At 45.7% G+C, this 71,442-nt stretch overlaps 1 protein-coding gene and 1 long non-coding RNA gene across 3 annotated transcripts; one reads left to right on the top strand and one right to left on the bottom strand.

Annotated features, from left to right (window-relative positions):
* Positions 1-17,664: 17,664 nt before the first annotated feature.
* On the top strand, positions 17,665-23,760 carry LOC112611061. The gene is made up of 2 exons (XR_003116534.1): positions 17,665-18,036; positions 23,054-23,760. It is a non-coding gene; the product is annotated as an uncharacterized LOC112611061 (long non-coding RNA).
* A 2,544-nt stretch (positions 23,761-26,304) lies between these two features.
* On the bottom strand, positions 26,305-51,970 carry SERP2 (stress associated endoplasmic reticulum protein family member 2). 2 transcript variants are annotated; one of them, XM_025364433.1, is made up of 5 exons: positions 49,878-51,970; positions 49,528-49,638; positions 44,062-44,134; positions 33,187-33,409; positions 26,305-26,746 (listed from the first exon to the last, which is right to left on the bottom strand). In XM_025364433.1, the coding sequence occupies exons 2-5, from the start codon at positions 49,609-49,611 to the stop codon at positions 26,689-26,691; spliced, it is 438 nt and encodes a 145-aa protein (XP_025220218.1). In that variant the 5' UTR covers positions 49,612-49,638; positions 49,878-51,970; the 3' UTR covers positions 26,305-26,688. The 2 variants fall into 2 exon arrangements, with proteins under 2 accessions (XP_025220218.1, XP_025220219.1); XM_025364434.1 differs by lacking the exon at positions 33,187-33,409.
* Between the last annotated feature and the right edge of the window lie 19,472 nt (positions 51,971-71,442).

The following is a 71,442-nucleotide window of genomic DNA, read 5'->3' as shown; positions in this document are numbered from 1 at the left end:
GAAGGAAGAAAGGGAGGGAGGGAAGGAGGAAGGAAGGGAGGGAGGGAGGGAGAAGGAAGGAAGGAAGGAAGGGAGGGAAGGAGGAAGGAAGGGAGGGAGGGAGAAGGAAGGAAGGAAGGGAGGAAGAAGGAAGGAAGGAAGGGAGGGAGAAGGAAGGAAGGAAGGGAGGGAAGGAGGGAGGGAGAAGGAAAGAAGGGAGGGAGGGAGGGAGAACGAAGGAAGGAAGGGAGGGAAAGAGGAAGGAAGGGAGGGAGGGAGAAGGAAGGAAGGGAGGGAAGGAGGAAGGAAGGGAGGGAAGGAGGAAGGAAGGGAGGGAGGGAGGGAGAAGGAAGGAAAGAAGGGAGGGAGGGAGGGAGGGAGAAAGAAGGAAGGGAGGGGGGGAGAAGGAAGGGAGGGCGGGAGGGAGAAGGAAAGAAAGAAGGGAGGGAGGGAGGGAGGGAGAAGGAAGGAAGGAACAGAGGCAATTGTGAGCAGAAAGCTTGAGGACCCTGCAGGAGCCATTATATGATCCAGAAGACAGAGGCAGCTGAAGGAAAGCTGGGCTGAGCTGTGGGTCTACAGGCACACTGCTATTTTCTCTGAACTGGTTTAAGTTAGGTTTGTTGTGGCTTGCAAACTAGAGGATCCCTAATGAATACAGGTCCTTTCTCTGTTTACTTGTCAACAAATTGGGATTCCATTTATTTTTTACACAGAAATAATTATGGTTGCATGCTTTGGATTTTAGAAGGAATAATTACTGTTGCATACTACTTTGAATTCCCATAGTTTTACAGAAATCATACGTATAATTATCCAGTTATGAGATGGAGAAAGAACTAGAGCTGCCCTCCAGAGTGTCCGGTTGAATTCATTATCATTCCTCTGATACCACAGATGAGGGACACGTTCTCTGACATATTTACCTGGTCCTCATGGTTGAGACCATTCTGTGAATGACTGACAGGAATCTACATGGAGGTAGTGGTCAACTCTATCAGGGGAAATCTAGAAGGATCCCTGAGCAAGTGATAATTAAGCGGCTCCTTCTATGATAAAATGCAGACCGCCAACAGGAAGAGGAGAGCAGTGTCGGAGACATCTATCTTCTTGTGAACATGCAGAAAGGAGTAGAAAATGCAGCTGGTTTCCTGTGGCTGCGGCCCATAGGCTGGAAAGAGAGGGCCAGCGAGGTAGGAGCGGGGAGAGGGAGGGCTCAGGGCTGGCCGGCCCTGCAACCATGCTACCAGGTTGTAGGGGGACCACAGCAGACACTGTTTTAGGAAGAATGAAGAGGATGAGACGGTCTGCGGAGCAATCTGCCATTGAGCTATTGAAATAGATCAGAGGCCAGCTAACCGAGGGCTTGAATCCAGTGGTGGGGTAAGGGCGAGGGCAAGGAAGGGGTGAACCAGAGACTCACTAGGACAGAGAGGCTTGTCAGGGTGGGGCCGGGGAGGAGCGTGGGGCCCTTCTCTGGCTTCTGGCTCAGGTAATTGGGTGGGTGACAGTACCACTGCCAGGACAGGAAGATAAAGGAGCAATAAGTCTGACTTATGTAGAGTGAGGAGCCTGTAAGATACGTAAGTGGAGATGTCTCCTAAGGCTCCTGGGCTAGAGGAGAGATCTGGGTTAGGTTGGCAGAGGCTCTGACACTGACCAACATCCCTTCTGTGTCTTTCTCTTCGTCCAGAGCACAGTTACACTACAGTCTCCAACCTCCCTGGCAGCTCTGTACAGCCACGTCTGCCCACGGGATGTGAGCAGAACAGATCTGCGCTATTTGCAGGCGTGGCCCTGGGGAAACTTCCCACATACTCTCTGCATCCACCAGCTGCCTGGGAGCACTTGGAGGATGTGGGGGAGGACAGTGCCACAGGACTGAAGGAGCCGGCTCTCCTAGTGACTCTGGAGGGGGCCACCTCCTCCCCTTACTCCCTCCAACTCATAATGAACACCGAAGTGAGTGAAAAACAAAGTTGAAATGTGCTGAGCCACAGAAACTCAGGGCTGGTGACCGCGGTCCACCGGCCTGGACTGACCCAGCTGCAGAGGGTGACGGAGAGCGGTTTCCACACAAGGGGTGGTGGAGCTGCTCGGGACAAGTGTAGCCCAGGAGCAGAGGGCCCAGGATGGAAGCTCAGGCACGGCTCACTGAAGGCTGAGCCAGCAGAAGAGACTGGGAAGACTAGCCAGAGGCGAGGGAGGAGGGCCCTGAAAGCCTGGGAGGTCCAGGAGGAAGCGGAGGTGCACGTCATCACGTGCTGGAGAGATGCCAGGCAGACTCGAAACAGGAAAGTGTCCGTGCAGGTCAGTGAGTAGCAGGTTGTGAGGAGCTGCCATGGGCTGGAGCAGAACCTAGTTTTAGAGGCCTGAGCAATGGGTAGGAGGTGAGGGGGAGTCAGTGGAAATCGGCATTTGAAGGAACTCAGCTACGAGACAAAGAAATTGAGAAACAACTAGATGGAGGATCAAGGAGAAACATAGGAAGATAGGAGACATTGACACAAGCCTATCAATCACAGAGCTAAAGGCTGACCGTCCCCGAGGAGGCAAGAGGAAATTGGAGTCACACACAGGAGGAGAATCACGGTCTTCTCAGAGAAAGGGCAAGAGAACGAAGGTCGGTGAAAAGATAAGTCAGTCTGCGGGTGTTGGGAAACTTAACATCCCTCCTCCCAACCAAATGTGTCCTCTGTGAACAGGGAAGTGGGGATCTGCCCAGAAAGTTCAGATGGCAAGGACTGCAAGGGAGTTTGAGAAAAGCAATCAAGCTAGAATCACACCCAAGATTTGGGGAAAGCAGTGTTGAAGTCAAAGAATCTTCACTCCAACAGGAAATTCAGACCTTGAAGAATCCTCGCAGTCTCTACAGCAGCCTTTGCCCCCAGATAAGGTAACCTGGAGACCAGGGTCTAGGGCTGGCAGTCTAGGCTGTGCAGAAGGCAGGATGGACTTGGATGAGATGAGAGATCACGGAGTTGCTGATCGAGGTAGTTTGCAGAGAGAGAATGGGGGCCTGAATTCCAGCCATGGTCTAAGGGCAGGCAGGGGTGGAACTTAAAAACATGAAAGCTGTTAGTAAGACTAAGTGGCCACCTAGATATGAGGGTTAGGACCTTGGTCTTGGGTGGGTACCTGCGACAGAAAGTGTGGCCTTGGGAGACTCTTCCATCCCAGCAGATGCTGACACCCACACCATTACACAACAGAATCACATTACATAGGAGCAAAAGAGCAGTCTCTAAACCGCCTCTAGTTCTACCCACTCTCTTCTGTGACAGGGACACTGAACCCCAGGGACATAAAGTCGCTTATCCATACCACAGAGTTAATGACCAAGCCAGCATTGGAACCACAGGTGATTGTAGGAGAAAGAGGGGGAAGAAGTCCATGAGAGGGGGAAGAAGAGAGGAGGGGCATTCATTCATTCATCCATCCATTCATTCCTCCACTTCTTCATTCAGCAAGTAAGGACAGCCTTTTAGCCACTGGGGCCCCAAACGTGAATATAAATATGACCTGGCATCTGCCTTGAAGGAACTTCTAGCCAGGGAGGGGACGTCACGTGTGCAGCACACAGTGTGGGATGTGAAGGAGGAAATGGTCACTTCTGCCTGAGCTGCTGGAAGATGAGTACCAGGAAAAGCTTCCAAAAAGAAGCCACTTGGGCCAGGCGCCATGGCTCACGCCTGTAATCCCAGCACTTTGGGAGGCCGAGGTGGGTGGATCACTTGAGGTCAGCAGTTTGAGACAAGCCTGGCAAACATGGTGAAACCCCGTCTCTACTAAAACTATAAAAATTAACCGAGTGTGGTAGTGCATGCCTACAGTCCCAGCCATTAGGGAGGCTGAGGTGGGAGGATCGCTTGAACCTGGGAGACGGAGGTTGCTGTGAGCCGAGATGGTGCCACTGCACTCCAGCCTGGGCGACAAAGTGAGACCCTGTCTCAAAAACAAAAACAAGCCACCTGAACTGAATGTGGAAAGATGCAGGGGACTCAGTGGAAGAGGCCATCTCAGCAGAGAGAGTGGGGATGCCAGGCCTGGCGGGTGGGCGAGGGGGATTGTGTCTGAGCAGTTTGAGAAGGAAAGTGGCCCTCCATTAAGCAGATGAGCAGATGAATGCTTCTTGGACGCCATGTTTGGATTGGGTGGGGAATGTAGGAGACAACTCTCAGAGAGCTCCGGGTGTAGCAGGTGGCATGGTTTTGTCCCTGGTGGACCTGGCAGATGCCCATCGGCCAGTGGAGAGGGGAGTGAGCTACCCAAGTCACTCAGCCTGGAAGTGGGGGAGGCAGAGCTTGGAACAGACCTACTGGGCTTCAGGACCAGGGCGGCCCACGCCACCACACAACAGCACTGAGGGCTCTGGATCCGAGACAAGTCAGGCTCATAAATAACGCAAATGAGAAGCGACAGCGCTAACATCTAGGAGGGAGCGTGCTGAGGGAGGAATGATTCACTCCAGCTGGGAAGGGGCATCCTAGGTGGGGTCTTGAGGGCCGCGGGGGCCTTTGACAGACAGAGAGGATTGGGAGTCACAGAGTGGCAAGAGCTGTCTACTGGGGACACTATTAATTATTCTGATGGAATTTCTTCCTTAGGGAGGGAGCGTCCATGGGTTTCAAAGCAATGAGCAGCTGAAATCTACATTTCCTTGAGCTGTGGCTCCGCTGGTGGGCCCAGCCCTCATTCTCTAACCTGCCAGAGTCAGTGATTCTCTCAGAAGGGCATGTGGGTATTGTTTTTCCTCTTTGTTTGGCACTTAAAATTTTTTTTTTCCGAGGCAGAGTCTCACCCTGTCGCCCAGGCTGGAGTGCAGTGGTGCGATCTTGGCTCACTGCAACCTTGACCTTCTGGGCTCAATCAGTGCTGAGTAGCTGGGCATACAGGTATGCACCACCAAGTCTGGCTAATTTTTTTATTTTTTATTTTTTATTTTTGTAGAGACAGGGATCTCTCCATGTTGCCCAGGCTGGTCCCGAACTCCTGAGCTCAAGCGATACTCCTGCTTAAGTGCTGAAATTATAGACATGAGCCACTTTGCCCAGCCCTAGCACTTTGTTGACGCTAAATAAGTGTCTGTTGAATGAATGAATGAATGAATGAATGGAAAAGGGATATGCAAAAATATCTCTATCCTTCCACTATTAGGGAAATCTTTTGTAACTTTGAGATTATAAAACAGAAGATTTGGTTTACCCACAGGGCCCAACATTTAGCTTCTTTCTCTGAGGTTCTTAATTTTTTTGTGTGTCACAAACCCCTTTGGTGTCTGGTAAAACCTATAGAACCCCTTAGAATGAAGTTTTAAATGTTAAAAGATGAATGTATGGGATCACAAAGAAAACATTTCTATTAAAATACAGTTATCTGAATATTTTAAGAAATGCATAGATATACTTGTTCATTAACACATTAAATAACAAGATCTGTCAGGTCTCATTAATTACTATAATTTCAAAGCCATGATGAGCTTAATGACATTTAAAAATCTCTGCAACAACTGTAATAGATCTAAAAATATCTATGATTTTCTTCTGTTGACAAAGTCACAAAACTGCTAACACTAGTATGGCCTGTTGCCTGCTCCATTTATCATCTAAGTGACAACTAAAGATTAGTGCAACAAAGATGCCTTTTTTTTTTCCCCATCCAAATTTATGAAGCCGCTGAATTCCATCCCTGGTTATGAACTTCCTCAGCACCCTTACCTGCTATTCTTGCAAAGGCCGTGGTCGCTGAGGAAGAGGCGTACCTGAGACCAGGTCCTCCTGAGCCTGTGAGTGAAACCACTGCGGGAAGGTCAGGTGGGGAAACCCAGTTACTGGAGTTGAGAATAATTTTGGTTCTTTGGTTGCAGAAGGAAATGGTAGAGACAAGTCATTTGCTTTGCCTAAGACCGTGCAGGATTTGTCTCCAGAAAAAAATGACTGGGCTCAGAAGCTCTAATGGGTTGAATAGGCTCCTGGCTTGGTGGCTTTTATCAGGCCTCAACTCTGGATTTTCTCCTTTCTCCTCGGCAGACAAGAGCTCAGTGAAACCCTGGGATAAACACCTTGCGTTACCAGCAGTCAGTGGAAGCATTTTGTTTGTTTGCCTATTTGTCTTCTGGGCTGTGTATCAAATTAGAGATGAGGAGAAAAGACCAATAAAACCTCGAGTTGATTGAGAGTGTGTGGAAACACACAGCACTTCCGCATTTGGCTTCACATTTCTTCACGGCGGTTTGGCAACGTATACCCCAAACCTTAAATCTGTGCATACACTTTGGTCTAGTAATCCGACTGCTACAATGTTTTCTTAAGAAAATAATTATTTTTCATAAGGATATGTCTACAAAATTTTTATTGGTATTTTAAACAATAATAAAAAAATAGAATAATTAAAACACAAACAATCCAAGCAAAAGAAGAAAAAAAGAAGAAACCATTTGCAACATATTACAAAAAGTGCAAAACCAAATGCTGCCAAGATTCAAAAGAGTATTACAGTACAACAGCAATTTGGAAAGCTAAAACAAATATACATCAAAAATGCTAGAAGCACTTACACGAAATGTTAACAGTGGTCATCTTTGCCTGGTGGGACTCCTGATGAGTATTATTTCCTCCATGTGCTCTTCTAGGTTTTCTAAAGTTCTTGCAGTGCGCATGTATTATGTAGCTCAGCTAAATGTGTTTATTTTTGAGAATATGAATGCTAAGTTCGTGTCTGAAAGAAGGACCAGTGCATTTGCTCCAAAAAATCATTTCTTCATAAAATTAGAGCTCAATTCAAATCTATCATCTGTCTCCTAACAGTGTGAATTCAATAAGACAACCTGGTTTTGGCGGGGGGTGGTGGGGTTGTTTGTTTTTGAGACAGACTCTCCCTCTGTCACCCGGGCCGGAGTGCAGTGGCAGGATCCTTGATCCTCAATGAGATAACTTGGAAAGGTCTGGATGGGAGTTGACGGGGTGGCTCCCGTCTTGAGGCTCCTCCTGCCACTAAATAAGGGCAGCAAGATGTCCTGCCCAGCTCTCCCATTTACTGTTGTTATAAGCAAGCAAGGCTTCTGGGCTGCCATCTGCACTGAGACGTGGACATGAGAGTGGTGAGTGTCTCCTGGGGCTTAAGGACTACTGGGCTCATTGGACCCCTCCACACTCCAGAGCTCTCACTTCCTCCTTCTCAGCTGGAGGAGGCAGGCATGGCAGCAGGAGGACCCAGGTGACTCCAGCAGGGAACACAGGCTCATCTCGCTAAAACTGTAGCCTTCTGGAATTCGCTAACTTTACATGTTTGAAATTCCTGATGCTCTGCTTCGGCCTTACAAACCTTTCCTTTCAGAGGCTGATCACATCTCAGTTGTAAATAATATTTAGGGTACCTTTGTGCCTTCACTATACAAATCTCCAGCTGTCGTTTTCATCAGACAGAGCAAATCATTTGTGGCTCCCTCCAGGACCACTGGGCCCCTCTCTGCTCCACCATCAACAGGCAGATTCCAGCCATTCTTCCCAGTGTGGCCGAGGGAGGCCCTTCAGGTGAGGATGAAGGAGGGACTGATCCTGGGCTCCGCGGAGGCCCCGCTCGGGTGATGCTGGAGGCAGAAGGGAGCTGGGTTTTGATGAGGGAGGAGTTGGTCAGGAGTGGTTGTCACAGGCGCAGCAACGAGTAGCCCACGCAGGGCAGGCGGAGAGCCCTGCAGAAATGAGCTGGCCCGATTGTGTGTGGCGCTGATCGGTAGGGTTTTACGCCTGTGCTAGTCAGGATTCTCCAGAGAAACAGAACCAATGGGATACATATACATACACATACACATACACATACACATACACATACACATACACATACACATACACATACACATACACATACGTAAGAGGGGCAAATAAGAGGGGACATATTACAGGAGTGTGGCTTATGTGATTATAGAGGCTGAGAAATCCCACGATCTGCTGTCTGCAAGCTGGAGGACCCCAGAAGCTGGTGGTGTAATTCAGCACGAGTCTGAAGGCTTGAAAACCCGGCGCTCCGACATCCAAAGTCAGGAGAAGATGGATACATCACCTCAAGCAGAGAGAGCGAACTCTTCCTTCCTCTGTCTTTGTTCTACTCTGGCCCTCAGTGGACTGGGTGAGGCCCACTGACACTGGGAAGGGCCACCTGCTTTACTCAGCTCACCAATTCAAACGCTGATCATTTCCAGAAACCCTCACAGACACTCCCGGAAATCACGCTTTACCATCCATCTGGACATCCCTTAGCCCAGTCAAGTTGACCTGTCAAATTAAGGATCACAACGCCTCTCGTTCTTTCCTTCACTCCACCCATGCATCTGTATGTGATGAGATCTCTGTGAAACTACTCTGTATACTGTATAGCTCTAGATACCATAACATAGTTCCCACTGCCTGGGAGCAGAGAAAGGCAAGTAAACAATGATCATCTAGAGAAAGTCCTGGGTGAATGTGAGTTTAAGGGGCAGCCCGCTGGAGCTAAAGAGGAAGTGACTAGCTCTGCTGGAGATGAGGGGAGGGAGGGGATACCAAGGGGAGGGAAGGAAGAGAGGTGTAAAAGCAGAGCCACGTGAATCGGGACAGCCTGTCAGGGAACTGGGTCTTGCAGCCAAAGCCGAGGCTGCTCACCATAGAAGAGGCTGGCAACATGGCAGGCGGCAGGCTCCGGGGCCACCAAGAGAGCTGAGGCAGGCAGGCCAGCCTGCGCCCAGACTCCCCTTTAGGAATCCCATGTTGATGTTCGTGAGGCAGTGTGGGTTAGAGGCCAGAGCCTGGGCAGGGGCCACAGCTGATACTGCAGCACAGAGGCCACTTGGACAGCTGTAGCCATGTGCACTGGCAGGAGGGAGCGGGTCTGAGAAATATTTAGGAATGAAAGGGTGGATGGAATATGATGGGTTGGGAAAGGAAGGGAGGGCCAAAAACGACTGGTACTGTGCGGGCAACCTGCATGTTCTGGGTCACGAAGCTGAGTTCAGTTTTGAGGTGGTTATGGGACAGCCCTGTGGGGAAACCAGCAGTTGGTCATTGGGATTTAGAGCTGGGGATAGGGAGGAGCCTGGGCTGCTGCTGAGCTTCACGGATAACACTGTCCTGGGGAAGGGGTCCTGCCGCATCCCAGTGCACTGCCTATAACTGTGGGCAGTTCCTTTCCTCTCTCTGTGCCCTGGCTTCCTCCTCTGTAGTGTGGAATGCATTAGGTTGGTGAGGATTGAATGAGCCATGCTCAGTGCGTGTTAGCTATTGTTATGACCGTTTGGGACTCTACAGGTTGTAAGTGGAGGCTGAAACCTTAGGTGGATGCGACAGCCCAGGAAGAGAATTGTGAGTGAGCGGCGAGAGGCCCCAGGACAGCGATGAGCCTCGGCGGGGAAGAATGTTTTCTCACTCTGATTTTGAGTATGATGCAGAGGGGCTGTGGTTTAAAATCTCTTTAAAATAAATTCTCACCAGACCTATAGCTAAGCATATAAAAAACTGAGTTTTACAAGCAATCTGAATTAAACATTTACTCATGATGTTTCTGAATGAATAAAGCGATACAGTAAACACTGTTCAGGACACTTGGAAGCACCTGGGGACCCTGCTGAGACCACGCCTCGCTGGTAAGGAGCTGCGTGACATTGGGGAGTCACTGTGCACTCTGAGCCTGAGTTTATTCACTGTAAAATGAGTCGGTTGGATTAGAATCATTGCTTGGGTTCCTTTCAGCTCTGGGTCTAGCTTTTTATTCTTCTTCTTCGAGATGGAGTCCTGCTCTGTTGCCCAGGCTGGAATGCAATGGCATGGTCTTGGCTCACTGCAACCTCCACCTCCCAGACTCAAGCGATTCTCTTGTCTCAGCCTCCAGAGTAGCTGGGATTACAGATGCCTGCCACCACGCCGGCCTAATTTTTGTATTTTTTAGTAGAGACAGGGTATCACTATGTTGGCCAGGCTGGTCTCGAACTCCTGACCTCAGGCGATCAGCCTGCCTCGGCTTCCCAAAGTGCTGGGATTACAGGCGTGAGCCACCACGCCTGGCAGGATCTAGCTTTAAGGGCAACCAAATGTGAACCTGGTTTTAGTTACCCGATATACTTGGAAGTTAAATGCCAGGTCTTCTTTAAAAGCATGGATATAGAGGGCAGGCGGGAGGGGACAGTGGAGTTGGGGGTACTCAAATCTAGGAGTCTAGGGCAACACTGACTCTGACCCTGGCTGGTTCCCAGTGTTACCAAAAGGGAGGGTCGGTGGGTCGCTCAGTTGGCAGCCCAACCTGGGACCCGGCGTGAGGGCCCCTGTGCTGGAGGCACGCACACTCCCATGACCACTGCAAACACAGTCGCTACCCTTGTGTTTCCAGTCAGTTGAGGAAGCGAGATAGTGAACAAGTCCCAGAAATGAATGAAAAAGTTCTAAGGCCATAGGCGAGTCACTGAATTTCTCTGGGCTTCAATTTCCTTCCGTGTAAGATGGGATATAAATGTTTAATTCAAGGGCTGTTATGAGAGTAAATGTGCTAATATAGTTTATTTATTAGTATTTGACGGGACTTGTGGAGATACATTCAGTACCAGGAGAGTTAATAAATGAGGACAGAGTGGTCAGTTATCAGAAGATGAAGGCAGGGTGAATGCATCTTCAAACTGCACAATGATGGCCCCCAAGAGTTGCAGCAGTGGGCTTCAAATTCGGCTCCTGTTTCCAAGCTATGAAAGAAAGAAGGAAAGATGATCAGGCTGATGTTATCGCTTCTGGCTTAGAATGTTTCAACGGCTTCCTGTGGCTCTTAGATAAAATCCCAGCCCCTTATTCTGTCTCACACACTCCTCTCCTGTTGCCAGTTCTTCGGTTCCACAGCATGGAGAAACCAAATTTCTCCATTTCTGGGGCCAGCTGTGTGCGTGCTGTCTCATTCTTCATTCCCAGCTCTGCTCACCAACCCTTTCCTCTGTGACTCTTCTCCACCCTGGGTCAGTCGCCGGCTCCACTCCGGAGGCTTCCTCGTGTGCTCCCCTTGCCTGCCTGTAAATGTGGGCCTGTCTTCTCTATAGTCACCACTCTGTCCCTCTCAGGGTGCTTGACACAGAGTAGGAGTTTGGGAAATGTCGGTAGAATGAGTGGATCTGCTGAAAGTACACAGTTTTCCCCATCCTGACATCTGCATGTCAGGATCCCCCCGGATCTTCAGAAAGACGGAGCCACGTGACGTGGTGGACACACCGCCTGGCGCAGGGCCTGTCTGCTCGGATTGCAAAAATGGTGATCTAAGAGGAACGAAGGAGGCTGGTGGAGAAACAATTTGAGATGATGAGCCCTGAAGTGGAAGTTTACTGAAAGCAGGGAGGGAAAGGAGAAGGGGGAAACAGTGAGTTTTAAGGTAGTTTACACAAAACGTGCAAAGGGCCTATTAGGAAGCCTGCTGTCTATGACCACTGCCTGTAAGGTACATCTGTAAAAGTTAATGAGGTTTTTGGAAGTAAACAAAAGGTCAGCCCAAGCAAAGAGAAAGCTGAGGACAGTACAAACCCGTAGAGTGAGGGGACACATTTTAAGACAAAGATCACAAAGGTGAAGGGCCAGTGACTAGTCATGAATTATCCACAGTGTAGACAGATAACAGGAAATCAGAAGTTCACACGGTAAAAACTTTTCAGACATGTTGAGCTGGGAAAATGGTATATACGGTAAACCTCAAGGTAAAATATCGCCAGAGCCTTGAAAAGTCATAGCAACCACTCCACACAGCATTTCACAACTAGACAGTGCTCCAAAGATCTTCTTCTCCTCTCTCTCTCTCTCTCTCTCTCTCTGTCTCTCTCTCTCACTGTTACTCTGCCACAACAGTGTACTCTCTCTACACTGTTTGGAGAGAGCTGCTTCAAAACAGTAGAGCATGTCCTTTTCAGGCATCTTCTATAGTAACGATTCCAGAATTTTCACACCATACTCACTTGCTGAATTAAATTGGATTCAAAGGATTGGAGATGTGTAGTTTTCACATGTAGGGAAGACATGCTATTTAATGATACAGGTCATGATTTCAGGTAGTTTAAAAAGAATTATTGGCCAGGCGTAGTGGCTCACACCTGTAATCCCAGCACTTTGGGAGGCTGAGGAGGATGGGTCACTTGAGGCCAGGAGTTTGAGACCAGCCTGGCCAACATGGTGAAGCCCTGTCTCTACTAAAAATACAAAAATTAGCTGGGCATGGTGGTGCTTGCCTGTAATCCCAGCTACTCTGAAGGTGGAGGCAGGAGAATTGCTTGAACCCTGGAGGCAGAGGTTGCAGTGATCCGTGATCATGCCACTACACTCCAGCCTGGGCAACAGAGTGAGACTCCGTCTCCAAACAAACAAACAAACAAACAAAACAAAAAATTACCCACTCACACAAAAATTACCACTTGTAAAAATGTTTTTTTGCCAATTAAAAAATGATCCAGAGCCTATGTGAAAAAAAAAAAAACCTTAGGACTTTAAGACAATACTGTTTTCCATGTGAGCCATCACGGTGAGATGACTTCGAGGAAGATCCTCAGGCCCCATGGACTGTGTTCATAAAAGTGTGTGATGGTGACTTCCTCCATTGGAGTATTGTTCTGTTGTGGGCCGTGTCTTCTATAGGACATGGATAAACTCAGAATGCTTTCAGGGAAGGCAATCAGGAAGGAGAAGACCCTCAAAGTTATGAGATGTGGGAAAAAATGGAAGCAAGATTCCATTCATGCCACCATCCACCTTCCCACCCAAACCAGAACCTTGCTACTAATTGTAGACTCTTGTACTTTACTCAGTTCCTCCGGGATCCAGGCACCACTCTCCATTCCCCAGTGTTCTCAGCTGAGTTCTGGTGCCTGCTGTGTCTCCCGCAGCTTCCTCCGGGCTGTCACCTCTACCCATCTTCCATACAGCTCTCAGAGGGAGCTTTCTAAGATGCACCTCTGTGTGTGTCCCCTCTGTTAAAATCCTTAATAAATACTCATGCATTCCCCATCTGATCCAAGCCTTTCATGATCTGACCCACACTTACTGTGACAGCCTCCTCCTAGGTCCCAGTCACAGGCACCCTGGGTTCTGGTCAGGTCATATGCCCAGCAGGTTCCTCACCAGGCTAAGTGCCTTCTCCTTTCCATGCTTCTGCACCTGCAGGGCGTGCTAGGACAGAAATTCAGCTTCAAGACTGCAAGGAGAGAAACTCACGCTCGAAAAGAGAAATGATCAACAAGCATACAGTAGTATACGCCCAATAGAAGGTAACCCTCAGTGAAAAACGTGGCCCAGTAAAATTTCTGTCCCAACGCAATTTTTCCTAAGTTGAATATGTATGCTTACTGGGATAGGGAGGAGACAGCAGAATAGTTCTAACTGTACAGCCCCTCAGTCTCCTGAATTCAGAGGCAAGAGACGGTTTTTGTCACTAGTGGAAGACCCCCAGGGAAGACTCTGAGAACCTGTGGCCAGAGAATAGGCGCATACTCTGATTTGCTACCCTGTACCAGAGACGGACGGCACTGTTCTGAGATCCTACTAGGACCACGTGGAGGGAGGGAAGCAGGGAAGGCGGCTCTTCAAACAAAAGGATGCTTGGAGACAGAACACTGGACTTTTTTCTTGCAAGCCTTCCCTCACCTCCCCTGGCCTTCCCCAGAAGTCAAGCGCTTCCTCCTGGGTGCTTCTGGAAGTCCTCATTAATACCTCTCTTCCAGGATGAGTTACGGCACCACTGTGGTTTTTCTGATGATGTCCCTTCTCATCCATCCAACACAAGTTCCCAGTAGGCAGTGATTTTGTCTGTCTGCCCTCCATATCCACCCTCCACCCTCTACCCACTGCTCTCCCATGTGGATGGCAGCCTGGGGTCCTGTGCCCTCTGGCTTCTGGGGGCATTTGGCCAATGCGGCTCATCATCAGTGGGAGATGAGAGCTGCTCTCGGTCTCTCTGGCAGCTTCCCTACAGGGTTCCTGTGAGCTGGTGGCTCACAGGACTAAAGGCGACAGCCTCTCTCTCAGGAAGTCCCCCCCACATAGCTTCAGGTTCTGGAAGCAGCTCCCTTCCCTCAGCCCTGCCTGCCTTGTTCTGCTGTTCATGGCCCTGGAAGTCTGCACTATCTCTTTAGGGTTCCCTATACTCTGCCCACACTGAATAAGTAGCTCCTTTATTAAACTCTCCTCCGACGACCCAATCGGGGTGTGCCCTCCACCGCCCTGGTTCCTGCCTGGACTATGACACACAGTGTCCTGTTCGTCTTCATTGCCCCAAGATCCAGCTCTGTGCCTTCCACACCACAGGCACTGAATAAGCTCATGGATTATGGAATGATTAAACATAGGAGAGTATTGAGACCTCTATAGAGAATGGATCAGAGGAGTAGCCTTCAACATTTTTTTGACCAGGTCTTATAGTAAGAAACATTTCATAATGCAACGCAGTAAACACGTCACAATTATATATAACTGAACAAGAAATTTCATGAAGCAATGCTTACCTTTGTATGTGTAATGCTCTGTGATCTTTTCTATTTCATTCTGCTCTGTTTTAATTTTCAAATGAAATTCTCATTATGGTCCACTGCCTTGATTTCATGGCCCGCGAAACGATAGGAACCCCTAGGTCAGGAAGCATGAGACTACTGATGTTTAGCTTTCCCTCCGGGTTGGAGAATCTGTGATTCCTGAAGTAGAATTCGAAGGCGCAATGAATGAGGATGCAGTCATGTCGCAGTGACGGTGCATTTAGTGGGAGTTGACTTTATTGCCTTGAAAAAGCAAAGGAGGCCAGGCAAGGGGGCTCATGCCTGTAGTGTCAGCACTTTGAGAGGCCGAGGTGGGTGGATCACCTGAGGTCAGGAGTTCAAGACCAGCCTGGCCAACATGGCAAAACCCCATCATTGCCAAAAATACAAAAAATTAGCCAAGTGTGGTGGCACGCACCTGTAGTCCCAGCTATTCAGGAGGCTGAGGCGGGAAAATCACTTGAACTTGGGAGGCAGAGGTTGCAGTGAACCAAAATTGTGCCACTGCACTCCAGACTGGGCAACAGAGCAAGACTCCATTTAAAAAAAAAAAAAAGCAAAGGAACTCACCATTCTATCTTCAGTTTTTCATAGAACTCTTACTCAAAGTTGGCTTTGTTTTAGGTAAACCTAATTTGGGAGTGGGGAGGTGGGGAGGTTGGAGTTCTTTTATTTTAGACAGGATCTCACTTTGTCGCCCAGGCTGGAGTGCAGTGGTAAGATCTCAGCTCACCACAACCTCCACCTCCAGGTTCAAGCGATTCTCCTGCCTCAGTCTCCCTAGTAGCTGGGATTACGTGTCTGCCACCATGCCCGGCTAATTTTTGCATTTTTAGTAAAGACCGAGTTTCACCATGTTGACCAGGCTGGTCTCGAACTCCTGGTCTCAAGTAATCCACATGCCTCGACTTCCCAAAGTGCTGGGATTACAGGCATGAGCCACCACACCTGGCCCTGGAGTTCGTAATGCATGCCGATGTCCATGAGCAATTTTAAGCATCAGGTTCATAAGCATTAGTGTCTAGGAACCACAGGCCCTGAGAGCCAGACATGCCCGTGAGGGTTCAGGGTGAGACTGAAGTGGAGGCTAATCAGGTGAGCTTGCCTCAGGCTTCTGGAGCGTTTCCCTGTGTCCTTGCTGGCACCAGCAGCTTCTCTTTAGCAAACACATTTCTTAGTGCCCTAGTTATGGGCAGGGCTAGACCGAATGCACAACACAGGCCTGTCCACATCGCCAGGGCTCTGCAATCCACTTGCAGTTGGATGTTCTCTCAGTGCTTCAAACTCAGTCGAAGTCTGTGATCTTGCCTACCTCAAAAATCGTATGATTCTATTTTAAAAACTGAGTTACATATGTTCTCTAAAATGGAATCTCCCCTCTTAATTCACTCCCTGTCATTCTCCTGGTATCTAAACCGTAAGGCCAAGTTAAAAGGGTAGAAGATGATCATAGATATTATGTAGCTGTGATTCTAAGTCAAATTCCCAAACCCTGTCATCACCTCCCTGCAAGGTTCTTGAGAGAGAAAAATGCAAAAAAGGTAAGCCTCAGTAGGTGGACTTGTGGCCAGGTGGGGGCATTGGGCTCAAATTTCGAAGGGGAGCCCTGGCAAGCTGGGCAGACACCCCCATTTCCTTGTTTCCTCATCATCCTTCAAATTCATACGAGCACTTACAATCTTTCAAGCATGGGGAGAGAACAGTGAACAAAACAGAGCCCCTGTCCTCCTGAAGCTTATATTCTAGTTGGGGAAACAGAAAAGAAATAAATAGAGATACATATACCAGCATAGAAGATGGTGGTTAGTGCTGTGCAGAAATCTGCTATGGTACGTGGTGGGCAAAATGTGCGTGTGTGTGTGTGTGTGTGTGCGCACATGCACGTATGTGCTTTATTATAGTTAGTGGTGTCAGTGAGGGCTTTTTGAGGAGTGACATTTGAAGAAAGAGCTGAGTGAATTTGAGTCATGGAAATACTGAGGGGAAAAGCATCAGGTGAAAGGAAGAGCATGGGCAAAGGCCCTTTGGCCTCATGCTGGGGGGTGGAGGCAGGGCTCGGGCCTTATCATAGTGGTCTGGGCAGCATCCTTTGTGCTTCTCCCCGTCAACCCATGCCAAACCCTGGCCACTTTGGACACATACTCAACAATTTTTAAAATTATTATTTTTAATTGTGGTGAAATACGCATCAATTTAACATCTTAGTCATGTGTAAGTGTACAATTTAGCAGCATTAAATATATTTATTATTGTGCAACCGTCATCATCACCCATTTCCAGAATGTTCTTATAATCCCAAACCGGAACTTTGTACCCATGAAACAGCAGCTCCCCATTCCTTCCTCCCCTGAGCTGCTGGCAGCCACTGTTTCCTTTCTGTCTCTGTCAATGGGACCACTCCGGGTACCTCACACAAGTGGAATCATATAGTGTCTGTCTTTTTGTGAGTGGCTTATTTCGTTTAAGCGTAATGTTCTCCAGGTTCATCCATGTGGGGCATGTGTCAGAATGTCCTTCCTTTTCAATGATGAATAGTGGTCCATGGTGTAGATGGGCCTCATTTGGTTTACCCATTCATTCTCTACGGTCAGTGGACACCCGGGTTGCTTCTGCCCCTTGGCTAGAGTGGATAATTCCGCTGTGAACATGGCTGTACAAGAATCTCTCCAAGTCCCTCTTTCAGTTCTTTTGGGGACATGCCTAGAAGTAGACAGTTTTAGCTCCCTTTTCCTTGAGCTGATCCACTGTGCTGTGCACGCTGCCCCTTGTTAGTTATGTCACTGTTAGGGGGACCGTGTTGATCGGGTCACCTGTTTCCCTCCTCTCGACTGTAAGTTCCTGGGGAACAGGGAGTGGTGCTTGGCACTGCACCCCCGATGCCACGGATAGCGCACAGTCTGTGTCCCAGTAGGATTTATTCAGTGAGCATGTCTGGAAAGGGCTGCTCTAGGAGGAGGGTGAAGGCTGGGCTGCACAGAGCCTGCCCCTCCTTTGTATTTTTACATTGGGCTTCTCTGATTTTGTTGGAAAGGAGACTCTGTCCCTAAAATAAAAATGGGGATAATCCATTTTCCTGTGAGAGAAATGAAAGATTTAGTCTCTTCCATGGAGATTAAATGTCCTGCCTGCTGTCCAGGTGCAGTGAGGGGCATGGCCGGGACCAGAATCCCTGCTTCCCTGTTCTCTAGTCAGTGCTGCTGCTGGAAAAGAGTCTTCTTTTGTTTTCCCTCTCACCTCTGGCTGCCTCTCCCTCCCCTCAAAGGTCAGAGCAGTGCCAAGGACAGAAGAGAGAGTAGACCCAGCCTAGGCCCTGCTAGGCCGGGCAGCCTGGCAGGTAGAGTCGGCGGGGGTAGAGCTCTTGCTTTGCTGTTCACAGTCTTCAACCAAGTTCAGGGAGGTCTGAGTACTGAGGCCTTCAGAGCCGCTGCAGCCCCAGGTAGCTCAGGAGAACTGCCAAGCCCAGGAGTGCAAAGGCTGGTGTTCTTCAGGCTCTGAGGCTGTCCCTCCTGGTGGAGGTGAACTGCTTCTTACTGGTGTGGACAAGACTGTGGGTATGTGTGTGAGTGTGAATGTGAGTGTGTGGAGGTGATACAGAGAGGCCTAAAGGGTGTGTGTGTGTGTGTCAGGGGGAGGGGCGGGTGTGTGTATGAGAGAGGCAGAGGCAGCAGGAGAGAAAGAGAGTGCAATGCAGAGAAGCAGGCAGAACCTTCCTCATAGAGTTTTGGGGGTGACGTGATCTGAAAAGCACTTGGAACAGTACCTTGCTCACAGCAATGGCTGTGTTGATGGTTTTTATTGTTATAGAGGCACAGACACAAAGAAAGGCAGAGAGGGAGAGGGGAGAGTGAGGAAGGGAGGTGGGAGGCTGCAGGAGGGAGGAAGAACTACATTCTGGAAACCTCAGAGATTTAACAAACGGGTGGAATCTGGGAAGAGCTCCCCTGCCTGCTTGTTCTCTTATAAAGCTGATTATGCTTACCTTCCTCCCCCATGGTATTTTAAACTTAAATAACACAGCCTCCATTGTGTAAAGCAAAATAATTTTCTGGATTCCCTGCTGTACCTCAGTGCACCATGCTTAGGGAATCTGCCCGGCAACGCGGACGGACTGTGGGAGTCTGCCGCGCAGGCTGCGTCCCCCGCTTGCTGGTTAGGGTGCTCCTATGCCCAGCCTTCCAGGCCTGGCCTCCCCCAGCCCCCCAGCCAGCCCCCAGCACAAATCATTCGGGCTTTATCTTATCTTTAGCAGGAACACTGCTTCCCATATGTGTAGGATTAATGGTGAATCTTACCGCCTGGACAGAGATGGGTCCTGGGTGACTCCAGGCCCTAAGAACCTTTCCCCAGTGTGGACTAGTGGGGAGCTCCAGCACCCACCTGAGAGTTGAAGGAGACCCCCTCCCTGCTTTGTGATGGCTCCAAAGAAACAAGATGTGTGCCCCGCCTTCACCCCACATTGTCTACTTTGATTTACAGCACAGACATCACAGGGGGACCTTTTTGGTTAACATTTACAGAAGTGCTTTCTGTCTGGTTTCTAGATGGAGACTGACAGGAGCCTGGCTGGGGAGCCCTCTGGCAGGGCTGGCGGCTGGGCTGGCAGGATCTGGCGCTCCCCGTCCCCAGAACCGACTTTGTCCCTCGCAGCCATGGTGGCTGCACTAACCACACTCTTCCTCCACCTTTGCACTAAGAAAAGCAAATAAGCAGACCAAGAACTGTTTGCATTTGCCCCAGATGCTCCCTGGCTGCGGGAAGAGGTCAGTAGGGAGCGTGCAGGGAGAGGGGAAAGGAGGCCGGTTCTGCAGGGAGGGCACGCTGGCTGCCTACTCCTGGGGAGGGACAGAGGAAAGGCTCGTCCAGCCCAGCACAGGCCTGCGGAGGGACCCTGTGGGCGCAGTGCATGGAGACTGAAGAGGTGATGGTGCTAGATACCCCTATCCCTGGCATATTCTGCATTTCAAAACAGAGAATAAGTAGTCGTGTTAGCTATAAAGTGGCAGGAGCTGTTCCTTAGCAAGAGACAGAGACAGAGAGGAACAGACACACAGAGAGACAGAGATGGAGGCAGAAAAATACACAGAGAAATGGAGAGACAGAGAGAGAGAGACGTACAGATAGACAAAGGCGTAAAGAGTTGCCCCCCCCACCCCACGCACCCTAGGGATATGTTGTCAAGGGTGGCTTTTTTGTTATGAAGATTTGCAGCCTATTTTGCACGGCTGGCCGGCCTTGGCCTCCCGCAGCCATCATTGCTGCCCCAGGGAAGGCTGCTCGCTGGCTTCCTCCCACCCCCTTGCCACTGGCAGCAAAACCATGCTGGGTTATGACATCAGCGACTTTTCCCCTTCTCAGCCCCGGGGTAGATGGACCAGGTTGGAAAGCAGCAGGAACCTTTTCCAACACTAACAAACCATGAGCTCAGGCAGCAAGCCCTGATATTAGAAAACGCAGGAGACTCTTAGGGGTTTCACTCAGCCTCAAAGGGATCCACGTCTTTCCAAGAGCCAAGTCCCGGTCCCTTTTCAGGGCAGCCGGCCAAGCTGGGAGATTGGGAGCTGGAAAGATGTCCCCTGAAATACAGGTTTGGTGACTCTGACCGTGAATGGCCCCGATTCACAGGGGAGGGTTGCTGTTCCTTTGCCATCCTTAGCCTCTTTGCAGCACTTGCTGAAAAATAGACAGAAACACCCAGACAGGAGCTTGGGCCGTATATGCAGGGGACAAATGAAATGTTTTCCTACTGTGTAAAAAGTCCAGGTGTTCCCATATGTAGAGCTTGGAACAATGTCATCAGCTCCTCTTCATTTTTTTCCCAAATAACCTCCTTTAAGAGACAGCAAACACCAGTGCTGCGGAGGTATGTCTAATTGCAGATACTTTTTGTTCATCATCACATTGAACATTGTTGTGTGTTCCAGCAGCCACCAACTTCCTCAGGAGGAAAATTCAATCGTGCTCTAAGCGGCAGCGTGAAGGGACCGGGCCAAGCAGGCAGGGTGCTGCGGGTCGACAAGGTGCCGCTGTGCCCCTGAAACCTTAGGAGCCTCAGCCTAGGAGCTCAGGAAAGGTGGGGCTCCTGCCCACCTGGCTTTCTGCCTTACTGAGCTCCAAAGACAGGCTCCTTCCACGTCACGGGCAGCCCTTATCCTGCGTGTGCGTCTCGCTCCCTGACAAGCCTATTTGTGCCTTGTCACCAGAAATATACCTTTTTTCTTCTCTCATCTGTCCCTGACACCCCCAGCTTATCTAGCCTGAAGATAGGCTATCAAAATGGTAATAGCCAGATGGAAAACAAGGAAAAATAAGTCCTTTCCCACAAGGAAGCAATACAGATTTTGGGACTGAAGAAATTTCTACTATTCTCCCAACATCATTCCCTCCGCCCTGGGTATGCTTCTGAGAGGGTCGGAGGTGTCACCTGCCAGACCCTGGGACTGGCTGAGGCAAAACACACCTGCAGATTTCTTGTGAATGAAAAAGTGAATCACTAAAAGGAGGAGCTGTCATCCCCGGGCATTTCTCTGTGCACAGGCGACCTAGTGTTGGGATGGCAGCAGAACCTGGACAACTGAGCCAACACACGGAGGGAAGCCCTCACCAGCCTGCATTCGACTTGTATGAGAGAAAAGTGAACGTTTCTTTTTTTTTTTTTTTTTGAGACGGAGTCTCGCTCTGTCGCCCAGGCTTGAGTGCAGTGGCCGGATCTCAGCTCACTGCAAGCTCCGCCTCCTGGGTTCACGCCATTCTCCTGCCTCAGCCTCCCGAGTAGCTGGGACTACAGGTGCCCGCCACCTCGCCCGGCTAATTTTTTTTGTATTTTTTTTTAGTAGAGACGGGGTTTCACTGTGTTAACCAGGATGGTCTCGATCTCCTGACCTCGTGATCCGCCCGTCTCGGCCTCCCAAAGTGCTGGGATTATAGGGTTGAGCCACCGCGCCCGGCCAGAAGTGAACGTTTATGTGCAAAACCACTGAGCTTTTGGTGTTGTTCCTGCAGCACAGGGCATTCCATCCTGCCTAATACTGAAACGAGTACTGCTAGGCTTGATCTATAAAGAGGAGAACATAAAAGGCCTGCATATTCTCTGTCAGGTCCTGCAAATGCAGTGCTCTTTTCTTGGCCTTGCTCTGACCAGGCTGTTTAAAATCTGTCACCCTGCCAGTCACCATTGTATTACCTTGCTTTATTTTTGTTCATAGTATTTACTGATAATTTATGTGCTTATTATGTTTCCCTGACTGGAATGTAAGTTCCATGAAGGCCAGGACTTGTGCCGTAAAACAGGGCCTGGCACAGAGTAGGCACTTAATGTATATTTTTGAAAGTGAATTGTGGGCTTAAAATTCTGCAAATAGTTAAGCACGGATTTTTCAAAAAAGTTAATAAAGGTGAAGGCCTTCTTTGCCTTTATTAAATGCTTAAAATGGATCAGTGGCCGGGTAGAGATGGAAGGAGTCACACACAGACTCTACCTTCAAGGGGTTTCAATCAAACTGGGAGACAAATATAGAAACATGAAACAAGCAGAGAGCAGATCTCTAGATCCATAAGAGTTAATTAAGTACTAAGGGTGTAGTGAAATTTGTGAGGGAGGAAGGAGAAGAGGACCGTCCAGAGGTATGGCTCACCACCGAAAACTCTCTGGGGCAGACAGGTTTGGCAACAGACTGAGAGCAGGGTTCTCCAATTTGAGCTTGCAGAAGAATCACCTAGAAGGTTTCTAAAACCCACACTATTGGCCCCACCTCCAGAGTTTCTGATTCACTAGATCTGGATTACACCTGGGGATTTTTTTTTAATTTATTTTTTATTTTTTATTTTTATTTTTTTAGACAGAGTCTTGCTCTGTTACCCAGGCCGGAATGCAGTGGCACTACCATAGGTTACTGCAACCTCAAACTCCCCGGTTTAAGCGATCCTCCCACTTCAGCCTCCCCAGTAGCTGGGATTTCAGGCATGTGCCACCAAGCCCAGCTAATTTTTTTGTTTGGTTTTTCTTGAGATGGAGTTTCACTCTTGTTGTCCAGGCTGACAATGGTGCAAACTCAGCTCACGGCAACCTCTGCCTCCTGGGTTCAAGTGATTCTCCAGCCTTGCCTCCTGAGTAGCTAGGATTACTGGCATGTGCCACCACGCCCAGCTAATTTTGTATTTTTATTAGAGATGGGGTCTCACCACGTTGGCCAGGCTGGTCTCGCACTCCTGACCTCAGGTGATCCACCCACCTCAGCCTTCTAAAGTACTGGGATTACAGGTGCCCACAGCTGTGCCCAGCTTAATTTTCGTATTTTTAGTAGAGATAGTGTTTCTCCACGTTGGCCAGGCTAGTCTCGAACTCCTGACCTCAGGCGATCCACCTGCCTCGGCCTCCCCAAGTGCTGGGATTACAGGCCTGAGCCACCACACCTGGCCTCACCTGTATTTTAAATTGAGTTTTACTGGGTAACAGCCATGCTCATTCATTTACATATTGTCAATGGCTGCTTTCAAGCTACAACAGCAGAATTGAACAGTCTTGAGACCATATGGCCTGCAAAGCCCAAAATATTTACTGGCCCTTTACAGATAAAGTTTGCTGACCCCTGGAGAGAAAGTCATGGCCCATGGCTGGCAGATGGAAGCCTCAGGACCTGAAGATTTCTCAAAGAAAGGGACCTGCTGCTAAGAGCGATTAATATATGTTCACAGCATGCAGCTGAAGCCTGATGATGGCTGTAGGATAAAGGACATCACCCAGATGACATTTTGCCTCCAAAGCTCTGGGGAACAATTGTGGAAGAACTGCAGGGATATTCTGTTAGAACGTTCTTGTGTCTGGATAGGATGAGAACTGTCTTATAACAAAGTGCAGCCCCCACGTCTGAGGGCATGTTTCTTGTGTTTAGGCACTTCCGAAGCAGGGAGCACCTTCAAGGGGCACTGGTCTTCCCAGAAACAGTGTTTGACCTGTGATGATGTCCCGGGGGCAGGGGACCTAGAAAAAGACCTTAGCCTTCCCATAAGGCATGATTCTTCTCCTCTAGAGAGCCTCAAAAGTCAAGTCAAGTAGTAAGCATCCTGTGCTCCAGTCTCGGGCCACAGACACACACAAGAACTGGAGCAAAACCAAACATAGTGTATCATCACCACTGAGCCCCCAGGAGCCCCCAGATGCTTCTGAACATCAAAGCAGAAAGACACTCTCAGAGATCAGGTTGAACGCCGCGGGTTAGGTGTGTGACATTGTCTCTGGGTCCCTGCTTTGGTTTAATTAAACTAAGTCTGGTGGTGAATTGGTTCCCAAATGTTCATTGGTGGATGGGCAGCATCAGAATTGTCTACATCTTTTAAAAAACACTTACGTAAAACTTCTGCATGTCTTCCTGTGAGAGTTTGATTTTCAGCAGGCTTGGGGTGGATTCCTACTTTTAAGAACTCCCCACGCCCATCCTAAGTGATTGTGACTCCCGGTAAGTGAATGCTGACAAATTGAACCTGCCAGCATGGACATTTATTTATGAAATAAATGAACATTAATTTCATACTCTTTCTATGGATTCAAGGTGGTGCTGGATCCACAGGCTCACCTGGCCCCCCAGCTTTCCCTGCAGAATCTGCCATTGTGCCTTAAATCTGGCAAGAAGTCACTTATCCTGTGCCGCTGGAGCTCTTGATTGGCTGTGACTGAGATGGGACTTTAAGTTCTCACCAGGATAAAAAGTGGGGTTCCGACTTTACTGCCTTCTGAACCCTGCTGATCTGTCCTCAGCCAAGAGCTTGATTTTCTTCTGAAGAGCAGTGTTTTTCCAACTGTGGTTGAAATCTGTTCATGGGTTCTAAAATCAATTGTTGAGGATGCAACCATTTTGAATTAATTTTTAATTCAAAACATTAAATAGACTAGAAATTTTTAATTTTTAATTCAAAAAAGTAGACTAGAAAAAAATCAGAATGCATCACGTATGGTAGGGATAAGTGGAATTCTTTCTGTAAAACTTGTTTTGGAGGGTACGTTATGCATTGGGCTGCTGTGTATTTCTTACTATGTTTCACAGGGAAACTGCTGTCCTCTCTGCAGTACAATATAAATCAACAATGGCCCTAACTTCCTTAAGACAGCTCTCATTTCTGCTTGCAGAGGACAGATGGAAAAAGTCACCAGGGAGGGTAGACTGTCATATACAAGTACTTCAGGGAGGCTACCTGGAAACTAACAGAAAACCAGTTTGTGGATGATTGCAGAGCCTGGGGAGAGAAATCAATCTTGGACAGTCTTATGGATGGCAGCCAACAGCCCACCACGCCCAGCCCATTGCACCTGTCACCTGGGGACAAGCAGGGTCTATCTGGAACGGACTCTGGCCAGGATTCGGTTTCCCTTTCCCTGAAATGGGGATAATCACCCTCTTGACTATTGCTGTTATGGGAAAGGCCAAATTAGGGGAAAAAAATTCTGTCCAATAAAGGATGAACCACAAAGCTCAGGTCAGTAATGGCCTCTATTGGTGGTTTGGGAGGTGTGCTTTTATGGGCATTAAGGGAGAAAGAGAAAGTCTGCACTCAAATCAAGTCTAGGCAATGTGGGAGTTGGAAAGAGACACGTGGGAGCACAGACCCAGTCACCTGAAGGCAAGGAGCCTTTCTTTTTCCTCCTCTTGGCAGGCAGTGTGGGCTCCTGGGCCCCAAGCAGGATCCCTTAGGGCTGATCTCTTACCACACACTGGTCTGACTCGGTGACCTAGAAGAGGATAGTCGGAGCCAACAGGATGAGGGGACGAGCTTGGAGGGCATCTATTGTGTGCCACCCTTGAGTGGCTGGAAATGCCTTCTGCCACTTTATGAGGGGCTGGGGGCTGGGGAGTGGGAGTGGCAAGGGAACACAGGGTGGTAAACTGTTCCCAGGGCTGCTGATTTTGGAGCAGTCTGACTACTCTCTCTTCTTAGTGGGAAAGAAAGAAGGAAGAAGGGGGAAGGGATGCTTTTGGAGGGGAGCTCAAAGGGTGGGATAAAAGCAAGCCTTCAAGAACATCACTAAAGGGTCTGAAGTGAAAGACCCCAATGAACAAAAAGCCCCCTAATTCAAACAGTGCCACTAACACCAAAACCTGTAAAGTGGTCTAGAGAGACGCTGGTCATGTCTGTCACTTTCCTTTTTAAAGCTCTCATGAAGTTAATGAATGAAAAAAATTGCTAATGCAAAGATGGAAATTAATAAAAACAAAAGCATGCTTCATATTGCAGGGTGACCACCTCTAATCCTACCAGTGATCCTGTGGCTGTCCCTGTAACTTCCTTTGGCAACACTATGCTTTGAGAAGCTGTGGGAGAGGCTGGCCCACCTATTCTGCCAGCTGATCCCCCAGAGGGCTGCAAGGCTCCTGATTTACCCAGAGCTCTGGAGTGGCTGAGGCTGGGCCCTGGGGTTGGATGGTTCTCACCAAGAGGCCTGGGATGTCTGCTCTGTGCTAAGCTCTGAGGCAGACTACAGAGGAGATAAAGACTAATCAGACCGTTGCATACATTGCACATGCCTTTTCTGAACTGAAAAAGAGAAGAACAAACAAGACAAGACAAAAATATTGAAAAAAAAAAAAAAAAAAGAAGAATCAAATGTGTAGAAAATGCAAGGTCATTAGAACTGCCCAGGGCTTCATTCAGGCAAAGATCTTGAGGGTCTGGCCAGGGACCTGCTGAGTAAATCTAGCTCTGGTTCCCCTCCCACAGATTCCCTGCCCCTCCTCCAACTGCGTAACCAAGTCTCTCCACCTCCCAACCTTCCATGAGCTATTCTGCTATTTCCTTCACGTTCGTTTTCTCACTATAACCCACACATGGTATAAGGTTGAACGAAGGCATTTATTTGTAAAACCAATTCTCAATGGGGGAGAGATTGTATCCATAGAAAGTAAACCAGTGATCGTTCAGAGGGCCACATGCACACATTAGTGAAACCAAGGGAAAAGCCAAAAAGACAGCACTGCTGCGGACGACCCGCGTGGCTACTAATCCTGCCAACAGAAAAGCAAAATGTCCTTTCCGCTTGAGAACACGGATGCACCAAGATGTCCTGTGAGAAGGCAATTTGGTCTGACATCCACGATGAAGTGATCAGGGAACAAGTAGGGGAGCGATTTTTTCTATTCCGTGTGGCCTGTTGCTTCCCGCAGAAACTGGCTGACCGCTTCCGTGGTCCTCCCCTCTCCAGTGGGAGGGAGGTGGTGTCAAATCCCTGGCCTTCTCACATGCCCATCCTTATGCTCTGAATGATCTGAAAGATAGCTGAAAGAGGAAAACACAACAGCTCAGACACCAGACTGCACACAGCTGGAAACCCAGCCCACAGTGAGCCGGGCTTCTGCAGACCCCCGGGCCCTGACGTGTTAGTTCACAGCTGATTAGATATTTCCTAACAAGGAGTTAAGTTAACAAGAGGTCAGTGAACTTCTTTAAAAAGGCAGCCTCGCTCAGTCGGCTGATGGATGCCTCAGGGATTTATAGATAACTCCTGCTAATTCCACCAGCAGTTAAGGCCAGAAATCCCTCAGGCATTGAGAGGAGATTTGGCCCCCTTCCCCAGCAAAGTTCTGGGGCTGCCTGGGAGAGGGATATGGGCTTTCGTGCAGAAACTGCACTCATTAAACAGGTCAGTGAGTCTGCCTTTTCAAAATGGCTGTGACCTGTAAAACAATCAGCCCTGTGCTGGGAAGGCTGACCAGGTGCTCTGAGCAGCCCATGGGGCCGGCCTCGGGCTGCCCAGAACCCTCCATGCGTGCGTATCTTCCGGCTACAGGGAACTCTCTGGAAGGCAGCTGTCTCTCATGGAGAGCCGCACTGATTTATTCAGGGCTCAATCTTTAATAACTGGGGTTGTCAAGGGGCTGGGTAGCCCATAAGCCCACAGAGAACTCCTGGGACCCCTGCCCATGTGGATGAGAGCTGGTTACATAGCTTCGGCCTGCTTCCAGCTACTGGGTTTCAAATGTGTCCCAGGAGAGGAAGATCCCAACTTCTTTTTCACATCTTCCTCAGTGAGCAACCTTGGTCAGTGCTGACAAAGATGACGGTAATGATAAGAGTAACTACCATGGTTTTCATCATGGTGACACTGAACATTCATGGAAAGTTGGCAAAACAAAAAATTGAATTTTTTTTTTTTTTTTTTTAGGAGGGTGGGTATTATCGCATCTAACTATGTGTAAAAACAGAATAAACACTGAGCTCTCAGGGGTCTTACCCCTTCTCGCCTTCATAAAGTCATCCTGGAATACATCCAGGATCCACGGTAAAACAGAGTTATCCAGAACCCTAGGACACAAGTCATTCAACGTTTCATCATCCGGCATCAGTGAGCACATCCTATGTATCAGACACCGCACTTCGAGGATACAAAGAGAAACGATGCACGGAACCTTGGGGAACTGTTCTTGGACAGCTGGGTTTTAAGGGTAGACAAACACGAATGCATTTTTTGGCTTTTTTCCCCTAAAACCACTGCACCCATCATCACTACCTTTCTGAATTATAGACACCAACATATTTCAATGCCAACTTTCCATGAATGTTCAGTGTCACCATGATGAAAACCAGTAACTGATGAGATGTGCTGTGATCTGGCTACAGAGGAGGCAGTGTTTGATCTGACACTGAAATGCTTCTGGTCAGCTGCACTTCTGGGCTCTCATTTCTGCTTCTGATCATTTTTTGGGTCTCTTTCTTCTCATCTCTGGTATTACTATACCCATCTGCAGTGGGCCCTCTACTATTATTTTGTTGCTATAGACTAAGCTGACAACAGAAACTGTTAGAATTATGAGTCAAATCAGAGTAAATCAGCTCCATGTGAGTGTCAGGGATTCATCTGTAGATATGGTGAAGGTGTTGGTTCAACAACTTGTGATACTTAATTCTGGATGTGCTCAGATGTTTTCTTAGCTAAGTTTGGGTTCTTGGGCGGGTCTTAACAGGAGCAGTTGGTAGATGGAAGAGAAAGTACCCTATAACAATTTATAAGCTTGCAGAAATATCTGATGTTCCTTTCCTCCCCACCAAGGCTCACAAGGAATAAAAATTAAATAAACATTCTGTATTTTGGCTCAATGGGAATGCCAGGAGGCAGCTGTATATTCAACATTAGAAAAAAAAATTACATCTACCATGCCTCAGACTTTGTTCTTGTGATCAGGGAACTATTGCTAATCCTGACAAACAAGTTGACTTTAGAGCAGAAAGTTAGGATCAGATGGAGTTGGGTTGAATATCAGCTCTTTGCTGAAAAGCTGTGTGACTGGACAAATAATTAACCTCTTCGATGCTGCTTCCTGTTCTGTAAAATGAGGATCATGGCCCCTGCAGGGCTATCATAGGGATTAAACCACATGACATATAGGAAGGGTCCTCACACATGGAGGACTCAGTGCCTGGTAGCTACTGCTATCATCACTGTTACCATGACTTCAACAACTGCTGCTTCTCCGTGTCCCAGTATGCAGACCAGCGCTTAGCACATCTGCCACCCTACAAAGCTGTGAACTTTGGGAAATTACTACACGGTTCTCAGCCTGCTTTCTCTACCTGTAAAACTGTGGATAATAAGTACCTCAAAGGATGGCAAGGAATAAATAGGATGACATAAGTAGATGCTCAAAAATATTACTTCTTACTTACTCTTGCCCTTAGACAAAAAATTATCAGCAGGATGTAAGTCAACAAACAGGAAACCATCGGTGTCTCAGTCCATATAGCCCCCATATTAAGTTAATTCATAACTTCAAAAGTTCTAGGTAATAATACGAAACCGTGCAATTCTTTTTTAAGGAACTGTTACAAATCTCTCTAAAGAATCTAAGACAGGGCAGGTGCGGTGGCTCATGCCTGTAATCCCAGCACTTTGGGAGGCCAAGGCGGGCAGATCGTGAGGTCAAGAGATGGAGACCATCCTGGCCAACACGGTGAAACCCCGTCTCTACTAAAAGTACAAAATTAGCTGGGTGTGGTGGTGCCAGCTACGTGGGAGGCAGGAGAATCGCTTGAACCCGGGAGGTGGAGGTTGCAGTGGGCCGAGATTGCGCCATTGCACTCCAGCCTGGGGGACAGAGCACGACTATCTCAAAAAAAAAAAATAAAATAAAAATAAAATAAAAATAAAAATAATTAAAAAAAACTAAGATAAAGTTTGTATGTCTCAGAACAGCGATACTGATGTTAAAATAACTTATCTAGTTCTTTGAGTTTGCTTTAAAAACTGAGGATCATTCCTGATCATAATTGAATCCATGAATTAACGTGTAAGAGTCCAGCGATCCTTAACATGTTCACAGATGAACCTTCTTGGAGACACTACTTTGGATAAAGTCTATTTTTTAAGTTCACCATTTACCTCCACAAGATAACAGTTGTGTTTATTATTTCTTTTTCAGTTGTATCATGGTCTTTAAGAAAACTTACACATCTCATACTAATTATATTAACTGTAATCCTGTGTACCTGCCAATACTGACCTGCAGAGTAACCTCCGCCTTCCAAATGCTGACTTTCTGAGGCGGCAAATAGGAAGGGAGCCAGCAGTGAGTTCAAAAGAGGGAAAGGAAGCGGGGAGTCTAGACCCTGACAAGTTAATAACTTAACAGTGGGTGAACAAAGCTGAGAAAACAGCAGAGCAGGCTGCAGGAGAGGAACTGTGGGCAGGCGAGACAGCGGGGAGGAGAGATGCCAAGAAAGGGAGGGACAGCAGGCATTCCAGGGCAGGCGATCAGGGCGTGGGCAGGTCCCAGAGGTTCAGAAAAGTCCAGGCAAGAGCAGGAGCTACAAGACCCACGAAGCCTCTGCATCCTCCTACCTGTGTCAAGGATCCTGGCCCTTGGTAACCTTAGATGATCCCATTTCTCTTTTTTCAACCTCCCCCTTTCAACGAAGTCTTTAGGCTTTAACATGCTAGGAGCACTCCCACTGCAAAATCAAACACACCAAAGCTATGTGCCTGACTCCACATCCCTATCCACAGGGCACTCTCTTCCTCTTCACAACCATTTCTAAAGAGCTGTCTATGCTCACTTTCTGCACTCTCTTACCTGCTATTCTCGTGTCAATCCACCTCATTTTAGCTTCTGCTCTCTTCCCTCCATTGAACATCTTTTGCTAAAGTCACAAATGACTTTTGGGTCGCTTAGTGTAACAGGTGTTCTTCCACCTTCTCTTGTCTTACCCCCTACTCACCCCTGCTGGGCACTTCCTGTTGGAAACTCTCTTCCCTCGGCCTCTGTGAAACCATGGTCTTCTAGGTTCTAGTTTTCCTCCGTCTCTTGGCTCTTTCCTCTAAGCTTATTTTAGAGGAAACAATCTACTTGACCATTAAACATGGGCGCTGACATTCTGCAATGAACGTTACTAGCTTTCTTCTCATTACATTCTTCCTCCTTAGGCGATGCCTCCCAGCCCACAGTTTGAATTGCCACCTAGCTGTTGATGATGCACAAATGTGTATCTCCAGCCCTGACTTCTCTGAGCTCCAGCACACCTTCCACTATCTACTTGATATTTGCACCTGGGTGGCTCAGAGGTACCTCAGACTCAACAGGACCTTCTCATGATCTCTTCCCACTGCTAAAACTGGCATCATTATCTTCCATCTTGCATGTAGACTCAAAACACCACAGTCCTTCCTGACACCTCCAATTGATAACCAAGACCTGTGGATTTTACCTGGGAATCTTGTGATTATGCACCCTTCTTTCCATTCCTCAGAAGCCACCCTAGTCCAAGTTACCATCATTCTCCCCAAGACCCCAGTGAGGCCCTCCCAGTGCTCGACTCTTGTTCTTCTTCCATCCTTTCTCCATACTGTAGCTAGAATTATCCTTTCAATAAAAGCAAATAATATATTGTCACTCCCGTGTTTACTGCACATCAAAAGCTTCCCGTTGCCCAGTCCCTGATGAGGCCTCCATGACCTGCACATCCTGGCCCCTGTCTAGACCTGTCAGACTCACCTTGTATCACTCTTCTCCTTGCTTCTTGGGGCACTCCCTCATGTTTTCAAAAGCTCCCTGTTCTCACCACAGGGCTTTTTTTTTTGTTTTTTTTTTTTTTTTTTTTTTTTTTTTTTTGGAGATGGAGTCTTGCTCTGTCACCAGCCTAGAGTGCAGTAGCACGATCTCGGCTCACTGCAACTTCTGCCTTCCAGGTTCAAGTGATTCTCCAGCCTCAGCCTCCTGAGTAGCTGGGACTACAGGCACGCACCAGCACATCCAGCTAATTTTTTTGTATTTTTAGTAGAGACAGGGTTTCACTGTGTTGGCCAGGATGGTGTTGATCTCTTGATCTCGTGATCCATCCGCCTCGGCCTCCCAAAGTGCTGAGATTACAGGAGTGAGACCACAGGGCTTTTACACATGCCATTCTTTCTGTCTGAAATACTTCTACCCTACCCTATTCCCTACTTTCCTTCATCAACCAAAAGTTAATGTCTTCAGAGAAGCCTTCTTTGATCACCTGGAGCAGAGGTTCTCAGACTTGAGCACACATCACAGTCTCTTGGGGACAGGTTAAAACGCAAATGCTGGACACCTTCTCCCCAAGCCCTGGAGTTAAGGGACTGAGAATCTGTGTTTCTAACAAGTTCACAGCGGACGTTTAGATGCCGGTCCAGGGACCACACTTTGAGAACCACTTACCTGAGAGTACACAGGTCCTTTGCATTATATGATTTCATAGCCCCATGTGCCTCTTCTTTACATAGTTTCATGGCTGAAATTGTACAGTTTCATGGCTGAATTGAAAGTGTTTTGGTGTGATTACTTGATTAACTCATCTTTCTTTGCCATTAGACTACAAGCTCCAGGATAACAGGGACAAGGGATGGCACAAAGTAGGTCCTCTGTAAATATTATTGAATTACTGAAAAGTGAATGATTGCAAAAAGCACAGAGGAAAATATATTTTAAAAACCTCAAATGACTACTCTGCAAACCCAAAGAGTCAGCATCAAATGGCTGCCTTTAGATCCAAATGTCTCTAAAGCTCAGTCTTCGAAGGGGAAGTACAAGACCATAAACCCCTAAAGGCCTGAGAATGGGCCATCCCAACCCACTCTCACCCTGGGGACTGACCCTCCCCAGCTAAGAGGGAGTGCCAGAAGGACACAGGGATGACATAACAAGTGGGTCCCATAGGTAAATGTCAGAAAGCTGGAACCCTGCCAGATAACAGGAGGCTTCCTAAAGCCACTTTTATTGACAATAAATTGATGATAAAGGAGATCAAGGGAGTTGCTGTGAAGAGAGATTAAGAGAGGCTGGAAGAAGAATATCCTTTAGGAGAAGAAGACAATGTAGAAATCATACTGTTTTGCTTATTTTTCATTTAAGAAAATGAAAATGATGAAAGAGCTGGTAGGAAGCAAAGTATGGGCTCTCTAAGAAACAAGCTGAAATGTTAGGAGACAAGACATTGCAAAGTGGATCACTAAGTTCTCTAAAATAACCAGCACAAAGAAAGTCAAAAGCAAGATGCCATTTTCTGGTGGCTTGTCTAGAGATACAGAAGAGGGAAAAAAGAGAGATGCCAGAGACAGGCGAGGGCAACAAGATGCTGTTAAAACCCGGATGTTATTAGCAAAGAATGTAAAGCTTTCTATCCGCATTAAAATAGCAGAAAGAGCTTCTGAGAGAGAGCCTCTACACCAGCCCAAATGCCCCCAGGGCACAAAGGGGGCTGCAGGTCACCTTAAGGGAGCCGATGGCTGATGAGATGTCTTCTCCAGGCTGTGCCTCTCAGATCCCGAGGATGAACTCCAGAGCAGATGAATGGCCTCAGTCTTTCGTCCAGGGCCGGCCCGTTCCTTAAACATCCCACTTGCCGGTCCTGGGTGGGGGTGACTCCCTCTGGATGTTACAGTTTTGAGAAAGTTCTGGCAGTCTCCAGGAAAGGCCAATTTATGTGGTTGACCTGCAAATATGGCGAATTCAAGTCTGTCCTGAAGCAAGTGTCCGGGGGGTGAGTGGGGACACCGGTGGCCCAACCAAGAGGTAGCCTGTGGCTGGGTCAGGTCTTTCTCCATCTGGGAGCAAGAACCAGGATGGCTGCACATCAGGAACCTCTGGAAAACACACTTTTTCTGGCAGGAAAAATAGGGGATGTTTTAGCAGGAGCTTTTTTCAATACACAGTCATATGCTAAAGGCCTAAATTGGTGGAAAACTTTTGCTTCATAGAACTTTCAGGGAAACCGTAAGAGAGAGGGAATGCAGGGTAATGGAAAACAGATGGGTTTTAGAGTCTGAAAGAACTAGATTTGGGGACTAGCTCTCTCACTTTTTAGCTATGGGACATTGGCCAATTTCTTCTATGAGCCTCAGTTTCGTGATCTGGAAAAATGAGTGTAATGGCATCTTTGCAGGGACTGTGTGACCAGAGGAGAAGATGTATGTGTAGGGCCTGGCATTACAAGAAGTCAGTCCTCAATAAATGGTAGCCAAAACAGTTGTACAAACAGATCTTGCTCACCCTCATGGGCTAGTTTATAAATAACTCTTTCTAGACTTAGAGAAGTTCTAGCTATCCCTGCAGAGGTGACACCACTGACTCTCTGGTTTACAAACCCTATCCTTTACCTATCCAGGGGGCCGCTGGTCTTGGCTCATGGAGGTTCCTCAATATCTCAGTGCTATGTTCATCCACTACAAATTTTCTCACCATCAACAAGCAAAGCTATCAAAATAGGCAAAATTTTATTTCTTCCCTCCTAAGCATTCAGAGCTTTGGTGAGGACCTTCCCAGGGAGATGGAGAGGTGGGAAGGCAGTGTGAGCCAGACCATAAACATAATTACAAGAACAGCAAACACTTACAAAGCCAACACTCTCACTCTACTAAACATTCCACATGCATTGCCTCAGTTAATCCTCAGGATTAATAGTCCTGAGGGTCCCAGGAGTTAGGAACCAGTACCATTCTCTTTTAAGAAGAGAAGAACTGAGGCTTAGATTTGGTGTAAGTATCTTAGACAAGGCTACATAGCTAGTAGGTGGTTTCAAATCCACAAAGTCTGGCCCTGAAGCTGTAGCTCTTAGCAACCATGTTAACTTCCCCGCTATGGCATGTGCACATGCTAAGGTGGTGGTTTTCACCCAGTACACCACAAAATACAGACCTTCCTCAAATTTTGTGTCCCCAAAAGATTTCAGAGAGCAGCTAACAGTTCACAGAGAAATGTTTCTTAGTTGTTGCAAAAGGCTCCATTCTGGCTCCTCAACCTTTGGGCTCAAAGACAGTTTGCCACAAAACTGGTGGCCACACAGGGAGTGGGAAGAGAGAGCACTGAAAAGAATGTCTCTGGCCTCTCATATGTCCCTGGCATGTTTGTGACTTGTACTTTTCTTCTTCCACAGCATCCTTAACAGAGCAGCCAGTCCTGGGGAAAGTTTGGCTGTGGTCCTTCCAGAAATGGAGAGGCCTCCAGCACATTCATACAGGGAGAGACCTGGACCATCCAAAACACAAGGATGGGAGAACGGGAGGATTCAGGCCCTGCCAAGGACATCTCAGAGAATCACTTCTTCACATCTGTTCTGAAAAGGCTGTCCTGAAAAAGGACCTGTCTGTGACATGCTCTCTCTCCCCTCCCCCGCCACGCAGCAGGCAGAGGCCCTGGAGAATACAGGGGGAAAGTGCCGCCTGTTAACTGACAGATGAAAGGAATGTCCCTGCCCAGAAACGGCAGAGCGACTCCCAACGGATGGTGCCTGATAAACCTGGCAGGCTCTTTGTTGAAAGGCATTAACTGCAATAACAGAGGCCAGCCCTGGAGCCAGGCACAATGTCCTATTTGATGGGCAAAGAGAGTCCAGATGTGTGCTCCCTTCTGGGGATGAGAAAGTCATAATATCCAGCAACATAGGGAGGTATACTATACACACACACACACACACACACACACACACACACACGCAAGCATGCATATGCATGCATATACATATGAACACATTCATGAACACACTAACACAAACACATTCACAAATACACACACGGAAACAAACACACACAAAAAACCCACATATACAAACACACACACAAATGCAAACAGAAACATACACAGGCTTCACTTCAACCAGAACAGCTGCTCTTTCATTTATTTCTCTCTGAGATTTGAACAAAGTTCTGCAGCTTAAAAAAAAAAAAAGACCAAAAACCACTAGTCTAGATTTTTTTTAAAACACATTTTTTTTTCCTGCTTATAAACGTAATATATGCTGACTGACAAATTTGGAAACTATAGGAAACAGTGAAGAAAATAACAGTCACTAGTTAATCCTGTTACCCCAGAGGCTTCCCTTTGATGGGAAATAAACATTTGTCAGTTTCAAGAATAGCCAGGCTTTAGTCACCATTAAAATTCTCATAATCTCTAATTAGGAAATGAATATCAGGGTTGGCCAGAGAAAGAGAAATAAAATTGAAATTAGGAATACATGAGGAAGAAACAGTCTGAAGGGAGGGAGGGAACTGGGGCATGGTTGGTATTTAAGAGTTTCTCTCTGAGAGTCAAAGGATGATGGGAATTAGATGGTGACTCCATTGATGCTGCCTGAAACTATCACTGAGGCATCAGGACAGAGAGAAATACAACCGCATTGCAAAGAGTGCCATCTCAGATTACTGCATCCTGTCAACGTAGGGTATCACACCCAAGAACTCAGAAAGGGTAAATGATACTGTAAGACCACAAGAAACATGTATAGGCTGACTCTAAATAAAATTATCCAAACAGGTAGCATATTAAGGAAAAGACCTCATTTCACCAAGTCCAGGAGGCATTCTGGTCAAAGAGGAAAGTTGGAAATGTCAAAGACAGTTATCTTGTGAATACTGTGGCAATAACCTTATAAAAAATTTAGGCTAAGGATAGCAAAGATGAGAATGTGGCGCTGTCAGCCATACCGTGTTCAGGACAGACATTACCAATTAACTGCAGCCCACTTTCCCACTAAGCATTGGTACAGTCTGAGAGTCCTCAGTAAGGCTCGTGCAAGAGCTGGGGACAAAAGGGAAAGGAAACACCCAGAGGAGAGGGCTCTAAGCACAAACAGCAGTGACTAGGTCCATGAATGGGCTGGGGAAGCGTGTCAAGTCTGCAAGTGCCTTGAGAAGATAGCAGTTGACCTATCTGTGTGACAGTATCTTTGTGGGGAACAGTCTCAGACAGACGTTCCAGCTAATGCTTGCCTCTGAGTCTTGAGATAAAAGCAAGCATTCTTCAGAAGCTCTCAAACAGCTCTGCAAAGAGGCAGGTTTCAAAACCCGGGACTGGCAGAGCCAGGATGAGCTGCTTACGTGGAAACCGGCCCCACTGCCTGCAGAGATGGGAGATAATACTTTTAGTAAAGGGGGAGAGAAAAAAAGCGCAAAGTCTCTTATGAGGGCACTGAAATCCCTTGGCCTTCGATGTTGATCCGGGTCCTAGCAGATCAAGTGGAGACAAATCCAGCCAGTTAAACAGGCTCAAGCAAAACAAAATCCCAGGCTAAGGTTTGACAAGAAGTTTATGGCCTGTTTGGGTTAATAATCTCAGCAGACTCATAACAGGTATTGATTAAGAAATGGGTTTTTGATTTCTTACATAATCTATATATTAATAAAACTGTCTGGGTGTGGTGGCTCACACCTGTAATCCCAGCACTTTGGGAGGCCGAGGAGGGTGGATCACTTGAGGCCAGGAGTTTGAGACCAGCCTCAACAACAGGGTGAAACCCCGTCTCTACTAAAAACACAAAAATTAGCTGGGCATGGTGGCGCATGCCTGTAATCCCAGCTACTTGGGAGACTGAGGCAGGAGAATCACTTGAACCCAGGAGGCAGAGGTTGCATTGAGCTAAGATGGTGCCAGTGCACTCCACCTGGGCAACAGTGAGACTCTGTCTCAAAAAAGAAAAAAAAAACTGGTTATCAAATTAAACAAAATGAAACAAGATATAGCCCTGAGATGTTCTAATTGGATAATACCATGTCTCAGAAGAATATACTATTCCCAAAGCTTTTGTATCTCATAAAGATAACTTTTACAGCAAAAGAGTGGTGGATTGGGGTTGCTTTAAGGAAATGAAACTCACGGTTTTTTTTTTCCTGATATTCAAGTTAAAGGACAAACTGCTTTTCACTGATTGTGATCTGCATGTTGGTGTCCCTTCTCCCTCTGTGGGGAAGACTTGACGCTTTATCATGTGGGAAAACAGTCTCATGCACCCAAAGTGTTATCACTCACATTGCTTCCACTCATCTGTGGGGTGAAGAGGCAGGGCCCATGGCTTGCTGAGAGACTGAGACCCATGTGAGAGGTCGAGTCTGCAACTGAATGTACAGCCTGGAAGGATGACAGGTGTGTGCAAGTTGAAGCACCCCACAGCACAACCGATAGTCCCATGGTACCACTGTTTCCCATGAGGGCTACAGGGACAGAGGTGGTGATGACTGTAGCTGCAGGCTTTGAGCTTGCTATGGGCCTGCACTTAGATCCCCAGAGCCACTCAACACCAGGACACCTTGGGAGGGCTGCTCATTATCCCCATTTTCTTGATAAGGGAATCAATACCAAGAGTAAACACCTTGTCCAAGGTCATTCAGCTGACAAAAGTGAATCTAGGCTCGGAGCTGACATCTGGCAGATCCTGAAACTATCCTCCCTTCAGAGGCCTCCTATTCTATGAGTGCCAACTGGTCAGTTTTCAAAGCAGTCCCTTGCCTAAGAGAACTTTTGCAATCATGGAAAGTAGAAATTTGCTTATTCTGAAGAGGGTGTATTTAGATAACCTCCCCAAACGCCCTCTCACCAGGGCAATGTATTAGAGGTTTCCACTAAGTGCCTAAGACAGAACAGGGCTGGGCTGCCCTCGGATCTGGGTGGGGGCGTGGGGCAGCCCCGGGAGGTCTGTTGCTCCCATCTGGCTTTGCAATGAGGGGTGGCATTCCCTGAGTGTGTGTTTATGCCAGGGGTGTCTGGGTGCCTGGACTGCGTCCCCTCACTACTCTCCCAGTCCTCGTTCCTTCCTTTTCATTATCTTGCTCTTACTAGGATGGCAGGCATGAAAAGCACATGCAGAGGAGGAGGAAGCCACAGGAGAGAAGCTGAGAAACAGGAGGCAAGTGATCCCAGTGACCCCCGACTCTCTATAAGAAAGGGGTCCTGTAGACTTTTTACAGGCTTGTTAAGCTGTTTTTCCACATAAAACGTAGAAAGGCTGACCAATAAGTGAGCACATACTTAAATGCCAGCTTCTTACCAGTCCTAACTCTTTCCCAGAAGACAGCCAGAAAAACAGATAAAATGTGCATTCGTTACTGTCTGCCTGACCTGAATATTTATTTACCCTAGGTACACTGGCACTATTTCTAAAAAGAGCACTTTGCCCAACCAATCATCAATGAGGAAAGTGGGTTAATAGAGTAAGGTAATGAAAGCAAGTGAGACTTTCAAGAGACTCACGTCAGTGATCAACGCCTTTATTAATATTAGAAGATTTCGCCTTTTTCCTTAGCATCTGTATAAAAACACACAAAATAAGAGTAACCAACCACATGAACTCAAAGAAAGGCCATATGACCTCCAAGGTCCCACTGGAACTTGGTGAAATGGAACTTGAGCCTGGCATAGGGGTGTATCTTGTTCAAAGGAGAGCTAATAGAAAGGAATAGGAAAAGGGCCTATCTGTCTGCAAAGATATGGGGATCCTACAAGACACTCCAGTGCATTTGGCCTGACTGTTGAAGGCCAGGGCAGGTGTGCGGGTGCAGGTGTGCATACTGCAAACAGCTAGGCAGACGTGAGATGTAGGGAATTTTCCTATTTCAGATTACAAAGCTGGAACAGAGGTGAGACAGACCACTGATGAGGGCTTCAACTATCCTAGCACCTACCAGAAAGCTCATTACCTAAAACAAAGCAGCTGACAAATGGGCTAGACTTGAGGACCGTACATTCTTTTAAATGTAGAGAAAAGATGGGTAGGCACTTACGGCCTGTGACCCTAAAACGGGAGAAACTCAAGAGGGAATAGTCGGCTCTGCAAGATGAAATGAATCGTGACTAATCCCAGAGAAGTGGCAACAGGGACGGATCTAAAGGAGCTATTGTGTTTCTCATGACATGTTCTGTTTAGAAAAGGACGTGTACAAAGATAGAAGGAAGGGCACGGTACCAAGGACAAGCTGAGAAGAGTGACACATTTCTGTGAGAACTGTGCCCGACTTGAGCTGAGGCTTACAAAAAAATTGCTAAAGTTGGCAAGAAAAAAAAAAAACGGTGGTGGTAATTATTTTTAGTTATGATTAAAAAAGGCATGAGGCCCATTGCTTAGGGATCATGATAGCATGTTAACAGAAAACAGAGAAAGTAAGATGGCTCAAGTCTCGTTTCATGTCTAACCTCTCCATAAAAGCAAAATGGCTTTATAACCAGAAAGCTTTAAATCAGCATCATTAAAAGAGCCCTGGGCGGCTGGGCGCAGTGGCTCACGCCTGTAATCCTAGCACTCTGGGAGGCCTAGGCAGGTGGATCATGAGCTCAAGAGATCAAGACCATCCTGGCCAACATGGTGAAACCCCGTCCCTACTGGAAAAAAAAAAAAAAATTAGCTGGGCATGGTGGCGGGCGCCTGTAGTTCCAGCTACTCAGGAGGCTGAGGCAGGAGAATCGCTTGAACCTGGGAGGTGGAGGTGGCAGTGGGCCAAGATTGCGCCACTGCACTCCAGCCTGGTGAGACCGAGACTCTGTCTCAAAAAAACAAACAAAACAAAACAAAACAAAACAAAAAGAGCCCTAGGCACTAAGGGCAGGGGCTGTGATATGGCAATAAGAGTGGGTCCTCTCGGGCTCTTTCATCCAAATCTCCAGGCCGTGCAGGCTCACATCCCATGGCCCTGCACAAACCTCCAGAGAGGCAGAGCTAACATACTTAATCCCTGGGAAACCGCTGGAGACCAGGAGAGTTCCAAAAGATGCTTGTTAGCAAATGTCCCAATTTACCCAAGAGGGAAAGATATAGGTCCTCCTGTATGGGCTGGTAAGCCAGGCAAAAGTTTAGGTCATATAATAGTTTTTTAAGCCCTTCAAAAAGGAAGAGATGGGTTTTGAGAGTTGGCATGGGTTTGAGAGGAATAAGCCAGGCCAGTGACTCGACTGGCTTTCTCGCTTATAGGCTGCCTAAGGGGGCAGACTGGAAAAGGCTACAGTGTATCTTGAAGCCGATATACATCTTTATCTACTTAGACCCTTGACAACACAGGTGGCATGGTCACTGGGCTCAGGGATGCCTGAGAGTAGGCTTCAGCCATTCTGAGCACCTTATAGTCTTGAGCCCAGCACATTCTCTGAAGCCACCATGCCACCGCCACATAGTGTTCCCACGCAGAGTCACCTTCCTCACACCGTTTGGCTGGCTGGCTGGCTGTTCTTCAAGACTCCGCTCAAACAGCACCTCCCCTTGGAAACTTTCTCTTCTGCTGAGTACGATTTAGAAGTTCCTTATCCACGCTGGCCAAGCACCCTGTAAACTCGGCTGTCACTATCGCAGTGTGCTTTCCCTGGGCTGCAACTGACAGTTTCCTTATCTGCCTCTCCCAATGCCTGCAAGCACCCAAACGGGATTGTATTTCCAAAGCCCAGCACAGTGCCAGGCACAGAGGGGACCCTCAAGACATGATGATTGCTTGCATGAGTTTTGCTTAGAGGCTCAAAGTCAACCTGAAAGAGGTTATCTCTAATTGTGTTCTGTGTGTTTCTCCAAGTCTAGACTTTTATCAGTGACTTGGAAGAATAATATACTTTCAGAGACCATAACGTTGGGAGAAAAGGGTAAGTAGATGAGAGGCTCAAAGTTCAAGGTCTGATAATCTACAGACTGGTCATACAGCCTGAAAACACAGCTAACTTTTTTGTACAGGTTTATTATCTTGATTTTCCTGTGGTATGATAAAGGCATAGCTTTGTTTTTATTTTGTTCTTAGTTGAATACCAGAGACAGATCATCTGAGGCAATGCATCACAGATGAATATGTAGGTATTGATGGAAATACTGCATTAATGTACCATAGTCACTGCAATTTTGCACAGTGCTTGGACTTATGCATTACTAATGAAGGACAATACATGAATATCTCATGTAATGTCACTGACCATATTATATATTATAATGTAATAATTCATTTATTATACATGTTCATCTATGTTTCTGAACTTTATGGACATGGCATTAAAAGATAAATGATAACCAACAATGAAATTTTAATAGAAGTAATCATTCTTCTTTGAGAATTAAAAAAAAGTAATAAAGTTTTATATTAGGTCTCAAAAAAGGTCAACTAGATATCTACAGTATGAGGAATATCTGGCTTTATCCATCCATCCATCCATCCATCCATCCTGAGCGCTATGTGCTAAATACTAAACTAGGACCTACAAATTAAATGAAAAATAAACACTGCCTCCCCTGAGCTTATATCCTACTGGAGGGAAATGAACATAAGTAAGTAAACTAAATAACTGCAACTGCCGATGAGGGCCATGAGTAAAATAAAATAACATGTGATGGAGACAGGAGAGACTTTGGGATAAAGGGGTATGTAGACGTGTCTCCGGGGTTGCAGGAAGTTTATGTAAGGAAGAGCTGGGTGGCACCTGGCTGGCCGTCAGCTAGAAGTGAGTCAAGGATGTGCTGCAATTGTTAAAAAGTAACTGCAAGGCTGGGTCACATTAATAGAGGCAGAGTGGCGAGCAAAATCAAGGGCAGTGACAATCCTACTGCCTCTGTGGTGGTTGCACTGCTTCTAGACCACCTTCTGCAGTTGTACATGCTATACTTTTTTTTTTTTTTTAATTGAGACGAAGTCTCGCTTGGTCACCCAGGAAGGAGTGCAGTGGTGCCATCTCGGCTCACTGCAAGCTCCACCTCAGCGGTTCAAGCGATTCTCCTGCCTCAGCCTCCTGAGTAGCTGGGATTACGGGTGCGTGCCACCATGCCCAGCTCATTTTTTGTATTGTTAGTAGAGACGGGGTTTCACCATGTTGGCCAGGATGATCTCAAACTCCAGACCTCCTGATCCTCCCCGCCTTGGCCTCCCAAAGCGCTGGGATTACAGGTGTGAGCCACCGTGCCTGTGGCGCGATCCGTGGCTCATGGCAACCTCTGCCTCCCAAGTAGCTGGGATTACAGGCATGCACTGCCAAATGCTATACTTTAGGAAAGTCATTGAGCAGATCCAGAAGAGGAGTCTAGGAACCACATCTTATGAGGCAAGGTTGAGAGAATTAGGGAAGCTTAGTTTGCAGAAGGAGCGACCAGGCAGTCATCTTTAACATATCTGATGATTCAAGGTGCTTAGAGAAGAACGAGTCTATTCTGTGTTATCCTAGGAATTCAAATCTGAACAACTGAGAAGCATCGCGTAATTTAAAACAGGAGAGACATTCCTAATAGAATTCCAGCTGTGCAGAAATGGAATGGGCTTTTGAAGAAGTGGGCACCCCATCCTCAGAAGTATTCAAACAGGGATTGGATAAACAGCTGTTTAAAAGACGTCCTTAAGGATATTTCTTTGGGAATAGAGTAGAACTGTGTTTCCTTGGAAGATTTTCTCATCTTGGAATGACAAATCATCTTTAAAATGTTTGAGCCACAAGCAACAATAATGCCAAGTACTTTGGATCCTTCCTTCCTCCTAAGAGTTTCTGCTTCTTTGGAAGAATGGTCTCTTGAAAATAAAAGGAACTGATCCATCTTAAATTTTTTTTAAATTTTCATGATTTTAGGTTTGAATGCATGATTCATCTTTAGTCATGGGCTTCTCCTGTCACTGGGGCAGAGGCTGTCTTGCTGGGAGGCCTAAGCCTGAGCAGGAAGATGTGGACCTCCTGCCTTCCTGCCCTCAGTAACAGTGAGCTGATGGAGGGTGGGAATCCCTAAAGGCATATGCTGTGTGGTTAGAAGAAGTGACCTCCACTCACAAGGATTTCTGAGACCCAACATATGGGGATGAGGAACCATGTCAAGGCTAGTTCAGCATGTAACTAGAAACAATGGTACAATGCTTCTGCTCATCTTCCCTGCATTTGTGTGTGTGCGTGTGTATCTGCATGTGTTGTAAGTAAAGCTCTCAACTTGCCACCTGACAGTATCAGGTGACCCACACCTTAAGTCTTGGGTCAAAGGCTCAGTTGTATCTAGGAGTTCTGCAGAACTTTCTCATAAGGCATAAGGCCTCTCCCTTTCTCTGGAATGTGGATTTATCACAGGCAGACAGGTGTTTCACCTTCTGTTCCAATGCCCTTTTAAGGCTATGTCTGCACAAAAAGACTTTACTGAACTCTACAGTGTATACAGCCACTTTACTCGGTGTAATCATTTTATGATTGGGATTTGATAGTGTATCAATTCTGTCTCTACCTATATTTGGAATGGAAACTAAATCAAAACCCATTAAGATTAAGGTTTAAGGCAGTGGTAAACTTGAATCCCAGACCAACATGTTTTTCCTCTATTTGCTTTGTGAAGAAAACACGTTTTTCAAAGTCCATCGGAGAACATGGGATATAAGTTCAGTGAAACTCCCATACCTGAGCCACAGACAACAAAAACAAACAGTGCCAACAGCCATGGTCCCACAGGATATTTCTCCTCTTGCGGCCTCTAAAAGGGAATGGGAAAAAGTAAGATTAGGTTCATTGACTCAAGAAACATTTATTTGAGTGTCACTAGGCATTGTGCTAGGTGCTAGGGATTCTACTGTGAATGAGACAGACTTGATTTCAGTCCCTCAGTGGACAGATATAGATGGATGAAGTCCATTAAAAGGATTGAGATAGGTTTGCAAAAATTCATCAATAACCTTATTAACATCCCTGTAACTCAGTGAACTGTAACTGGGGACAGATATGGTATGAATACATAAATCAATATGGTGATTTAGGAACCAAAATGATATTAATAATAACTTTGCATCTGCTAAAGGTATGCTCTGTGCCAGGCACTATACTAGGCAGTCTGTATTCATTATTTCTGGCAAGTATTATTATTTCCATTTCGGAGTTGAGGAACTGAGGTTCAAAGTTTGTTAACTTAGCAAGAGCTGGGATTCAAATTTAGGTCTGCCTCATTACAAAGACTGGGTGTTTTCCATGAACAGATTCGATATTTAGTTTCTGCATCTGTGAATTCCAAGCAGGATCAGAGATCACAGACATTTTCTCAAAACCTTTTACATACCCCCAAATTAGGAAGTCAGTACAGTGGAAATCCTTGGAACAATAGAAGCACCACAGCAATTGTGAATGGTTATGAGTGAAGCAGTATTTTGTAATAAAACTCCTAAGCCTTAATAAAGCTAGAAATTGGGATAGGTCTCTGAATTCTCTGGGAAGCAGAAGGTGACTGTCAAAACTGCATGAATGAAGCCTTACAGACCTCCTGCTTTTTTCAAAGCAAAAGCACAGACAAAACACTTCCAGGTCTATGTGCAGGTGGGGCTTGGTCCTTAAACCCAAATCAATCAGAACAACAAATATTTTCTGACAGATGCATCAGAAAAGAAGTAAACTTCTCAGAATAGGAGACTGGAAAAAAAAAAAAAAAAACAACCCAAATAACTCACTAATTATTTTCTGATTAGCTTGAAAAATAGGCTGCATTCAATACACATTAAAGAATTCACATGCAAAACACACAAAGAAAAACGTGTTGGTAGAGTGGAGTATTGATTTGTGGTTGATATCATAAAACCCAATTCCACATTTCAATTAAATGTTGTTGACATTTAAACATCATATTCAACATTGTAAAATACGGGCTAAAACGTATGTTCATATCCATACAAATATGACAGCTTCACATTCAGACTGAAGGTATGTAATAGTGTTTCAAAAAAAAAATGAGTGGTGCTATCATCAAGGATGTAAGTTTTTGAAATGTTGAACAAATTTTAGTAATGTTTCCAACAAAAATTTCTTTAAAAAAGGATAATCTTCCTCTGATTTTCACTGCAGTTGCTTTCCTAGAAAATTTATCATATAGTAAAACTGCAAAATCTATGATGTGTTGTATTTAGATATAAAATTAAGTTCTAGGCTAATGTAAATATAAACTGGCTTCTCATCTAAAAAAGGAATTTATTTTATCATAGATAAAGGCAACAGTTCTTTAGTTTTCAGCTTACCAAAGAGCCCTTCTATTTTACCTCACTTGGGTCTACTTGTCACTTGTATGGCCATATACTTTTTCTTGATAACATGTGCCACAGTTTGTAGGTCTATATTTATTCCTGTGATAGTATGTTTAATATCTGTCTCTCTAGGAGACTGTAGACCCCACAAGGGCAGGGACTATGTCTTGTTCATGTAGTAATGTATAGAAATACCTGGCACAGAAGTTAAACATAGGGGATAATAAACATTCATTGAAGAACAAATAAACATACAAGTTTCATTAAATAAGATTTCTTAGGTTAGGCAGAGTAAACGCAGGTTCTAGGAAGGATATTGTCTTTTTAGTAATACTTCCTAATTGGTGTAGGATTATCCCTGTATCTCTCCTACACAAGAAATATGGATTAAAGTGTCAACTGCAGGTAGACTGTGACTAAGGATTAAGACATTCACTTCTCTGTTGTTGACTAAGCCTGTATCTACCACCACTTACATGCCAGCAAGTCACACTGCAAAGGAATCAGTGGCTGCTCTTAATCAGATGAGGACAAAATCAGTCTTAAATAATTGCGTAAGGTAACTGTGCCATTTTTTGGCCCTTAAGGCCAGGCCAAGATCAGATCCGGTAAACAACATTCATAAAGCTACCTGAACAAAGTGTGACATTCGCCCTTCCCGCCCTCTTCCACCACCTACCCAGGAACTTGTCACAGTTGTCCAGAAACCTGTTCTGTTGCTGTTGTGCCACTAATGCTATATAAAAAGATTCATTTTATCTCTATTTCCAGCAAAGCTAATAAGTGAATTCAGGAGCCTGTAATGAATTATTTGCCCAGGACAGATACCAAACAGGGTCCTTTATTTTTCATATGCAGAAAAAACAGATGATGAGCATGTAGAGCTTGGAGCATATAACACAAAAACCTTTTGGATGACATTCTCCAGGGAATCAACATTATTTGGGGACTTTGGCTGATCAGAGTACCTACATATCTTTTTTTGACAGCTTTGGGTGACCGCTTTTTAGAAGGGGTGCCCAGCACAATCCCATTGGGACAATTCACATATACCTGACTCTATGGCTGGAAAAGGTGGGGAAAACTAGTAGCAGTTCTGCAAATGACATGGTTTATTCCAAACATGAGTTTGCTACTTCTTGAGGCTCCAAAAATGTCAGGGAATGGCTTTCTCTGTGATTAAGATACCAGTAGGGTAACTCAGAACTCTGAAATTTAAATTCTCCCTTCATTCTGGAGAAGTTACTACTGTATAATCACAAAATGATTATTCCAATTCTGTGTTTCTTTCTTTCTTTCTTTCTTTTTTTTGACGGAGTCTTGCCCTGTCACCCAGGCTGGAGTGCAGTGGCACGATCTTGGCTAACTGCAACCTCTGCCTCCCGGGTTCAAGCGATTCTCATGCCTCAGCCTCCCGAGTAGCTGGGATTACAGGCACCTGCTTCCATGCCTGCCTAATTTTTGTATTTTTAGTAGGGACGGGGTTGCACCATGCCAGCCAGGCTGGTTTCGAACTCCTGACCTCAGGTGATCCGTCCGCCTCGGCCTCCCAAAGTGCTGGGATTACAGGCATGAGCCATTGTGCCCGGCCTTGTTTCTTGGATTAGTCTGCTATCTGGGAGAATAATATTAATTTATCCGTAAGCTATTAGCTAATAATAAAATACTGAAGCATCTGCATACAATTAAAGAAGTTTATTTCTGAATAATTAGTCTGAATTTTCAGTTGGAATCTATACATATGTTCCCGTTTAATGAATTTCATCCTGAATAGTGATCTTTTGCAAGTTACTTCTAACAAAGTATAATCATATTTGACTTGTAATTAAGAAAATGAGATTTAGGATTTATCAAGTTTCTCTTTGAAAGAAAATTTCATTTTTCTATTGGATAATAATCTATTTACAATAAAGTTAACCAAAATCCCCCCAACCAATGCAAAGCAAACATTGATTGCGACTTGGTCTGGAAACCTTTCATTACAAATTTAGCCAGGTCATTTAAAAACTCTTATAGGTGCAAGGCACTATGAGAGTTTCTTGGCGGCCATCCCATGACATATTAGAGCATATTAAAATGAACTCACACTGAACATTAAATATAATTTAAACGTAGCCCTGAACATTGAGTTGAATGGCAGGTGACTGGTACCTTTTCCAGGTATTTAAACAGTGTTTTCCCAATTTTTCCATTTTCTTCTTTTATTTTGGAGCCAATAATTTTTGTTTGGGTCCCAAACGTTTTCTAGTCTTTTGGAAGAACTTGAGGTGGCAGACACTGAGTCTACAGAACCTAATGGATAAAACAGCCTTAGAAATTAGTTCTCGTTTTCTTCTTATTTTTGTAATCAGATAAGCTGTCAACTGAGATCTGACAACTGAACTCTGTTTTTTTAGTTCATGAAAAAGAGCCACGTGACTAGTTATTTTTCACCGTGTCAGTTAGCAGGTCTGATCCCTTGAGAAGGAAGAATTGATCTCTTAGGGATATAAAACCCTGCATGCCTTAACATCAATTATAAGTTGCTTCTCAATGTCAACCTGGGCAGCCATTTTTTTTCCTCAGTAAAAATAGGGAAAACATAAATCAATGTAACAAAATGGTTCCAATTTGATGGCAGCTTGACATTTGCTGCCCTAATCACAACTAAGTGATCTAATTCCTAAATGAGAGAATTTTAAGGATTACTTAGGTCTAGAGTTGTGTATAAAGCTCTAAGTAGAGTTGAGTTTGATCCTAGAGTTTCTCTACCATAATACTGCTTGGTTTTGCAAGAATTCTGGTGTGGTGATTACAGATCTAGCTTTTTGCTTAGTTAATCAAACCAGTATAGTTTCTTCGGCTAGAAGGAATTGATTCATCAAATCTGCAAGCTTTCCCAGCCAAACTCCAAGCTTCAGCTGGATTTCCACTTAACTGTATGGGGTAACAGATCCCAGGCGCCTTTGCTCATATACTTGGAGACCAACTTCGCCAAACAACCCATGCGACTCATGCCTCTGAATGTCCAAAGTCACAGGCTTTGCATTTTCTGTTGAAGATAATCTGCTTTGCTAAAAGAAACTCCTGAGTGTAACGCACAGGTTTTACTTAAAAGTCCAGTTACAAACCTTCAATTTACAGTTCTAGGGACACCGAACGCCTCACAATAAACTGGTCTCTAAAGTTATACCATCAGAATGAGTCTGAATTCACCGAGTGGAAGGAATAGTAATGCTGCCCTTAGACTTTAGCCTAGGGGCTGAGGGAGGTTTCACTGGAAGAGAGGTAAAAGAGAAAAAGGAGGCTGGAGAGAATATGGGTCCAAATCTCACTCCCCATTTTGAGCCCTTTCAACATCTCCATGGAAACCCTAACAAAGGGTCTGGAAAGAAACCTGATCCTGGTGCAAGTCTGTTGGGGAGGGAAAGCAGGAGTGGAGTCTGGGAGGAGGAGATGAAAAGTGGCCTCCATTTAACCATTGATTCATTCATTCAGTCATTCAACAAACGGTCGAGAACATACTAGGTTCCAGGCTCTGTGTCACGCAGTTGACTTAACTGGCCCCTAAGAATGAGGCTTTCCATCTTTCCCTGGGACAAGGCTCAGCTGTCTCCTGGCGGGGAGGAGGGCTCCTCTGCACCTCCCTGGTAGCCAAGCGGCCACTCCCAGAGGGGCCACGACCAACCAGGGCCCTCTCCGCCCACGAGGACGCCAAGCGGACCGCGCCGCCCTGAGCCCAGCTCTCAGCCCACACTCTGCAGGACCCCGCAGAAGGGGCGGGCCGGGAGCAGAGAGGCCGGACCCTGCGCCGCTACCCGCCCGGCCCCGCCCCCACCCCGCCCGGCTGCCCGGCTCGGCCCGGCGGGCGCCGACCCCGCCTTACCAGGGTTTTGGCTACGTTCCCCCTCTGGGTGATGTTTTTGCTGTGCTTCTCGTTAGCCATCCGGATCCGCTGTTTGGCCACCATGGCTTGGGCGCTCTGAAATGCTCCCACCTACAAGGATCCCCCACGTTAGCTCCTGCGACAGGGCCGAGCGCGTCCCGCCGAGGCCCCCGCGGCCCACCCGGGCGCTGCAGGTGGCAAGGCGCGGCCCGGAGCCACGCGCACCCCGCTCCCCGAGCCCCGGCGAGCCGGCTCCAGAGAGAGGCCGCAGCCCGGACGGAAGTAATCTCTCATCTCAGGAAACCCTCTCCGACTTCCTCGCCATCCTTCCGGTCCCCGCAACTACCTACCCCGCGCGGCCACCGAGGCAGGCGCGGCCGCGCGTCCTCCCGCGCCGACGGGCCGGAGCGCAGCGCGCAGAGCTGGGGCCCTGCAGTGTTGCGGTCCTGCAGCCGAACGCTGTGGGGCCGAAGGTTCGGGCGACCAAGGCGTTTGTGAGCGCGTAGGGGACAGGGGCGCGGCCCCTCCTGAGTTTGTCGGCGGGGGACCCACCCCAGGCCTGGGGAAGGGATGGGAGCGGCCGCACTTCAGGCCAGGCCGCGCGGTCTCCCCTGCACCGCCGCCCCCTGGACGAGGGCTGGACTCAAGGCGGTGGTCAGGGACTTCAGAACACAAGTAGAACCAGGCCAGGGCAGGGCCCGCGCTGCCCGGGTATGGCCCACCAAACGAACTTTCTCTTTAAGGGTCTGGGGAAGGGCCCCGCGCTGGGGGACCCCACTGCAGAACTTTTCGTGAGGGCTGCAAGGAGGGCTGCTTTGTAAAATAGAGGAGACATGAAGCGGGATCCTCAGAGGGTTGGGGATGGCGCTGTGAGGATGGAGTTGGGACAGGCCTTTTTGCTTTGGTGGTTGTAGGTGTTACATTGGAAAATGGGCCAGCGGCAGAGCGGAGCATGTAGGAAAGAGGAAAAGGCCTTGGACCTGCAGCCCAGGTCGGATTTGGTGGTTACTGTCTAAATCTGAAGCTTTGGCCTGCCTTGACTCCCCACCCACCCAGGGCAGCTTGGACCTCTCTCTAGCCACCCTTGTCCCGAGGGGTCTCCCAGAATAAACCGGGCATTTTCTGCAGGATAAAAATGGAAGCGTTTACGCGCCTCCCAGACACTGGTATTAGGGCTCAAGAGCTCTACAGGTTGCCTAGGGAGGTAGGGGTGGAAGGGGTTCAGTTCCTCACTTTTCCATATACTGAACACATTGGAGTTAGCTCTTCGAAGCTCAGAATAGTGGAGGAGAAGAGGAGACATTCAGCCTGGGCGATCTGGGGCAGTGGAAAGTGGGGATACAGGGTCGGGGTGAAGGCAAGCGGCAGCACCCCCAGCATGGGGAAGAAGAGCTGTGGCCTGAGGCTGGCTCTGGCCTCTGCATCTCTAGGCCTTCTCTTGCAGCGGGTGGGTGGCTGGGTTTCCAGGGAATTTTGTATGAGTAAAATTTTCCCATGTCATTGGAGAGTTAGGGAGAGCTCCTCTCTTTCGGGGCCTTTTTTCCAAGCAGGTCCCCCTCACCCCGCTACAGGCTTCTTATCACTCAGGCTTCAATAAAGGCCATTCTGGGGGCTGCTTGCTGTAACCTAGAAGACAGAATTACCTAGGATCATTAGTAGGGTCATTTTTTTTTCCTACTCTGCAGGCCAATTAATTTGAAACAACCTTCCATGGCCTTTTAACTGTTAGCATCACCACCGTAGTAACAGGCCCATAAACCCAGTCTGCCCCGCTCTAGTCCCATGTTTTTAATAACTGCTGGCTCTTTTTTAAGGGGTTGGGTGGGAGGATTCCTACCTCAGTGATCCCTGCTGAGCCTGGCTGTTGTCTGTGGTCCAGAAGGTTCCTTTACCTGACTCACTCCTCTCAGATCACGTCCAAATGCCAGGGCAGGAGACCGACCTGGGTCCTCACCAGGTAAGTAGAGGCCTAGCTCTGAGCGACATTAAGGAAAAGATACAGAGACTGTTTTCTCTTTGGGTCTCCACATTCACTGAGTCCATTTAAGAAGTGTTCTTAACTGAGATTTTGGGGAAAAATGTTCTTTACCCTTGACTACTTTTTCCTGCTATGCTTCACTTTTCCGTCATTTTAAATTAGTTTGTTTTAATTATGAATAGACTGCATACACACAGCAAATAGTCAAACAGAAAGAGGATAGAAAATGAAAAGTAAAGGTCTCTCTTTCCTTGCCACCCTCCCCAAAAAGTTCCCACGGTTCCTAGGTTGCCCTTCCAGTGCTTTCTATACACATACAAGACTATTTGTATATTCCTTTATAAAAAAATGGAATAGTAGTAAGCAAATTGTCCTGCCACATACTCTTCTAATTTAATGTATCAACATTATCATATCACTTATATATGATCTTTCTTGTAGTTGCGTTACATCTCATAGTATGATTATACAGTAATATATTGAACTGATATAACCGTGGATGATTATTTCCAGTTTTTTTTTTGTGTGGTTGCCAACAATGCTTCAGTGAATATCCCTGTACACAGATCAGTATGTACTTGTGCAGGTGCATCTGTGTGTGCTATTGTGAAATATGTATTTGATTGTAGTCCCTGTTTCCTGACCCAAAGCTCTTAAATTCCTTGGAATTTCCAGAGTGATGAAAATACCTTTTGTATGCTAATAAGATGGTTGGTGACTTGGAGCCCCCAGATAGCTTCAGGATGGGGGCTGGTCACCAGAAAGATCAAGGCAGGATTAGAAGGTTGGGACTTTTAGTCCCACCCCCTCCCCCCAAACCTCCACAGAGAGGAGAGGAACTGAAAGTTAAGTTGAACACCAATGACCAATGATGTTATCAATCAGACATATGCAATGAAGCCTGTATAAAAGCCCAGAGGACAGGGTTTGTTGAGTTCTGGAGAGCAGAACATCAGGTTCCTAGACAGTGGCGCGCCCAGAGAGGATATGGAAGCGCCACAGCCCTTCCCATACTTCTTGCCCTGTGCATCTCTTCCATCTCGCTGTTCATCTATATGCTTTGTAATATCCTTGGTCATAAATGGGCAAACAGAAGTAAAGTGTTTCACTGAGTCTGTGATCCACTCTAGCAAATTAATCCAAACAAGGAGTGGGTCGCGGGAATTCCAGTTTATAGCTGGGCAGTCAGAGGTACAGGAGACAACCTACTACCTGGGATTGGCATCTGAAATGGGGGGCGGTCTCATAGGATCAAACCCTGAGCCCCTGCTATTTCCAGGTACCTAGTGCCAGAATTGAATTGAATTACAGGCCACCCAGCTGGCGTCTGTTGCAGAATTGCTTGGTGTATGGGGAAACATCCCCCACACATCTGGTGTTAAAAGTGTGCTGGCTGTGTGAGAGTGGGAGACAACACTTTGGTTTCTCCTATATCGCAATACTGGAATTAGATTCCTGGATGTGAAATTGCTGCAACTTTTTATGTCCTTGGTTGGATGAAGAAGCCTTGTGCTGTGACCTCCACTTTACCTACTCACACCCCTGCTTTTGTCCTCTGCAGTCAGGCCAGCTCCTCTGCAGGACTCAGTCCTGTTTATTGCCTTGAGGGTCACCATCATGGACCAAGCAGTTTCCCAGCGTGGATCCTGGCCCTTCCTATACTCAGCCTCCAAACCCTTCTGTGGGGAGCTGGGGCTAAAGTCTATAAGCTGTGTTCCTGACTCACTACTAGACTAGGAAGGAGCAAAGCATGGAGTTGTCTTGCTCTTTCAAGGACTCAGGAGGGGAAAATGGCAACTTGGTTAAGGAGAACTTCCTCTGAGTTCATCTATGGTGGCAGCACAGAGTTTTGTGATATGCCACTAGCATGCAGTGCTCAACCACAACTTTTAAAATTGTTATGGGCAAAGTACCAGGAAACTGCTAACTGGTTAAAATTTAATTTTGGCTGGTAAAATTTTCAGCCTTTATTTTTTTATTTTTGTTTTTGACAGAGTCTGGAGTGCAGTGATATAATCTTGGCTCACTGTAACCTCTGCCTCCCGGGTTCAAGCAATCCTCCTGCCTCAGCCTGCTGAGTAACTGGGACTACAGGCGTGCACCACCATGCCCAGCTAATTTTTGTATTTTTAGCAGAGACGGGGGTTCACCATATTGGCCAGGGTGGTCTCGAACTCCTGTCTTCAAGTGATCTGCCCACCTAAGCCTCCCAAAATGCAGGGATTACAAGTGTGAGCCACCATGCCCAGCCAATTTTCAGCCTGTAGAGCAAGAATTCCTAACAAGCCTATGCCCATTAATCATGAATGTGCCCCACTCAGGGCACTGGATGTGTGCCTGTATAGACTGAGTTTTACCCGTCTTTATAAATGATGCTACACTATTAAACTGTGATGCACTGGACATCTCTCATTTTTCTGTGGCTGACCAGCATGCAAACATTCTTTATGTTTGGGGCACTCCATCACTGTGAGAGTCTTAGGACCTTCTTTCCCACCATGAAGCATAAGGGGGCCAGATACTTGGTCTCCCAACCCCTCACAGCTAGGGTGGCTTGTGATCTGGCCAATGAGATTCTCCTTTTGGGAACTGTGAATCTGGATCAAATGGTGCAAAGACAGAGACACGTTAAACTTCATCTTCGTGGTCAGGTTTCTAGAGACTGGTAGTACCTAGCAGTCACGGTGGAACCAGTGATGGTATCCTTTTTATTCCATGGTACCTGAAATCCTTACAATAAATTCTTCCACTTCAATCAGCCAGAGTGAGTTTGTCTTATTTACAGCCACGAACTCTGACTCATGTACATGAAAACAAACAAAAAACCAGAATGTCTTCCTTTGTCATTTCCCCTTCCAGATCTGGAGTGACTGTCATGTCACTTGAAGCTTTCACACATTGTTAGCTAGTGGCCTCTCTTCACCTTATCTCACTAAGGGGAACTGAGTATAGAGGCCTTGGTGACAGGTGCTGTGGGTGGCTGGTCTCAATTATGGATGGGAGTGGTTGACAGGCACACCCTGTGTAAATAAAACCAGCAGATCACCGACACTTCAAATGAATGCTTTCTTCTTTTTCCAAACCATTTTCAGTACTGCTAGAGAAGAGGAAAATTTGGCAAATCTCAAATCATCTCCTTTTGTACATGTTATTTACATTCTGGTGGAAATGTTCATGAAGATGTCTCAATAGTGGGCAGAGAAAAACAAGAAAGCTGACAGCAAATGTTATCTGCCACATGCATTGGAGTCAACTCAATGCACTAGAGTATGATTTTATGGAATCGTTATGTTGTAACTGGAAGGAAACCCAGAGAGTCATTTATTCATTTGTTTAGTGTTTATTGAGTGTCTGCTATATACCAGACACTATTTTAGACACTGAGAATTCAATGGTTGCTAGAAGAGTTTCTGCTTTAGAGAGCTCTAAGTTTTGTGGACAGCACAAGTAAATGTGAGATTGTCCAAATTTCACAAATGAGTAAAAGCCTCAGAATTGCAAAGGGAATTGTAGCAGACCTAAAAGCAGAATTGTGGCCTCCTGACTTCTCATTTTTCCCAAAAGAAGCTTTACTAGCTAAACTTGAATGGGAGCCAGGGTAACAGGGCACCCTCATGGCTGAGCTTTGGAGCAGCTTATACAAGCACAGGAAATAAATCTCTCTCTCTCTCTCTCTCTCTCTCTCTCAGCTTACACATGCACAGAAAATAAATCTCCTCTCTCTGTCTCTGTCTGTCTCTCTCTCTCTTTCTCCCTCACCCCATATCCCCTGCACCCGCACCCCCCACCCCCAAACACACACACTGCAGAACAAAGATAAACTATGTTTCAGATCTCAAAGGCTTGAACTTTGGTCCACAAAGTGGTGGCACAAGACAGACTTTATGCATTATGATAGCTATGTAATTCCTTGACCCTGGAGGTGATCAGATTAAGTTTTAAAATGCAAGATGTGATCACCCATCTTAAGTCTGTAATTGCCTGGCCACATCTGTTATTAATAGCAGTAAAACCATTATATCCCGAAGGGAAAAAAACACACCCTGCTACAGTACTTTCCCTAATGACCTCCCATGGCGATTCACTCACAACTGAAGAGAAGAGAGATGCTTCCACATGTTTGAGCCCAAGCTGTGGCCATGTGCCTGCTAAAATTTCATGTTATTTCAGGATAAAGCCACTTTGTTTCTGTTCAATCAGGTGCATGTTTTTAATGACTGAAAGAGTTTCTTGGTAGGGCAGGAATAACACCAGTAATCATATCTAGCATTTCCTAAACACCTACTGAGGGCCAGACACTTCTCCTGTACTTTCTCACTTCTTACCACAGCCCTATAAATGTACATGCATTGTGGAAACAGACACATCTTCCTGACTCTTCCACTTGTTAGTCTGATGATAAAAGTTTTCTTCCTGTCCAGGTGTGGTGGCTCACCTGTAACTCCAGTGATTTGGGAGGCTGAAGCAGGAGGATCTTTGAGGCCAGAATTCGAGAACAGCCTGTACAACATAATGAGACCCTGTCTGTACACAAAATTTAAAAAAATTAGCCAGGCATGGTGGTACATGCCTCTAGTCCCAGCTACTTGGGAAGAGGGAGGTGGGAGGGAGGCTGAGGTGGGAGGATTACTTGAATCTAGGAGTTTCAAGCGACAGCGAGTTACGATTGCACCATGGCACTCCAGCCTGGGTAATACAGCAAGACTTTGTCTCCAAAAATAAAAATAAAAAATCTCTTTTCTTGTCTATAAAATGGGGATGGTAGCAAAACTAATCAGGGTCGTTTTGAGACTGGATAAAATAATCCACATTAAAAGCACTAAGCACACAGCCTGGACCCATGCTAGTTACTTAATAAATATCAGCGACCACTATTAGGCTCATTTCCATTTTACCAATGAGAAAACAGATTGACAGAAGTTACAGAGCTTGCCCAAGGAAGGTCCAAACAAATGAGCCATAGTCCTGCCCTCAAGTTGTTTGGAGTCTTTTTGAGGCACTCAAACATACTGGGTGCTGTAGGCACAGATAAGCACCAGGAGCCACTGAAGTGGGAGACAGGACATGGGGACAAAGCTTTTCAGGTCATTTTTATCTTGTTAATTATTCTAAAATTCCGGGGAGGGGGGGGGTGAGGAAATTCAAGCATTACCATACCAAAGGGATATAGAGAAAAGTAGATTCCCGTTATCCCTGACACTAAATTCAAAGCAACCTCTGTTACTACTTCTGCAAGCGTCTATGTATATTCAAGCACACATGCATAATATATTTGTGATACATGTGCTTATATTATGTGTTTATTTGTGTATCATATATTTTTAAAAACTTTTTATTTTTTTAAAAGCTCATTTGTGTATTTTTTTAAAAGTTCTTTTAATCCCTTTAAAAATCTCAATGGTATCATGTTATTCATTACAACCTGCACCATATTTTTGCCTTTTTTTTTTTTTTCAGTTAATAATACTTCATAAAGATTGATCCAGGGCAGGCACGATGGCTCATGCTGAGAGGCCAAGGCAGACAGATCACGAGGTCAGGAGTTCGAGACCAGCCTGTCCAACGTGGTGAAACCCCATCTCTACTAAAAATACAAAAATTAGCTGGGCATGGTGGAGAGCACCTGTAGTCCCAGCTACCCGGGAGGCTGAGGCAGGAGAATTGCTTGAATCTGGGAGGTGGAGGTTGCAGTGAGCCGAGATCGCGCCACTGCACTCCAGCCTGGGTGACAGAGCAAGACTCTGTCTCAGAAAAAACAAAAAAGATTGATCCATATCATTACATTTAGATCTATTTCATTCTTTAAAAATGACCGCATGGTGTTGCATTGTGTGGTGATACTGTAATTGATTCAACCAATTCCCTATGGATGAGTATTTAGGTTGTTTTAGTTTTTCGCTGCTATAAACCGACAGATAGCCTTGTATATGTGTTTTTGCAAACACACATGTGTATGTCTATTGGAGGACTTCTTAGAAGTGTAATTCACTGGGTCAAAAGTTATGTGCATAGAAGTGATGGACATTGCCAAATTGTCCTCACTTTCTCCAATTGAGAGGTTTATCACTTTATATTCCCTCCATAATGTTTATGAGTATGTTCAGGCTAGTTTTATATATATATAGTTATGTGACATTGGACAAGCAATTCTAAGTAGCATTACTTCTTTCTATTTATGGACTTTACTAGTTTGATTGAGTGCTACGTTTATGAGGCCAAGGTCATGAATTTGTGTACTAAGTAGTCAATTCGTTTGCCATATCCTTATCAAGGTCACTTCTTTCCACAGTCTGTAAGTCACAATAGGAATCAGAAGAGAAAATGGACAGATAGGCATTGCATTGGTAGCTTCTTCCTACACCATGTGTATTCATCATGGTATCCCCAGAGGCTAGCATCATGACGTAAAGACTGAAAGGATTAGGGGGATTCAGGTATTGATTACACTAAATATCTGTTCAGTGGTTTATATAATTTGCGTTTCATTCATTTAGAGAACATGTCAACTTGTGTTAGATACACAAGGCAGGTTCATACTCCAAGCTGTGACACAGCCATCTAAAATAGGTAATTTAAGCCCTCATTTAATTGGCTATGTTATTTTCCTTTGGTCTAAATGAAAAGTTAGATTACCATTTTAAATACACGAACATACATGTTTAATATACTCCATTAACTTATTCCTCATCATAGTTTTTTTTTTAAATCTCTGTCACATCAAATTTAAAGAAAAGTCCACTCCTTTGCAATAACTTCATCACCAGGTTACTCAGAAGAAGCTATGCAGGTGCTCAGAGTGCCACCAGCCTTTCTGAACATCAGCACATTAAACCTAGGATCCCTGCTTCTAAAAATTCTGGAAACCTGTCACATCCAATATGCGTTAAGAGGGTTTTGTAAAGAGCTTATTGTCAGTGATGTATGTGGATTAGTAAACCATCTGCAGGAAGCCCAGATGTTTTCAGGGACCTGTTTGCACCAAGACCACAGCAACTTATTACTCACACAACATTCCTGGGTAATTATGTAGGTGGTGAGCACTGAGCCACTCTGGTTTCTCCAGCTTCATCTTGGTGGAACTGCTTGCTAGTCAAGGATTTCCCTAAGGTTGATCAATATCACAATGAAAACCAGAGCCAAGATTAGGAAATAGGTGAGAGCGGCAGGAATAGGAAGCTCTGAAGGGATCTCTACCTGGTGCACAGTAAAAAGAAGCATTGGAGGCCTCGTGTCATATGGAAATACAAGCCTGGGGTCAGAGCGATGGTCCCTCTCCCACAACAGACATGCACACCCAGTTCATCTGGGAGTAAAAATCAGGAAAAGAGCCAATCTACAGGAAGAAAGGAAGTGATTCAGAGCAGCGGGCAATTGTCAACACCAAACCAGTTCCCAGGAATTCCTCTAAGCATGATATGGGGTGTGTGGTTTAAGCTGCCCTTTGACTCCAGAGCCCTTTGTCCAAGTGTGACAAAATATCAGCAAAGGGTGACATGAACTACAGCCGCCACCCTCGGGTCAGGCATTGGGGGAATAGTGTGAATTCTTTCTGACAGGCAGATAGTCCTATTGTCTACTTTTCAAGGCATTTCACAGGGCTTAATTAGTCAATCCCCACACCACTGCTACTGGGAAAGAGAGGTCGGTGTTACTATTATTCCAAGTTTACTGCTGAGAAACTAGCACACAGATCGTGACTGCTACAGAGTATCTATATAGGAGGACCTTAGGGACAGCAATCTGCTAAGAAGTGGGGCAGTGTGGACAGTGGCTGGAGTATGTCTTGAAGTTGTGCTTGCAGAGCATTTTTTTAAAAAAATAAAATTAAGAAAACCTCAACTATGCCCGGTCCCTTCCTGTCACTGCAGTATTGGCACCATGATTGCCTGAGGGCCGTACCAGTGTTAGCATTGGGTGAGGGTGAGAGTTGCCTGGCCCCTCTGCTCTTTGTTAGAACTCCCCATGTGGCAGTGTATGACCCCATCTCCTTCATAGACTCACGGCACCTCGGTGTTGTAAAGGACCTTGGACACTAACCAGTCCAATTCTCCATTAAAGGCGACACAAAGGAACCATCAGAAGATAGAAAAACGAATCATGGCAGTTGCTTGGTAACTGAGAGTGATGATTTCCATATGCAAGAACTGTACTCAATGAACTTGAGAAGTGTGAGCGTGTGTGCGTGTGTGTGTATATGTAAGGAAGGGGGACTCATTTTCTGCTGCTTTCCCGATCATTTTGATAATATGTAGGACACAAAAAGTTAAAATAAAATGTCTTCATTTTAACACAGTTAATTATAATCCTCCAGTAAAAATCGTACAGAATTTGGCAGTTAAAGGAACAAAGTCTAGAAGGAAAAAAACTATGACTGGTTCGGCTGAAGGTATTTTGTTCCTTTGCTCTGAAGTGGCAAAAATAGGTTTCTTTCAGCGTGATGGTGGTTAATGATGTTAGTGTTGCTGGTTTAATAACAAACGTTCACAATTTTACTTGTAAACCTGGTTCTCCAGGAAGCTCCCATTTTTGATTCCCTTTAAACTTTGTTTTGCTTTAGCAATTTGGGGTTCCTTTTGGGCTGTATTCCTTTGTCCTAATTGGCACTCCATGAGTATGTTCGCTTGGTTTGTATTTGCTTGGTCTGCCCTCTCTTTCTCTGGCCATGGCCCCTACAGCACCTTTCACAGTGTTTAGCAGACCCTTCAAAGGCCAGGATGCTCAGGCATGTGGCCTTTTGATTGGCAGAGTTGTCCTAGATTAACAGTGGTGTTGTCTGAATGCATATGTAGCATTTTGACTCCATGCAATAAGAAAGAGCTTAATCTTTATATGGATAGCCCTCAAAAGGGAAGACTTGACTTACAATGCATGTAGCTCATTCTGCCGCTCTGTTATAATAATTCGACTTGGAAAACAAGGCCTTCATCAATTCCATCTACATACAGCCAGCCACAGCTGGTTTTTTTTTTTTTTTTTTTTAAAGGCTCTGGTTGTCTTTGTGCTTGTGTCACTGTAAAGAGCTCATGGAAAGCAAAGGTCCGTCTGGGTCTTTCTTTATCTCTTGATGGCCAAGAGGGCCAAAGAGGAAGAGCCTGTTGACCTTCCCCAAGGTCCACATTTCCTCTTGCCTCTTCATCCCTCCGGAGATGCTCCCATCTGGGCAGCCCATGGGAACATCTCCATGAGGGGCTGTGTGGCTCTGTGGCCTCTGGGTTTGGTTTGGGTCAACCCTGTCTGCTCTGCTCCATCGAGAATCATGTCATGATTGGTATTTCGTCATCCTTTCACAGTTCCTCCTGTTCTCTGGGCTCTCTGGGTTTTCCCTTTTCCTTCCCTGCCCAAACCCACAGAGTCTAATCAGTACCCAACAGAGCTTTATTACACACTTGGCTTTCTCAGTGACAACTTAATGAAAAGGGACCTTAACTCCCCTTCTTGTTTCTTCCCATCCATTTCCTTAACCTCGACTCCACCCCGTGTGAACTTGCTGTGATAAATGGTACGGTTTGCTCTCTCCATCTCTGGCCTGTTGAGGTCTGGAAACAATCAACTCGCCTGACACTTATTTCCATAGCTAAACCTGTCTAAATCAAGTTGTGGTCTTCTGTGCTTCGCTGGATATTTGTTTTCTTAACTCTGAAATGTGCCTCCTCCTCACCATCCCCCTCCATCCTGTGTGTTTTGTTTATTCAACGTGGGTGGTTGACAATATAAAAGGCAGAAAATGATCAGTTAGGACTCCAAAGAGTTCAGAAGGAGGAAAAGGAAGGGCACAGGAGGGCAACGAGAGAGGGATTGGGCCACTCGGAAATCTTCTGTCTGACAAGGGCCTTGCCAGTCGGTTGCCTGGGACACATGTCTGCAGAGCTGACTGACTAAATGCTGCCTCATGTCCATAACAACCTGTTTTGTGAAATATAATACCCTCCCTCCCCTGCCCCACCAATGTCTGTCAATTCTTTTTTTGTTTTTTTGAGACGGTGTCTCGCTGTGTCACCCAGGCTGGAGTGCAATGGTGCCATCTTGGCTCATTGCAACCTCCACCTCCCAGGTTCAAGTGATTCTCCTGCCTCAGCCTCCTGAGTAGCTGGGATTACAAGCATGCACCACCACACCTGGCTAATTTTTGTATTTTTAGTAGAGACGGGGTTTCATCATGTTGGTCAGGCTAGTCTTGAATTCCTGACCTCGTGATCCACCTGCCTCGGCCTCCCAAAGTGCTGGGATTACAGGCTTGAGCCACAGCACCTGGCCGTCTGCCAATTCTTTATTGGTCTTTTTCCTTAGGATTCACTTTTTCTTTTTTCCAGAAGGGATCTTTATTTTATTGTTGCAAATAGCTGAAGTGGTCTACCTTCTTTTGAAAGGTATGGTAAAATATACATAACATAAAATGTAACCATAAAGTGTACAATTCAGTGACATCAAATACATTCACAATACTATGCAACCATCACCACTATTTCCAGAACTTTCTCATCCCAAAGGAAAACTCTATACCCATTAAACAATATCCCCCCATCCCTTGGTAACCTCTATTCCACTTCTGTCTCTATGAAGTTGCCTGTACTAGGTAACGAAATGTATTCGGTTGGTACAAAAGTAATCACAGCTTTTGCCATTAGTGATTTTTGCCATTAAAAGTAATGGCAAAGGCTGGGAGTGGTGGTTCACACCTGTAATCCCAGTACTTTGGGAGGCCGGTGGATCACCTGAGGCCAGGAATTTGAGACCAGCCTGGCCAACATGGCGAAATCCCATCTCTACTGAAAATACAAAAGGTTAGGGTGTGAAGGCGAGCACCTGTAATCTCAGCTACTTGAGAGACTGAGGCGGGAGAATCGCTTGAACCTGGGAGACGAGGCTGCAGTGAGTGACAGTGAGTGAGATCAGGCCATTGCACTCCAGTCTGGGTAACAAGAGTGAAACTCTGTCTCAAAAAAAAAAAAAAAAAAAAAAAAAAAAAAAAAGGAATGGCAAAACCGCAATTACGTTTGCACCAACCTAATAGTTTTGAAGACTTGGGTTTCTTAAACTCATAGCAATTGGCTGGAAGCCTCAAGGCACTTCTGTTAGACTGCTGAGTGACCATTCTGGGGACTGAGTTTTTCCCTAAGTAATCCAGGAAACAGCCATGATTCACCTGAATTACTCATACTATGGCTCCTAGCAAACAGTTTGACTTTTTTCATGTTATGCACAAAGCCATCATTTCTTCCTTCCCTTCCTTATGGGAATTTTCTAAAAGTTTACTAAAAATTTGTCTGTCATAAAAAGGTATCTTGTTATGGACCTTAGGAGATGATTTTAGTAACTGGTTTAGAAACAAATTCTCTTCATTCCACTCTTTAAAAGAAATTGTGTGAATATATACAATGTAAAGTTTACTATTTTAACCAGTTTTAGGCATACAGCTCTGTGGCGTTAAGTACATTCACATTGTTATACAACCATCACCAACATTCATCTCCAGAACTTTCCCATCATCCCAAATTGAACCTCCATACTCAATGAGCACTAACTCCCAATATTCCCCTGCTCCCATCCCTGGCAACCACTATTCTACTTGCTGTTTCTATGAATTTGCCTATTCTAGGTCCCTTATATAATTGCCTTTAATGAACTCAATGTATACAAATCCCGTTCAATAGCAGAAATAGGATTCCGCATTAAGGGGAAAGGAACTGGTAAAACTTATGGCCTTTACTTCAGGCATATATTTTGACACAGCTGGACTTATAGGCAGAATTTTAAAACCCCAAAGTTCAGGCTGGGCATGATGACTCTCGCCTGTAATCCCAGAACTTTGGAAGATCAAGGTAGGAGGATCACTTGAGTCCAGGAGTTCAAGACCAGCCTGGTGAACATAGTGAGACCCTGTCTTTACCAAATAAAAATAAAAAATTAGCTGGGTGCAGTGGTATGCACCTGTAATCCCAGCTACCTGGGAGGCTGAGGTGGGAGGATGACTTGAGCCCAGGTGGTCAAGGTTGCAGTGAGTATGACTGAGTCACTGCACTCCGGTCTGGGTGACAGAGCCACACCATCTCTAAAAAATAAAAACAACCACGACAAAAATTTAAAAATAAAAATAAATAAAACCCAAGGTTCCTGATTATAGATGAGGTTTTGGTGATTCCTGTAACATGATAAGGAAACCACTTTAACAAACGTCCGTGTTGGGTTAGTTTCTTCTTGGGAACCAGGAATCACATGGATGGGCTAATGTTTCTTTAACTGCAGGCAAGGCGTGCTGAGTCCTAAAAGGGAGGTTATTTCCTTGGGGGACTGCGTGACTTCGTTTAACAGTTGGAGTGTGGGCCCCTGGACTCATTCAAAGGACTTTCTAACTCTGGGGTAGGCCACTCAAGTAACCGTCTCAGTGTTGTGGTTAGATAATTTGTTGTTATCTCTCTTTTTTATTTTTTTGAGACAGTCTAGCTCTGTCACCCAGGCTGAAGTGCATGTCTCACTGAAGCATAGCTCACTGAAGCCTTGACTTCCTGGGCCCAAGCTATCCTCCCGCCTTAGCCTCTGGAGTAGCTGGGACTACAGGTGTGCGCCACCACGCCTGGCTAATTTTTAAATTTTCTGTAGAAACAGGGTCTCCCTGTGTTGCCCAGGCTGGTCTCAAATTCCTGGGCTCACGAGATCCTCCCGCCTCAGCCTCCCAAAGTGTTGGGATCACAGGCGTGAGCACGTGGCCTTGTCATTATCTTTCATATTTTGGAGAGTGAAAAGTAGGAGGGAGGGAAGGATTTGAATTAGTTTTCTCCCATCTTGGTCTAGAAAGGATTAAGCTAAATGTGCAGAGGCAGAAGTCCCAGACTGAATTGTCAGAAAAGGCTTCAGGAGCCTTATAAATATTATGTATAAATAAACAGAAGAGCAAGAGCACAAAATGCTTCTCTTAATAGAATACTCAGGCCACACCTGCCCTCCCGAAGGCTCTTCTGACAGTTCAGCTGGGACTTCTGCCTCTGCTGACATCCTGCTGCTCGCTTTGAGTTCTCCGGCTGAGACCACGCATTGCCCTGTAAAATGCTTATCTTTGTTTAAGGTCTAACTTATGCCTCAATAAGATTATCAATTCATCTAGAGCAAGAATCAGGTCTAATCAGCGTTGTCTTTGCACCTGCCCTTCAGCAAACATCAAACACCAAAGTTAGTTCTGCCCACAGCAGGTGGTCAGTTATCATTTGACCAGATTGTTACTAGCAAGGAAAATATCTGTTTTAAGCTCTCTGGGATTTTTTTTTCTTCTGACTTTTCATTCTTTACCATCACCTCTTTTCCCCTCAACACTTGTGCAAATTCCTTCTTTTCCCTCCATGTTATCTAAAGCAGGACCTCTTTAGTTTTTAGGGGCAGCTGAAGTAGAGCAGAAAAAATGCCGAATTTGGAACCAGAAATCATGGGTTTGGGATCTGGAACTCTGTGACTCCGGAAGGCCTTGTTGTTCTATCTATAGAGATAAGTTAACAGTTTTCCCTGCATGGTGCTGCTGTGAGGATGAAGTGTGGAATAAGATGTCCAAGTGAGTTGTACTCTGTCATGATATGTAGGGAGGCACTAGGGTGGTTAGGGATGTGACCTTGGGCACCAGCTTGCCTGGGTTTGGATCTGACTCAGCATTATTGCTGTGGCTGTGCCACAGACACTCTGGGTCTCAGATTCCTGCCATTCAATGGGGATGTTAACAATACTTACCTCGAAGGCTTGTTCTGAGATTTCAACAGTTAACAGGTGTGTAGACTTATATAAGCACCATGGGAAATGATGATGATGATGTAATTATACAGGGTTATTGTTACAGGCTGTAGATAAATTCCAATTGTATCCCCATTTTTATATTTTGCTATCGTTTTTTTCTCCTCAATCTGCAAGGTCCTTTTCTTCTTTCCTTCTTCTCTTCCCCTTCCTTCTCTCCTCCCCTCCCCTCCCCTCCCCTTCCCTCCTCTCCCCTCCCCTCCTCTCCCCTTCCCTTCCCTTCCCTTCCCTTCTCTCTTTCTTTCCAGGGTCTTGCTCTGTTACCCAGGCTGGGGTGCAGTGCTGTAATCACAGCTCATTACAGCCTTGAACTCCTGGGTTCAAGTGATCCTCCTGCTTCTGCCTCCCTAGTAGTAGCTGAGACTGTAGGCATGTGCTACCACGCCCAGCTAATTGTTTTTTACTTTGTGTAGAGACAGGGTCTCCCTGTGTTGCCCACGCTTGCAAAGTGTTTCTACTAGTATTTTACCATCATTTAAATCTCTGTGTCTAAAATGGATCCTATTATTGCAATCCAAGTTTCCCCCAAACCTTTTCTGCTGCTCAGCTCTACTACTGCTAGTGAGGGATGGTCCTCAATTCTTAGTTGCCCATGTTTATATTACCACAGTTATCCTTGACTCTATTCTCCCTGCCATCCTTCATGTCCAAGCCATCAATGCGATGTGTGCTATTGCAAACATACTTACGCTCAGCCAAAAGGGATGGAGACGGTGTCTTTTTTGATAAGAAAATTACTATGAGACCAAGTCAGTGGGGGACACTTTGGATTCAGTTCAAAAGCACTGACCACAGACTCAGATGAAGATCCTTATTCTTGTTGTTTCCTCAGCTTTAGAAACAGCAACCAAGGCTTTGCTCCATGGATTGTGGATCACAACATTTCCTACTCTGAAAGCTTTGCCTTGACCTCCAGGTCTCAGTCAGGGTCCCTGAACAGGTACCAGATGTCTCCTTCATAGGATTAAATGTGGTATAGGATGTTAAAATGTATTTTTTTTTTTTTGACAGGTTCTTACTCTGTCACACAGGCTGGAGTGCAGTGGCATGATCTCAGCGCACTCCAGCCTCCACCTCCCAGGATCAAGTGGTCTTCTCACCTCAGCCTCCTGAGTAGCTGGGACTACTGGCACACACCACCATGACTGACTGATTTTTGTATTTTTTGTAGATAGGGTCTCACTATGTTGCCCAGGGTGGTCTTGAACTCCTGGGTTCAAGTGATCCACCCACCTCAGCTCCCTAAAGTGCTGGGATTATAGGTGTGAGCCACTGCTCCCGGCCAAAGTGTAATTTTACCTTTTTCTGTGTGATTTGATTAGTGTTGGTGTCTCCTCTGGGCTGTAAACTCCATAAGGATGGACACTATATCTGCTTTTACTCACCATGTTATCCCCAGGACCAAGCAGAATAAAGAAAAATGGTATCAGTTGACTGAATATGTAAAAACTAAAACACACTAATATTAATAGGATTAAAGAGCTACTCAACATTCAGTCAGAATTCCAGATTTCTAAATCTTCAATCCCTTTTCATTTTATTTTATTTTATATTTTTTGAGATGGAGTCTCGCTCTATCGCCCAAGCTGGAGTGCAGTCTAATTTTTTGTATTTTTAGTAGAGATGGGATTTCACTGTGCTAGCCAGGATGGTCTCGATCTCCTGACCTTGTGATCCAGCCGCCTCAGCCTCCCAAAGTGCTGGGATTACAGGCGTGAGCCACCACACCCGGCCTTCAATCCCTTTTTTAAAGATAGAAGTTCAGATCAAATTAAACTCATATCAGAGTAGTTAAGGGCATAGGCTTTGAGTTCAAATCCTGACTTCATACTTATTAGCTAGGTGACCTATGACAGTTACTTGACTTCTCTAAATCTCAACTTCATCACTTGTAAAACCAGTTTAATAATACTTAATCTCCTCAAGTAATGCATAACACTTGGTGCATAGTAGGCATTCAGTGAAAAGTAGCAATTATTATTGACCAACTGTTTTGGCTGGAGGTTCCACAGGGTACAAATTAATCCTCTCATGTCATTTCTGCACAAGAAAATAATGGATGAATGACCAGCAATGGGCCACAACAAGTTGGCTGAAGATAAAAACCACTACTTTAAAGAGTTCTGGGAATCTCTCTTGGTTTGAAAATAAAAACACAGATGTGTTTTTTGATTACATATATCCTAATCCTATCTGAACTGTATTAAAAAAAAACCTTAGCACACGATAAACCTGACACATGTTTATGACCACATTTTCTCGGAGCAATTTCCACTGGATGTGTTGTTTCACAGATTGTGTTACTAGCGAGTTAGGCAGAATGGAAAATAAGATATCAAGTTGACATCTTGGATAGATGAAAATACAGATTAATGGGGCAAGGGAATTCACTCAGGGCTGTAAGAAAGTACACTGTAAGTTGAGCAGTAATTTCATTAGAATATGCCAGAAGACACAGGCAAATTGCCAGGCTGGGATATGACAAAAGTGAATACATTGGCTTTTACTGTCACAGCAGATTGTCAGATTTTTTGAAAGGAGTGATTTTATGGGTCCATACATTGGAAGGAAAGAAAAAGAGAAATTCAGGGCCGTTGCTTATGAGATAGGTTGAAAGCGTGGTCAGAAAAGCAAGATAAATAAAATATTTGGCGTGCAAGCCCATAAGAGGACACAAATAAAATCTTTTTGTGTTTTTTTTTTCTTGGTTGCTGTTAGAGCAAAACAAAACAAAACTAAACAAACAAGCAAACAAAAAAGAATGAGCATTTGAACATCTGGGTTCTACTCCTATTTATACTAGTTATGTGATCTTAATAAACCACTTATTTCCATGCCTAATTTGTCTGATGTGTAAAAGGAGAATAATATTTATTCTTTTAATTCATGGAATTTTCGTGATAATCTATCAAATAAAATAGATGAAAAATCTTCAAAAAATATAAAGCACAATGTGTTCTTATTATATACATTTCCTGGGGCTTATACCTTATTTTCCTGTTACATTTTTTTATGTTTCAAAAGTTATCCAAACTGTTCCTCATTTCTCAAAAAGGCTTAGCTATACTTCTCTTGCTTTTTAAGAAACTACATCTGAAGATGAGCTTGGGGCTTGTTTACAGCTTTATTGTGTACTTAATGCTTTCTTCAGATATGCCTATCTTGCCTACCTTCAGTCTTTCAGGAGAACCATAAAACATGTTGAAGGTATGATGATTGATTTTAGGGATACATCCTGTCTAGGGCCAAAGCTTCCACTGTGGAGGGAACCCCATTTATTTTTTTTTCTCTAGGAAAGCTGGTATGACTGATTAAAATGAGGTAAGTTCTTATGAGTGCTTTTCTCAGGGTTGGCGATACAGATTAGATAACAGCCTAATAACATTACTGATTAATCTAGATTTACACATACCTACTATATGAAAGAGGAAAGTCAGAAACTACTATATTTAATAGAATTGAAACCGCACTAATTATAAGACATATTTTTGTGTCGTTCATGGTAAGAAATAAGAAAAAATTCCACCAATTATAATTTTAAGATACTATAGATTATAAGTAGGCCCTGGTTTCAGAGATTCTTAAATGGAAGCAACTGTGTGACTTAGAAGTAGTGAAATATGGTCAGGATTATAGGTGTCTATTTTGCCTATAAGGACAGACCTTACTCATTCGTGAAGTTCTCACAACAGAGCCATGAGGAAGAGATTCCTTTCCATATTTTACGGTGAAGGAGCCTGAGATGCAAATATGTTTCTCTGCCAAATGATTCAAAACTAGGAAATAATGATCCTGGAATTTAAGTTCAGGTCTATCTGATTCCTAACCTTAGCACACCATGTTGGGATTTATTATATATTGACTTATCAGGAAGTTTTACTCTTTCTCTGACTGTATTTTAAGATTAGAAAACTTATTTAAAATACAACTGGCAGGCCGGGCGCGGTGGCTCAAGCCTGTAATCCCAGCACTTTGGGAGGCCGAGACGGGTGGATCACGAGGTCAGGAGATCGAGACCATCCTGGCTAACACGGTGAAACCCCGTCTCTACTAAAAAATACAAAAAACTAGCCGGGCGAGGTGGCAGGCGCCTGTAGTCCCAGCTACTCGGGAGGCTGAGGCAGGAGAATGGCGTGAACCCGGGAGGCGGAGCTTGTAGTGAGCTGAGATCCGGCCACTGCACTCCAGCCTGGGCGACAGAGCGAGACTCCGTCACAAAAAAAAAAAAAAAAAAAAAAATACAACTGGCAATGTTCTACATCTTAGCTAGACTTTCCTCCTTTTAAAACCTTAAGTTACATTTGACTTTCACAGAATAACTGACCCAAGAATTGGACTGGACCCAATACTTGCTCAGGTCGTTGCCAGAAGACAGGCGATGTTACACCAGAGTTAGGAGGAGCTAAGGTGGCGCAGCCAAGGTGGTGCGCAAACTGCTTTCCAGAGCAGTGCTTTTTCAAGATACCATTCTCCTTTTTATTTTGGACAAATATGTAAGTACAGAAACAATAGAGAATGCAACAAATTCCCCTAGCCAGAAGGAGCAGATGTGCATGTTTCATTGTATTTGCTTCAGAGAAAGTCCAAGTCCCCTTTGTTCTCCTTCCCAGTCCCATTCCACTTCTTCCCTCCCCAGAGATCACTGGTATCACAAATTTATTGAGCATCTTTCAATTTATGTCTTTTTTCTTTCCTCATATAACATATCATAATAGTGTATTTTAAAAACACCCACAGAGATGGTGAAATGCTATATTTATCATCCTGTGACTTTCTTTTTTTCAGTTAACATTATGTTCCCAGGATGTAACCGTGTGGATTTATAATAATCTAATTCATTCATTTCAACTTCTGCCTGGTGTTCCCCCGTGTGAATAGGCCACAAAATCTATAATCCCTCTATCTTTGGACATCACATAGAATGTTACAGTGAACCTTCTTACACACATCTCCTTGTGCACATATGGGACATTTCCTCCAGAAATATATGGCTAGAAATGGTATAGCTGGGTGATAGGCCACATGCATTTTCAATATACCAAATGTTTTCCGAACTAATTTATACTATCAGCCATGAGCAAGAATTCTCATTTCCTCCACATGTTTGACAATACAAAGAACTGGTATTCTCAAATTTTGCCAATTGGATGGGTGGGAAATGGGAGCTCTGTTGTTTTCATTGACTGGTGATATTTTATTTTTGACATGTGTTAAAGCTTGTGGGAATGTGGACTGTGCCCACACACCACAGGTCTCAGCCTCCTAGGAGTTGCATCTACAATCCACTCTGTATCCTCACTTGAAGTGTCTGAAGCAGACAGGGGTGGTGGGTGGGCCAGGGTGCTGGCAGTGTGTGTGGGAGCTGTGTCATACTCCATGACCGATGACTGCTTCTGTGCCCACATCCTGTTAGTCTGCAGGACTGCAGGACCATAACAAATATTGACTCCAATTTTCTTAAGTGTAGGCTTCTCTCTGTTTGTTGGTTGGGTATATTTAAAACCAGTCTTCTGGGTGAGCATGCTGTATAGAAAACACCTCCAGGCAACAACCCTTGGCAGAAAATGTTCTGCTCCAAGAGAGCAGCAACATCTCACTTTAAAATTTTATGCCAAGGAGGCATGGTGGTAATAACTGGTTGACCGAGATTCTCCCTGGGCCTTGCTCCCTTACTCTTCAAGGTCATGTAAGCATTAGGCATTGGGTGGCGTTGAGGAACCTGGGATTTGGAGTACACAAGATAGCTGATCTCAGCTCCACCTCTTAACAAATAGATGATCTTGGGAGAGTTATCTCTAAACCACATCTGTAAAATGGTGAGCATAACAACAGCTACCCTATAGGATTGCTAGGATTAAATAAGGTAATGTGGATACACAGGAAGAGCTCATTAGATGTCAGCTGTCTATGTAACACATATCTGATTTGTGTATGGTATTGCAGATCACAGTAAATGATGCAAGTATGACAAGATTTGCACTGGTTTTCAAGTTCAGTCCCCTATGTAATTGTATTGTACCATTTGCATTGTTACCTTGTGTAGAGATTGCAAACAGGTAGCCTGTGGGAATGTGTTTTATATGGCTTACAAAACATTCATTTTCATGTTAATTTGATTCAACTTTTAAAAACTGGGAACTCACAAGTACATGTCTTGAAGTTTTGCT

This window comes from Theropithecus gelada, chromosome 17, assembly GCF_003255815.1.
Source record: "Theropithecus gelada isolate Dixy chromosome 17, Tgel_1.0, whole genome shotgun sequence".
Taxonomy (NCBI): Eukaryota; Metazoa; Chordata; class Mammalia; order Primates; family Cercopithecidae; genus Theropithecus; species Theropithecus gelada.
This window is presented reverse-complemented; position numbering and strand designations above follow the sequence as displayed.

Excerpts from the sequence above, each read along its gene's own strand:
- SERP2 (XM_025364433.1), bottom strand. The coding sequence starts at position 49,611 with ATGGTGGCCAAACAGCGGATCCGGATGGCTAACGAGAAGCACAGCAAA. Across the intron at positions 44,135-49,527 it reads GGAACGTAGCCAAAACCCTG|AGGCCGCAAGAGGAGAAATA; the intron begins GTAAGGCGGGGT and ends ATTCCCTTTTAG. Across the intron at positions 33,410-44,061 it reads TTTTGTTGTCTGTGGCTCAG|GTCAACCACATAAATTGGCC; the intron begins GTATGGGAGTTT and ends CCATATTTGCAG.